The sequence below is a fragment of the Emydura macquarii genome, unplaced genomic scaffold (assembly GCF_026122565.2).
Source record: "Emydura macquarii macquarii isolate MOO-44397 ecotype Brisbane River unplaced genomic scaffold, CSIRO-AGI_Emac_v2 contig_1363, whole genome shotgun sequence".
Lineage (NCBI taxonomy): Eukaryota > Metazoa > Chordata > Testudines > Chelidae > Emydura > Emydura macquarii.
This window is the reverse complement of record NW_027131500.1, coordinates 445556-507297: the sequence shown is the minus strand read 5'-3', so window position 1 is coordinate 507297 and position 61742 is coordinate 445556. Positions and strand designations below refer to the sequence as shown.

The following is a 61742-nucleotide window of genomic DNA, read 5'->3' as shown; positions in this document are numbered from 1 at the left end:
GGAAATCTCTCGCATTGTAACTATTAATAACAAACAGAATGGCAGATAAAACATATCAAGCTCTTGCTCCGTGCTTGTTGGGCTGCTGCCTCAGCTGTGGACTGCTCCCCAGGGCTGCCCATAAACAGGTCCTCTAAATACAGACCCTAGGATGTGCTGGAGCTGCTCCGGTGATAAAGCCTGACCTGGGACTGGCATCAGCAACATGGTTATTTCAGGGATTTGATCCAGTAGTTGCAAGCCATCCTCCGATGGTTCCTCTGCTTCTGGAGTTAAAAACTTGTCATCCCTGCTCAGTGTCACGCGGCACTGTGGGCTCTGTGCTTGCCACAGTTCCCACTACCCAATCTGATTCCTCATAGAAGAGGCAGGTAGACATTGATGGGGAGTGCTCTGAGGCGCACTTAGCATCCCTGGTTTGGCAATAAGTGGTCATCAGGTGCTTAACTTGCTCCCGGGATTGATCGCATGCCAGTGGTTTCCCAATGCTTCCAGGTTCTGAGATATTTTTGTACCCATGATCATTTCTTGTGCTCTGGTCAAGTCAAATGTCTTGCTTTTCTTACACCACAGTTTTATCAGAGTCCGGCTGTGTTCCTCTGGTCATCTAGCAGTGTGCTTGATATAGGGCTGCTTCTTAGTGATGGACACAGCTAACACAATAGATTAACTGTGTATACAGTTGAGCAGTCTGTGAGGAAAGGAAGGCTTAAACACCAAGAGTTGTGTTTGAACCGGGAGAGTGCTTTGGGTTCCTGGGAATCAAGTGGGAAGTTTGGGATAGAAGGGTATGGACACACAGGCCTAGGGGATCATGAGATATTGTTGGCGGACTCTCTGGACGTGAGTCTGGCTGCCTGGGCATCAGCTGTGTCCACACTGTAAATGAGTGGGCTTTGACCCATACCATAGTGGGACTTGGGCTTGGACCCATACACCTGGGTGAGTCACCTTGGCACCTGGGCACCCAGGCCTGTGAGTCACCTTGTTACTCCCTGCCTCAAGTGTGAGGGAGTCATGCCTGCCCCTAGCTGGGTGCCAGTTCCCTAACACTACCAGCTTTTTCAGCCTCAAGCACTCTCCTCTGGACTGTGCCAGCCCAGGCTTTGCCTTGCAAGTTAACAATAAATGCAATCCAATCCCCAAATCCCTTTGGATCTTTCTCCTGTGATATCCAGCCCCTGACACTGGCTAGTCACAGAAACCCCAGATCCTCTGCACCTAATGGTGGAGTGTACCCCATTAGGAGTTTTACCTTAAACTTCTTCATTCCGGTGTAACAGACAGCACTTGTGAGCATTTTCAGTAAAACAAAATAGGTTTATTTAAGAAAGAATGGAGAGTTAACTAGAAACGGGAGTGATGGAAACAAATGGTAACAATACGAAACAATAAAATGCAAACCTGGGTCTACACTTATTAACAGTTACCATTTCTATCTAATAATATAAAAGTAGGTTCCCCCTCAAAAAAAGTTCAGTCTGTTTCAGAGCTGGCTGGCTTCACAGGACCCAGGATCCAATTTTTCTTGAGAATGTCCCTAGTCTCCAAGATGTCTCCTCAGTGAAAGGATGCAGAGGGTCTTCCCTCCCCCCTCATATTCTGAATCAATCTTTTGTCTTTATTTACAGCCAGGGCAAACCTCTGTCTCTTGTAATGTTCCTGTTTTACATGCAAGTGGTTTAGACTGTTTGCGGTGGTCTCCAATGTTTTCCACTGATAGTCTTGAGATGGAGCAAGGCTAGAAAATTGAGCCTGGTATTACATCACTGGCTAACCAGGGCTGGGTGGCAACTCCCTCATGCTTCAATGAGCCATCACTGAGACATACTATCCTTTGGTGACTAACTTTTATTCCAAGTCTATAACTCATACTTTCTGCATAAATACATTATTCCTTAAATGTTACCTGTACACACATCTCACAATGATTATTAATCTTGAGACATTATGAGCTTTCTGTAGATACCTTACATTTTACTTTTTATGGATAAATATCCTGTAAGATGTGTTTGGTGTAGGATTTGTCAGGTCTGGGATGAGAGTTGTTCGCAAAGATTGAGGGACTGTAACAGAGTGCTGGGCAATAATCCCTTAGCCAGTCCTCTGTCATGCCAGCCCCAGCTGAGGGAGGTAAATTGGAGCTGGCTAGAGACACCTGCACCTGAATGGGACAAGGGAAACAGCTGTGTGCCCAATTAACCAGGGGCTATAAACAGGCCCAGGGGAAGAAAGTGAGAGGAGGAAGAAGCCAGGGGAGTAGAAGTGCTGCCTGCTGAAATGTTTAAAAGCAACTAGTCAAACTGTATGTATTAAGAAGGTGGTAGCACTGTAAATAAACTGCACTGGATTGCTGAACAAGAGGATCTCAGAGTCATTAGTGACAGAGAGGGTGGCTGAAGCAGATGGGCAACAGCGGAAAACCTTGGGGGCTTGTCCAGGACTTGCTGAGCCAGCACAAGAGTTGGTGGCCTGGAGATGGAGGAGACTCTGCAATGGCTGGTAAAGCAGCAGGAAGAGATGCAGAAGGCCATGCAAGCTTTTCAGCAACCTCAGCGGGTGGAGCAACAGGCCTTGCATACTTGGCAGGCAGAGCAGCAAAAAGGTCTGCAGGACTTTATATGGGAACAGGCCAGTGTACAGCAGCAGCAGCAGCTGCAAAAATTGGTGAGTCTCACAGTGGGGGATGATGCCGGGCTTAGGTCTGTGCAAGATGGGCCCTACGGATGACCCGGATGTGTTCCTCAGCATGTTTGAACGAGTAGCCATGTGGGCCAGATGGGATAGGGCAAGCTGGGCCCTTCGGCTTGCTCCCTACCTGGTGGGTGAAGCTCAAGTAGCATATATGGCCTTGAGTGAGGAGCAGGCCAGGAATTATGAGATGGTGAAGTCAGCCATCCTGCACTGGGAGGAGCTGTCTTCAGAGAAGTACCGCCAGAAGTACCATTCGGCAAGGTGGACGGGGGTTTTGCAACCCTGGGCATTTGCCCAATGGTTGATGGACTGGGTCACCCGATGGCTGAGGCCTGACACCCAGACTGTGGGGAAGATTCTAGACCTGCTCATCCTTGAACAGTTCTTACATAGTCTACCTGACAACATACGGGTCTGGGTTTGGTGGCATTAGCTGAGCACAGTGGAGGCTGCGGTGAAGTTAACCGAGGAACACACGGAGGCAGACTATCAGAAAGGAGGGGTGGCCATATAAGGACTTGGGGTCCAGTGGAAAGCCTAGAGAACCCCTGCCTGGAAAGGGGCCAGAAAGCAGAAGGACGGACAGCCAAGGAGCTCCCTCTGGGGCCCGACTGATTTGTATGCTGGCAATGTGGCCAACCAGGACATTAAAAAAAAGGAGATTGCCCACACATGGAGTATGGCTGGGCAGAGTTTTGTGGGTTGACTACTATTGAAGGTGGGGGGTGCAGAAACTGTCCATGATTCCCATAAAGGTCGGGAGGAAACCCCAGAGGGGTCTGGTGAACACTGCCTCCGACACTCTTGTCCAGAAGAGGCTGGTGAAGCCTCACTGGATAATTCCAGGAGAAAAGTTGGACCTTGAGTGTATCCACGGGAATAGGAGACAGTGCCCTATTGCCCAGGTGCCCCTGGAGGTCCAGGGCAGGTTTCAGTGGAAATGGGTCGGGGTAGTGGAGGGGCTGTTTTACCCAGTAGTGATAGGCATGGGTTGGAACCCCTCCCCAAGAGGGAAAAAGGGTAGGGGAAGGAATCCCATGGGGGAAAACCATGAGGTTCCCGAGAGAAGAGGATAGAAACCCCTGGGGCTGGAATCCCTGGTCAAGAACACCTTAGACAACAAGACCAAGGAGCAGAAGAAAAAGTGTCCCCAGGGGAGAGGAAGTGTGGAGAAAACGCCCTAGACAAGACCCAAGTCAGGGACCAAAGTGCCCCCAGGAGCTTGGGGACAAGGGGGGAAACAGGATGGAAAAATGTACAGGGAGGATGCCCAGCCCAACCCCTCGGTAAAGGGGCCCACAGAGCTCCCCTGAATGCAACCCCTAACAGGAGGGAGCCAGGCCCCATTTGGTGGGTATGGGAAGCCCAAAGCCATGGGTACCCGCAAGAGGGTGGGGACTAACCTTGAGCCCCTGTGGGAAGGGATGGGTGGGGGGAAGGGAAGTGGTAAGGGAAACAGCTGTGTGCCCAGTTAACCAGGGGCTATAAACAGCCCCAAGTGAAGGAAGTCAGAGGAAGGAGAAGCCAGGGAGTGGAAGGGGAGCAGAGGCTCTACCTGCTTGGCTGTAGAAACTCCTAAGGCAGCTAGCCAAACTGTATGTGTTGTTAAGGTGGTGGGACTGCACACGGTAAATAAACTGCACTAGATTGCTGAACAAGAGGGTCTTGGAGTCATTTGTGACAGAGGGTGGCCAAAGCAGAGGGGAGGCAGTGGTGAACCCTTACAGGGGCCTTTTATTCAAGGAGCTTCTGTGTCAGTGTGATATAGGAGAGTCCCAGTATAGGTATTGTAGAACTTGGTTAAGTATCCTCACAAGTATTCTGAGGAAAAGGAGAAATAATATTCTAGGTAGTTTCTTTAAGGAGGCTTGGTAACTGTTTCCAGTTAATGTAGAGAATAGACACAGACCAAAACAAATGAGACTTGAGGGGTGATGAAATCTGGCTTGCTGTGAGTTCAAAAATAGGAAACCACACGTGAAGATTGTACTTGTGAGGGGCAGTGAGACTCTAAAGTGGTGGAGGAGACGGTCTTTTATAAAGGAGAGGATCTAGTAAAGGTTCCTACTTGGAAAATTATCTGGAGGCTACTTTTTGGGCTCCATACCGAGTGAGGGCTGGATGATAAAATACCTGAAAGTCACAAATTGCTGCTTCTGTTTAATAAAATTGGGACGCATTTGCATATATCTACAAAATATTCACTATGACTGTGGTTCATAGAGTTCATATCTAGTTGCCTAATCTCCTGTGTCTCTTATACATATGTGGCCAATAGTTTTATAACAGACTTATTCCTGTTTTTGTTCCGTTTCCCCTTACGTTCTATAAATTGTTATAGAGGTTAAAAAATTAAGTAGGGAGGAAGATAACTACTGTGATTGCCCTTGAAATGGAGTTATGGGGATCAAGAAAGTTAGGTGTCAGCTGCAAACTGCAGTTTAATATTCAGACATAATCTGGGTTTATTGTGGCATCAACATACCTATTACCAAGCTGAATCTCATTTTTGTTTTTTTTGTTTCTAATCCTTCTAGCTAAGTATCCGTCCCAAATAGTATCCCTCTTCCTTCACTGGTATTCTTACATCCTGGAGGCGCAGAAAGGATATGTGCTTTGCCAAGGGTTGTAAGACAAGTCAGTGGCACGGCTGTGACTAGAACCCGTATTTCTTGAATTGTATTCCTGGACCACGTCAGCTGTACCACTGACTTGATGTGAGACCTTCAGCAAGCTGCAGGCAGGGTGATTGCCAAAGATGGCAATAGGATCATGCAGCGGGGTACTGAAGTACCTTTAGAATAGAATAGAATAGAATAAAAAATTTTAGAACTGTCAATGGTAGCCCAGAAGTTCTGAGTGCAGTGAGCTAGGAAGATGATCCTAGCTGGAACATTTTTGAATGGATTTGGGAAGGCAATCTGTCTTGTTTCAAAGCCAGAGAAGAGGAGATTATAGTAGTGAAAACATGAGATGATGAAGGCCTGAACAAGAGCCTTGGCAATCTGGAGAAATTGGAAAAAAAGCTAAAACTTTGAAATATTATGCAGATAGAAGTGGCGATGCTTGGAGATACCCTAGCCTAGAGAAAGGGTCCTGTCAAAAATGACATCCGGATTGTGGGACTGATTGAGTGGGAGGTTGGTAGTGTGATCTAGCATCATAGAAAAATTAAGGAGAGGGGAAAATTTGTGAGTGAAGATTGTAAGCCCAATTTTTGCCATGTTGAAGTTAAATTGCCACTGGGCATCAGCATCCACAAGGAGATGTCAGAAAAACAGGAGGGTTTGGATGGAAAGAGAGATGTTTTCATCATGGAGGAAATATAGCAGAGTTGGCTTCACAGGCTACCTGGTGTACTAAAATATTAGGTTACTTGGCTATGCCAGAAGCTGTGTACCTCAACAACAAGGACTAGACTAAGAGTAGAAAGAAAATCAATAACTTTGAATTTTAGATTTTTAAATCTACAAGAGGTCATTATGATGATCTAATCTGACTTCCTACGTAACATAGTCTAGCGTTTTCTCAACCAGTGGTTGTGACCCCCTCTTGAGGATCATAAAAGGCAATCTGGTCATAAGGCATTGAAAATGTTATTACACTTTTATAGTAAAGAAAATCTCTTCCCCTTCTTACACCCCCTTACCCTTATCAAGTATTCTATGTCCACCTCTTAAATCATACACCCTAATATGTTATATAGGGTTATGATTTTTACCATCTATAATTTTTTTACTCTGTTATCGTAAATATAATGGAGTTGTGAACATTTTTTACTTCAAATAAGGGGTTGCCAGCCTGAAAAGGTTGAGAAGAACTGATTTTGGCCATAGAATTTCACCAAGTGATTCATGTATCAAGCCCCAACACATCTGGTTCAGCTAAGAACATGGGACTTGCCATAATGGATCAGAGCTGAGGTCCATCTAGACCAGTATGCTACCCCCAACAGTCGCCAGTACTACATGTTTCAGAAGAAGGTGTGAGAGCCCTGCAGGTGGTGAGATAATCTGTTTCTCACATTTGGTCTCATTCTGGGCTCTAATAGAGATTGACTCAAGGCTTTGAAACATGAGGTTTAAAATCTCTTCCAAAATTGTTGCGATTGATATCAAGAGTTTCCAGAGTTGTTATAAATATCCATTCCCTTTTTGCTAAGTTCTTGGCCTCAATGACTTCCAGTAGCAAGTAGTTCCACAGTCTAGTTCCATGTTGTGTGACATTTTTTCCTTTTATCAGTTTGACTTTGCTATATTTTAATGTCATTGAATGTTCCTTTGAGGCAAGTAGACCAGAAGCTTCTGATCTATCTTCACAAGACCATTAATTATTTCATGTGCTTTTGTTGTATTGCCTTGTATTCATCTCCTCCTATCTCCTTCTAATTGTGCAATATCCTTTTTGAGATGGAGAGACCAGTACTGTCCACAGCATTCCAGATGGGGCTACACCATCTGTTTATATTATGGCATTATAAAATCACAGAAATGTAAGGCTGGAAGGGATCTTGAGAGGTCATCTACTCCAGCGGTTCTCAACTGGGGGGCTGCAGAGCCTGCAGCTGAAGCTTTGAGCCCTGACGGTCCCCCACGCGGCAGAAGCCCTGAGCTCATGAGTGGAGTTATGGAGTACTGGGGGGAGGGGGCCGTCATCTCCCCAAACTGCAGTGCCTTACACGGAGAAGGGCAGTCCTGGGGACAGCTCCACACACCCCCTCCTTCTTCCCCCCCCTCCAGGCCTTTCCTTGTCCAAGTGGGAGGCCGGAAGCTGGAGCCGGGCAATGTGGGGCAGCTGCTTCTCCAGCTGGTGCCATAGAGCCATATAAATGTTCCCCATCTCCCTTTCTCCAGCTGCTGTTGGTGCCTGGGGTTGCTACTCCTCCTCAGCTCCCAGCCCCCTTTGAGCCAGTAAGAGCCACCTAGGTGGGCGGGGACCCAGCTCCGGGCTGGCATAGGTATTGGGAAGCAGCGACCACAGCGGAGGTCCTGCCTTGGGAAGCAGCAATCGCACCTACCCCTCTCCCTGCAGCATGAGCTACCTCTGCCTGCACAAGCCCCTAGCTACCTCCTGTCTTGCAGCCTGAATGGTTTTCAAACTTTCTAAGCTGAACCCCCTCCTCCCCCCTTTGAGTTATAATTTTTGGTTGTGCCCCCCGCTTGCAACACAGAGAGGCTGAGTGGGCTGCTGAGGGGAGTCGGGGAGGAGATGGTGTTCCCTTCCTGAGCCCTGCTGGATAGAGCTGGGCTCCGTGGGGCCTGTGCCCCCAAAATAGAAGTCAAACTACACCTATGCCTGAGTAGGGTAACCAGGTGGCCCAATTTTATAGGGACAGTCCTGATATTCAGGGCTTTGTCTTAAATAGGCATCTATTAACCCCCACCACCTTTCCTGATTTTATAGACTTGCAATCTGGTCACTCTGTCTGAGGGGCCCCCTCTCACCTGGTAGATGGAGCCTAGAGTCCCAAGCGCCCTCCCCCATCCTTGCCTGCTGGGCCTGGCATTTTTATAGCATTTTATATGTTGTTGCTCTCCTCTAGACTCCCTACAGTTTGTCCACACCTTCCCTAAAATGTGGTGCTCAAAACTGGACACAGTACTCCAGCTGAGGCCTCACTAGGTTGTCGAGTGGAGCAGAACAATTACCTCCTGTGTCCTATATATGACATTCCTGTAGCATTCCTTAGGATATTTGCCTTTTTTTTTTGCAACTGCACCAGATTGTTGCCTCACATTCAATTTGTGATCCAATATAATGCCCAGTTCCTTATCAGTGCTACTGGCTAGCCAGTTATTCCCCATTTTATATTTGTGCAAAAATAAGTCTATTACATCTTTGCCCTTGTCTTATTGAATTTCATTGTGGTGATTTCCCACTAAATCTCCAATTTACCAAGGTAATTTTGAATTCTTATCCTGTCCTCTAAAGTGGTTGCAATGCCTTGCAGCTTGGTGTCATCTGCAAGTTTTATAAGCATACTCTCCACTCCATTATCCAAGTAATTAATGAAAATGTTGAATAGTACTAGACCAAGGACAGATCCCAGCAGGTCCCCACTAGACACAACCGCCCAGTTTGACAGCAAACCATTGATAACTATTCTCTGTGTATGGTTTTTCAAACAGTTATGCACCCATTTTATAGAAATTACATCTAGACTACATATTCATTTGCTTATGAGACTGTCATGTGGGACTGTGTCAAAAGTTGTACTAAAATCAAACTATATCATGTCTATTGCTTCCCCCCATCCACTAGGTCAGTAACCCTATCAAAGAAGAAAATTAGGTGGGTTTAGCATGATTTGTTCTTAACAAATCCATTTCTGCTCTTGCATGTCACCCTATTATCCTCTAGGTGCTTGTAAATTGTTTAATCATTTGTTCTAGTATCTTTCCAGGAATTGAAGTTAGGCTGACTGGTCTGTAATTCTCTGGGTCGTCTTTGTTCCACTTTGACATTTTCTGTATTACTTTCCATCCTATTTCTTATGCATCCTAACATCTTGTTTGCTCTTTCGACCACAGATGCAGAGGTCTTCCCTGAGCTGTCTGTAATGATCTCCATGTCCTTTTCTTGACACTGTTAATTTAGGGTAAGTCTACACAGCAACTAAATACCTGTGGCTGGCCTGTGTCAGCTGACTTGGGCTTAGGGGGCTCAGGCTTGGGGCTGTTTCATTCCTGTGTAGACTTCAGGGCTCAGGCTACAGCCTGAGCTCTGGGACCCTCCGCCTCATAGGATGTCAACTCATGATTGTAATTGGTGCTTGGGGTTTGTCCCTCTCCCGTACTGACTCTGCTCCCATATGTAATATTGCCTGTGTCCTGAACATAATTCAGTGTTGCCCACGAGGCTGATGTGTCCTATGGTCTGCAGTAGCTGAGTGAAAGATGATCTGACCCCTTTAACTAGGAGCAGGGGTACTTTGGGTCACTGACATCTACAGGTAGACCTGACCCTCCAAGTTCAGGGATGTTACACTCAGAATTTGGGCTGTTGCTCCATGGCTGCTGAAAGCACATTAGCAAATGTCATCATTACAAGCTAAGGTAGTTACTCCTCAGGCCAAACGCTGCCCTTTGCTACAGGCATGTGGCCTACCTGGAGCTGAGGGGGCTCCATGGAGTCCCTGCCTCTGCTGGGACTGTCCTCTCTGGTGCCTCCCCTGCTATGTGGCGCGTGGTGTGCTGTGCCGAAAACTGTCTGGCAGATTTTGTGACCCAGGCAATACTGAGCATGCGCACAGGAACTGAGCATGCTCAGTAACATTTGTTGCAGCCGCTGCCCTCACCCTGCCCTGACCCGGAGTCAAGCTCTGTTTCCCGCTGTGTAGAGGGGCTAAAAGGGGGCAAAGGGGCGCACTGGAGGCGGGGATGGACAGGATTTTACTGGCCTGGGGGGTGGAGCCACTGGAGGTGGGGGTAGGAGAGGGGCTGAGGAGCACAATCAGGGGACGGGGGGGTAAATGAGCCGGGGTTAGCTCAGTGGGGAGGCGCTGCCAGCCCGTGGCAGAGGCAAAATCCCAGCCCAGGGAGGGGCGGAGGGGGTCACAGGGACCCCGCTGGGATGAGCCAGCTGTGACCGGCCCTGTTGGAGACATAGTGCTGGGAGGGGCTGTTTTGTTTCTGCTCTCACACGGGTCTGTGTCTCAGGGAGACTCAGCTGGGGCTTCCCAGGGCTGGGCTCCTAAAGGCAGGGGCATCCCAATAGCTGAAACCGGCAGCTGCTGAGAAGCGGTGGCGGTGCTGCGGGGTCACGGGTTTTGTCTGGTTTTGGCATCGGGCATCCTGCGTGCCAGTGACAGGGACGGGTGACCGGCCTCCGCCCCTCCCGTCCGCCCCTGGGCTCCGCCTCGGAGCAGAGCCCGGCTCCGCCAGCCCGGCCCCAGCCCCAGCCCGGCCCCAGCGCGCAGCTCTAAAGCTTCCAATCGGGAGAGCGGCAGCGGCGGCCGGGCTCGGGCAGCGATGGGGGCTCTGCCGCTGGCCCAGGAGGGGGACCGGCTGCTCTACTGGGGGGCCGGAGCCGTCACGCTGCTCTTCGCGCTGCTGGCAGCCTTCGCGCTCCGCCTGCTGCTCCATTACATCGGGAAATGGCTGGCGCTGAAGCCGATTCCGGGGCTCAGCCCTTGTTACCCGCTGCTGGGCAATGCTCTGCTCTTCGAGCGCAAAGGGGAAGGTAACGGCAGCCCGGACGCGGCGCGGTAGCTGCAGGCAAACCCCTCTTGCTGGTGGAGCTGCTGCCCGCGGCAGCCCTCGCTCCGCTCCGGCGGTAGCCGCGGTGTCCGGGGGGGTGGAGCGGAGCGGAGCGGATTTGTCCCAGTTTGGAGCCGGACTGGCCCCGTCGCTGGTTATTAATGTCCTTGTAAAATAAGGAGGGAGCTTTAATGAGAGAACAAAAAAGGAGTTTAATACTCAGCGTCCTGCTGCATTTCTAGGTGGAGACAAAACAGAAAAGAAGTATTACCGATACTCTACTTCAGCCAAACACAACCTGCCACCGAAACTTCTGACATGTCTTTGTTTCCTGGGGTAGTTCCCTCGCTATTTCCAATGCGTTTATAATTTGATTATAGCTGGTTTCATGAAAATAAGCCCTTAACTGTGAGGTCCTATCCCTTTAAATGATTGAGCACTTCTTCCTGCTCAGTGCAAAGCCTGGCTTTTGTATTTCGTTTCTCTTTTTTTGCAGCCAGAACAATAGTTTCCACAGCAGACAGCTGTTTCTGTCAGCTCCCCCTGTGTCATGGTCCAAATGTAACATTAAAGTTGAACGAATTGTTTTTTATTTTTGCCACGTATTTCCGAATGGATTTAAAGTATTTAACTTTCAAGAGTTCAAAAGCCTCTTACATAAGAATTGTTTCAGAACAAACTTTCAAAATGTATGCAGTAGTTACACAAAACTGGAACAGTTCCACTTGCAGCACCATGAGTCCATTCATTATGCTCTTCCAATTTTCAAGACAAATCTGACATGTTACTAGTTCTTTTTCTACTTTGAGATTTTTCTATTAGTATAAGACTATATACCTACATTGATATGAGTCTTACTAAGGCACTGAAGTTATCGTGTTTTTCTCCAGTGAGACAGTAAAAATATCAATATGCTTGTGATTTCAGTGTGTATTGTACCTGTGCAAATATGGGCTTTTGTGCTGTATTATTGAGCCCCAATTTTTTTAATAAAGGGGATCTTTCAGGAAAGTTATACCTGAAATGGAAAGAAGAAAAAGGGTTAGTTTCTTTAACTTTGATGCAGGGTGGGTGCAGTGGTTGTGATAAAAAGACAGTACTACAAATACACCAGGGCAGATTCTGGGACACACTTAGAAACAGACAACTATTTTTGGAAGAATAGGCATGATTGTGACAGAGGGCTGTCTGTAGAGACCATTGCATTGTCAGGAAGTTGCATACCCTCATTAGAATGTCACTTGACCTCTCCCCTTGGCTTTACTTAGATAGTAGGCTCTTATGGGCAGAGACTGCTTTTTTAATTCTGTATTTGTACAGCGCCTAGCACAATGGGGTTTAGGTCCATGACTAGGGTGCCTGGCTGCTACAATACTACTACTACTATGTCCAGTCATTCCTTTATCCTATGTAATTCTGGAAAAGCAACTCAAGGTTGTATTTTAGTCTTTGTCAAATGCTTGTTTACATTATGACACAATTAAAATATATTGTTCTGTTAATATCATTTTATTAAATGTCCAAAGTATCCTAGACTTGTTGCAAAATTTTGTAATTAATGTTTCCGTTGGTGAAGTTTTTTTTTTTCTTGTCAGTTGGAAAAACAATAGGCCTGATCTACAGCTGGTGTAAATCAGTGTAACTCTAGTGTCTTCAATGGAGTGCTGTTGATTTGCACCAACTGAACATCTAACTCAGTGAATTGTATCTGGATATCAAAAAAGGTAGCTGAGCTGGTTTAGTGTTAGCTTTTTGCTAAATGTACAGGCCCAGTCCTGCTCCTCACACTTGTAGAATTTTCATTTAAAGTATAGATCGAGGTAAGGTCTTGTATGTGCAAAATGCTTCTGTGGTAAAACAGAACTATAGTAGATGTACTATAGGTAAGAGAATTTTCCATTTGGCTCTATTCCCAACAGCAGTATATACTGGCCTTGAGCTGCAAGCCCGTCTCCTAATATGATTCTAAAGAGAGATTAATAAACCATGTTACAAATTGTGAGCCGTAGAACACATGAACAATCTCTAAAATATAAAGTCCACATTTTATAGCACTAAATAGCTCCTGGGCTTACTATCTTTTGTAATTATTTCATGTGTAATTAACATACATCTGCCACAATTCCCTTGCTAGCGAAACAACACAAAGTCCATTTCTAGCACATTACAAATAACTGTTATGTAATCTCTTTGGCCTGTTCCCCCTTCCCTATGTGCTGGTGCTAATGCGAACCCAGCTGGGCATATTGGTTCCTTTCTATTTAGGTTGCAAGTTTCCTGTGTCTGTACAGTGCTTATCACATTAAGGCCACAATCTTGACTGGGACCCCGAAGTACTGCTATAATCAAAATAATAAAAAGTGCAAAACATATCAGCTTTATCGTATGAGGAAAGCTAACGCTTGAGTGAACTCATGATCAGTTAATTACAGAAGTTCTGGTTTTGGCCCATTCAAACGGATTTTTTTTTTTTTTCCACCCCTATCCCTGCAGATTTCTTTAAACAAATAGTACAGCACTTAGAAGAATTCAGGAATCGACCACTGCTAAAACTTTGGATAGGACCATTGCCTTTTGTGATATTATATCATGCAGATGCTGTGGAGGTGAGTGTTCCTATCTCATGTTTAATAGATTTGTTTGTACAAGTTATATAATTTATGACAGTTATTCCCTAATTTGAAATTTTATGTTGCTTTATCTCCAGAGTTCACAGTAAAGATTGAAAATGGCTGGTCATGCAGCACAGATGATCGCCACCAAACTTTTTGTTGGGTCTAGAGCTTAGACTTCCTGGTGGTTCCCCGCCCTTCCCTTTACACAGGTGCCTTATAACTCTAGGCGCTCGGGGGATGGACGGACAGGGACTGCATGCAAGATGCTCCTCTCAAGAGTATGCTGCATGTCATAACGGATGACACAAATCACTCACTGCCTGTGCAGCAGAGGCAGATTATGCCTTGGTGTTCTCACTACGGGCGTTTGAGTACCATTGCCCTTTACTGTGGTGGCATGCAAATAGCGCAGTCTAGCCCTGAATGGATTGTAGTAAACTTGGAGACAAATGCAAAGTTTCTTTCTCTGTGTCTTTTTACATTCATTAAAAATACTTCTTTGATTCTTGACTAAGTGAGAGGAAATGTTTATCCAGGTTTTGGACTGTGGAAAACCTTGAACCTTCAGTTTGCATTATCAGCATAACAGATTCTGAATGCAGATACTGTGTTAATGATCCACTAGTTTAAAATGTCAGTGTTGTTCTATCATCTTTGATGTACAGTTGTTTTTTTATTAGCAAGTGATAAATAGATGAGATAAATAAATACAATAAAATGTAATAAAGTGCATGCAAAGAAATCTCTCTACAGGACTTGAGTATGGATAGTCTATCTGATGGAAATGGTATAATTTACTCTGATATAATGATATAATTTACAATCAGATTAAAACTGAAACTGAAAAAAGTGTTTTAATTTTGAAACTTAGCTTTCAAAATGACAAACTTTGCCAAGGAGAGTTGGAATCTTTTTTCGGTGAGTGACATCTTATCCAGAATCTAAGCTTTCAATGTATTACATAAATAATTATATTCTGTGTCTCATATTTAATATTACTGTTAGGAAAATGTACTTTTAGCAGTGATATGAGAGAGACAACCTATGTTGCATGATAGTCCAAATATTCAGCTTACCTTTGGCATGGGAGATATTGCAATATATTAAAAAGGAATGTCACTACTAATGACTATTACAATCAATTGGACCATTTTCCTGGTTTTACAGGGTAGTATCAAAGTGGTGTGTTTTTCATGTGATAAACATTTCCTTGTTAATGTCCTCTCCTGTACCTCCATGGTTTGTAAAGTTGACTCAGCAATCTCTGATTGTAAATGAGTTCCCAAGTTTATGGGAGAGCCGTCATAGCTTTGTATATATTTTGCATGTGTCCTCCTTTTTACAAAATAGAATGAATATTCTAGTGTTGCCAACTTCTTCTTTTAAAGAGATATTTCCCCTTCATCTTTTCTTCTACTGGTAGGTTATTCTAAGCAGTTCGAAGCATATAGAAAAATCCTTTCCATACACATTTCTTCATCCATGGCTTGGCACAGGACTTCTAACAAGGTATAGTAATATGCAAATAGAGTCATGTCCCTTTAAAGTTATGCAAAGTTTAATTCTAAGTTATAATGTATGTTTGCTGGCTGAAGACTAGAATGTGTTATTTTATTTGCAAATAAGCAGAGTAAAAGACTCAATTATAGTATGAATATTAGAATCTAAAGTACAGATGCCCAAAGAGCAGCTCTAGGCCTATATTTGGCCTGCATGGCTGTCAAATGGGGTCCTCCTGCCAACATCAGGAGTCCAGAAAAAACATCACTTCTTCTTGAAAGGATCATGTGATGTGAAGAATGTGAATGGAACTTTAGAACAAATGATGTAGCAAGACCCCACTGGAACACACAGAGCTTGAGTTTTCAGAATTGATAGGAACAACTTCTAATTCTTCAGCAAAAGAATATCAACCAATAATAATCCAGCAAAATCAGATATTATCCCCATGCAAATGATACATGTACTCTTATTGATCTAACCCTCAGCTGTGCTCAGACTCAGCTTCATGAACTTCAAAGGGGAGCCATGTGCCGCAGAATGCAGAACTCAGTCCTGTTTGTACTCTTCACCTACACCAGCTACTGCCTTGAAAAAAAGATTCATATTTAAAACTGATCAGCTGAACTGACCCTGGCTACCCCCCAGGACATAAGATATTGAAGACCCCTACAATTTTTTGTAATATATAGTTTATCAGAGAGAATTCATGCTGAGAGAGTGTTAACTCTTCTCCTGGTTTATTGCTAATCAATTAGATTGACTTGGAATTTACTAACTGCAATGTGGCATTTGGTGTAATTGCTGAACATGGCTTCAGAAGAGAACAATATTCATCAGCAAAAACTCCCAAGGCATTTGAAAGTAAACATTTTATAGACACTAGTGTTAACTGAGTCCATACTTGGGTAGAGGTTTCAACTGTAGGCAAAGAGGATCCATTTCTTGTGATCATGCCAGGTACCTGTACAACACTTAACACTGACTCTTACAGTCAGATACTATTTATTCAACAAAGGTGCAGCTTCAATTCCTGTGCCGAAGGCCAGAATCGGTCATTAGATTATCCAGTCTGACCACCTGTATATCACAGCCTATTAAATTGGACTCAGCTACCACCATAATGAGCCCAAACATTTGGTGTTAAAATTCAGGGCAACTGCACTTGTATTCCTCATCCGTGGTCCAGCAAGGGCTCCCAGCTCTTCAGCCATCACCGTTCTTGGGCAGAGCCCTGTGTCTCTCCCTCCCGATGGGGGTTTTTCTAGGCTGCACAGTTCCCTGCTTACACTGGGATATTCCCAACAAGCCAGGCTGCCTAAACAGGCCAGCGTCTGGACTTTGCTTTTCTCCAAAGGCTACGAACAGTTTAATGTTGTGCAGTTATAAGTTACCACACAGCTCTTTCTAAGTAGGCACATTTCTTCTTGAGGTGAAAGCATTACAGAGAAAACATATTAAAAACAGTAATAGAACTTACATGATGCTAATAAGGTTACCAGGATCAGCCCTCCACTCCCCAACTCCAGCAGGGGCTTTGGTAGGAGTCAGTCCTTCACACTCCACCAAGGGGTTTTCCTGTAGTTACAAGTTCATTACAGTTTTCACTCAGAACAAGCAAACCCATGCATAAGTTTGTCTTTCCTATACCCAGCTTGGTCCTTTGATCTTGGGATTCTGAGGACAGGGAATCAGCAGGTGATTGTTCTGTCCTTAGATGTAGTTTCAAAAGGCTGGGATTTTTTGCATAATGGAGGTGTGGTAGGGGTGCAGTAATTTGCATTCACCTCCCCCTAAATATTTCCCAGGAAATCCATTTTGGTTGTATTATCCCCAAAATCCATTTTTGTCTCCTGTATTGTTCAATATAGTCATTTGATCAGCGAGGTGCAGAATAATATATTAGCCATTCATTTAATACAATGGAAAGATATGTAAACTTAATGTAATATGGCAATTTCCTGCAGTATCCTTGGGATACCTTATCTGTCACACTTGGGTTAAACTAAAGTATTTCAGTCCTCAAGAGACTAAACTGTTGTGTGTCACAGGTAGAGAACAAGTGAGTGAAGTGCTATCAATAGCCGACGCCCCTGGAATGGCAGGGAATTGATTAGGTGAGCTACGCACAGATGATCCTGACTGGTGGTCTATATGCTGTGCTGGTGAGGATGGCAAAAAATGCCCAAGTACCTTCCTATCTGACCTGGGGGAAAATTCCTTCCTGATCCCAAATCTGGTGATCAGTTTGACCCTGAGCCTGTGTGCAAGACACATCAGCCAGGCATCTGAGTGAGAGAGGATTTTCTGTACCGCCTCAGAGCAATGGTCCATACTGTCTGGTGTTCTGTCTCCAGCGGTGGCCAATCCTTGATGCTTCAGAGGAAAGAGAACCCCACCATCCCTCACAAATATCTGGCCAACTGTGCATTGTGTGGGGAAAAAATTCCTTCCTGATGCTTACAGGTGACCGGCTGAAACCCTGAAGTATGAGATTTGACTATAGTCATTGTCTTAATACAGAGCTGCAAGTGTAATGAGCATGTTGAGGGCAGTGAAGGCAATTCTGTTCTCCCCATGGCTCCTAAAGAAAGGGGATGAAGAGGGGATTAATAAATTGAGTCTGATCCTAAAGGGCCCACAGTGACAATCTAGCCTAAAGCTGGATTAAAGCATATTTTTTAGAAAACTATCCAATCTCATTTTAAGGACTCCAAGCACTGGTGAGTCTACCGCCTACTCTGGTAAGATGTTAGTCTAATTACCCTCACTGCTAAGAAATTGCATCTTATTTCAAGGTTGAAGTTGTCTCATGTACAGCAGTTGGATTGTGTTCTGCCTTTGTCAGTAAGGCTGAAAAGCTCCCCCACCATCTATCTTTTCCATGTGTAAGTAGCTGTGCACAGTCATCAGTTCATCACTCATCCTTTTCTTTGATAAGCTGAAAAAATTGAGCTCATTAAGCTTCATGGGATAAGGCTTTTTTTCAAGGGCCTGGATTATTTTTGTGGCGCTCCTTTGAACTGTCCTCTTCCTCCATTTGTTTTACCATAGCACCTAGGAGCCCCTGTCATGGACCAGAACCCCATTGTGCTAGGTGCTGTCCACACAAAACAAAAAGACAGCTCCTGCCCCAAATGTACCAGAACTGATTATGGTATTCTAGTAGCAATCTTACCAATGCTGTGTACAGAGGCCAGATCACTTCCCTACTTCTACTTGATAGTTCCCCTTCTTTACGTGAAGATTGCATTAGTCCTTTTTGTGACAGCATTGCACCAAGAACTCATCTGGATGTGATTTTTCTATGATGATCAATAAGTACTTTGCAGAGTCACTGCTCTCCAGGTGTCCCATCCTGGAGATCTAGCCCTGCATTACTTGTTCCCAGAAGTATTATCTTTCATTTGGCTGTATTAAAACACATTTGGTTGGAGTGTGACCATTTAATCAGGCAGTACAGATTATTCTGTAACGGTAACCTGTCCTTCTAATTATACTACCACACCAATGTCTGTATCACTTGCAAACCTTTTCAGCAAAGATGTTACAACATCGTCTACATCACTGATAAAAATACTGAATAGTGGTGGACCAAGAACCAGTCTGAGGGGGACTCATCTAGAAATGGTCCCACTCACTAATATCTCCCCATTATCAACTATATTTTGAGATGTCAGCAAATCTGTTTTAATCCATTTCGAGTATGCCCTATTAATACCATATAATGCAAGCTTTGTAATCAAAATGTCATGAGATACTAAGTCAAATGCCTTGGAGAAATCCAAGTAAACGATATCAACACAATTGCCTTTGTCAATCAGAACTGTACTCTTTACATCTACATCTAGCAGTGTTCTGACATAGGGTTGTTTTGCTCCTACTATGCTTAAAAAAAATCCTTATTGTGTCTAACCCATTTGGACATTGACATTTCATATATTTATTTATCTTCACATATGAGTTACTTACATTTTAACTTTATCTTCATTGCCATTTACCTCTCCTTTCTTCCATTCTTTAAATGTTCATTTTTTGTTTTATTGCAACTTTCACCTTTCTCTCATATAGCACTTTTAACTTGTAGATCTCAGAGAGCCTTTAAAATAAGGGTAAATATTATTCTCATTTTACATATTGGAAACTGAGGTACAGACAAGTGACTTTCCCAAGGTCATCTGACACAACATAGCGCAACTGAGACTAGAACCCAGGTTTTCTGACTCCTAATCCACTACCTCACCAGCTAGATCACATGGCCCCTCTGCAGAGTCATGAAGCAGCTTAAATGCAGAGCAAGTGGCACAATACACACCGCTCATTTTCAAATCCTGGGGCTCAAAACCAGGACGAGAGTATGCATGTTGAGCACTGCTGTGTGGGGAATGGAGCAGGAGAATCCTTTCCTCACCCTTCAGAGCTGCAGAGCAGCTCCTTAGTCACCCCTGTAACATTGTATTAATTATTCAGGTCTTTTGTACTTTAAAACAAACTAAACCTAAATTCTGTACGAGATATCTGAATTCAGCACCTAGCTCCCCTTTGTGAAGCTCACCCTGAGCACCTTGCCAGTTATCTGATTTGACGATTATTATTGACTTTATTATTAAATTCTGTCTTCATTTATGCTCTTAGAACTTTATTAACTTGTGAGGCTACTAGGGTGTAATGGAAAGCAAGCTAACAGACTATAAGTATCTGACTCATAGTCAGCTTGGATTTATGTGCTGTCTTGGTAGTTTGTTTATGTATGTATTAATTATACATGCTTGTCACCTCTTCTGAAGTCATGATTATTCCAGCAGAGCCTGGGGACCAATCAAGTTCAGGGCTCCTCTGTGCTAGGCACCGCACACAGGAGTGTATATACTCCCTTCCCTGAAGAGCTTAACATCTAAATAAATAAAACAGACACAGGGTGAGGGAAAGACTACAACGCACAAGCAAAGTGGAGGCACAAATGTCATCATTTTGTTTGGCAGGAGATAGAAGGGGATTCACAAAACTGAAAAGTCAGGCAAGGAATATGGTGAGAGGGATAGAGCAGATGAAGAGAGGAAGGGGAGGAAAGTATATGGGGCAGGTCAGGAAGGAGGCTGAGATATAGAGACTTTGACTGTTTGCTCCAGTCCCTTCCCCCAGTCAGCACAAGGCAGAGAAAGTCCAGTCAAAGCTGTGGAAAATATTATCAGTGTTCATGGGTCTCTCTCTGCTTCTGCTGATTGCTCTGTTGGCTCCTCTCTGTAGTTTTTTCCCAGAGGACATGTGCCTGGGGAGGAAAGGCACCGCATGGATCCTAATGTCCACCGTTGATGTCTCCCCTGTACCATTCTGGGACGGGATGCCATCCATGAGGGAGGGGTGGCCCTGGATGGGCCCCATTTAACTCCTCCCCCAGTGCCACAGTACCTACTTATGCTGTTCTGGAAGCACAAGTCTAATGTGTATATCTGCCATTTCAGATCTTTTCTGAATATTTTTGTGATTCTTCCCCCCCCTCCCCCCAATAATTCTTTGCTGTTTAAAAACTCAGAGTGAGTGATCTCATACCAATGCTGTATTCCTGACTTTCACCCTATAGAAAAAGGAGGGTCAGTCAAGGACAGTTCAAGTTGAGTTTGGGGACATTTGATAAAATAGGAGATTCGGGGGACGGGGGGTGGTCTGTGAGCTCAACAGCTTAAACCAGGAAGATGCTGTGTTCCCTGATGATACCATCTGAGACACAGCCTAGGTCTCCTCTTAAGACTGCAGCAGGAATTCAGCATAACGAGCAGACCGGCTGCTAAATAGTTAGAGAGAAGGCCCACTGGCTCCTTTGGCTAGCCTGCTGTTGTGATGGTGCAAGATCAAGCACATCCATACCTCTCACCCCAGCAGTAATTAGGAAAGGGGACTGGAGAAGCATCAATGACACCCCACTAGACACCTCAGCAGGGGGGTGGAGTAGACTCTGCACACTCCAGAATGAGCCAGATGGCTTGGAAGGCTGGGGTCAGTATCCTGAAAGAGCTTCATGGTAGGAGGGAGGCTAGTTGGTCTCACTGTAATGGAAACAGCTGATTCTGCCTGCAGACAGTGCTATCTAGGGCTCCCTGCAGGGGAGAGGGACCTCTTCTCTGAGTAGTGGTTGGTAGATGATACTGATACAGTAAACTAGACCTGTATTAGGCTATAACGATCCCTAATCCTCACTCTTCTACCCAGGGGAAAAATGAGGGCTGCCCCCATTTATAATGATCAGTGAAGATGGGCTTAGCTGGGGCTGGGATGCTAAATATTTAACAAGGAGATTCTTACTTACCCTTCTCTTCACCCACTTCCACCCCAAATGCCTTCTCAATTTTGGTCCTTGTCTTAGTGTAACTTTGTTCACAGTACTTGTCTTGCAGCACCTCCAGTTAGCAGCGAGCTGTTAGTAGCACTGTGTGATTAGAAGAGTCTTTGCAGCAAAATGTGTTTCCACTTTGCCTCTTATGGTGAGTGGGGCTGGCTGCTTCTACTGAAATTAATTGATGTTTGAAAAATATTAGTAGTCATTAGATGTCATCAATGAAGATGGACTGAGACTATGTTGGCCACTCGCAATGTTTTAAAAGATTAGCTTTAATAATCTATCTACCAATTGTAGCTACCCTAGTGCCAGGAATTGTATATTCACTGAACACTTCCACAAGCATTTAATTGTTTCCTTTTTTGGTGAGTGTTTTTTATACTTAATTTCCAACTTTGTTTTGTAGCACTGGAGATAAGTGGCGTACGAGAAGGAAAATGATAACTCCCACGTTTCACTTCACAATCTTAGCTGATTTTCTAGAAGTTATGAATGAACAAGCCAATATTTTGGTTGAAAAACTTGAAAAGCATGTTGACAAAGAGCCGTTTGATTGCTTTCTAGACATCACTCTTTGTGCCCTTGATATAATCTGTGGTAAGTTCTGGTGATGATTTAATTGTTGCTGTAAAAGGTCTGTAAATTATGAAGATGCTACAGCTGTATACAATGATATAGTTTCATTTGTTGAGATAATTGACAAAAAAAAGCCCTGTTGGTCTTGTAACCATACTTCTGTATTATCTACACTGAACACATGTTTTCTGTTTTAATTATATTTATGTCTGTCTGAACAATCAAATATTGTATGCGAACCCTTTGTCCATGGGGTGAAACAGAGATATGGAATCTAACCTGAAAAAGAGTTAAAGGAATAGATATAGTAGGATTAGAATCAGAAAGGGAGTACACAGTCTTAAAAAAAAGAAATGCCATGAGATGAGGATGTAAATGGCTGCTGCATGCAAAATGCAACATGTGATGGGATGTTAATGTACTCATCGGCTTTCCTCCTTGCTAACATATTTTTAATTTCTTTTTTTTCTCTTTCTAGAGACTGCAATGGGCAAGAATGTCGGAGCGCAGATCAATAAGGATTCTGAATATGTCCATGCTATTTATAAGTAAGGGTAGATCTTTCAAGTCAGTCTTATAGTTTTTTTTGGTGTAGGAGTGAGAATGACAATGCCAGTTATAGCACCTCAATTCTTTCTAAAGCAAAATCTGGTAGGACAACTGGGCCTGCACAAGAGCAACAATTCGCCCATGCACAAAGCCCTCTGTGCCATGTAGGTCCTGCATTGCCCATCTGTGGGGATGAGGGAGAGCATATATGAAGGTGGAGTGGCAGGACAATGATAAATCCTATGCAAGCTGTGCATGCATAGAAGAGACCTCCTGTAATGGCTCCACAAGGCCAGCCTGCTGCCATGTGTGAACAGGTTGCAGTTGCAGATCAGCCCTTCCATAGCTAACATTGGCTGGACTAGTCACCACAGCTCCTTTGAAACTTCTGTATGTGGGGCATTGGGACACTGAATCTGCCTAGCATATTGGGCCCAACTCTCTGTTGATTTGCACTTTTTGTATAATCATTTACACAGTGCAAAGTGAGGTGAAATGGTGTCAGACTAGAATAGTAATGTTTTGCAGTCACAATGCATTAGTGTAAAAGACTACAGGAGGTTCAGCACAATAGTGAAGTGAGAAAAAATTAGTTACACCCACTTTTAATCCCGTTTACACTGTTGAAGTGTAACTGTAATTTATTTTCACTCCAAGGCCTCTTTTTTTTTTTTTTTTCCTGCCACATCATTGTAAAGGGGCCTTAGTGAGAATGAGAATCAGACCATCAGGGTCTACATCAGATTATATTTGAACAAGCATTGCATTGGTTATACAATTATCTGTTTTGTAACTGACCCTGTTGTAAATCCAGATTAATGCCATGAATTTCAGTAGAGTTATTCCAGATTTACATTATTATAACCAAGAGAAAACATTGGTCCTAGGTTTCTTTTTCATAGTGACAAACTTCTTGAATTAATATTGCTTTTATATGGAGAATTAGATTTCACTGGACAGAAGCATTTCTACAAATGAAAATGTGAAAAATATTATAGCTGGGTACTGAGCATTATAATTAATTAAGAACATAAAAGTGCATCAATAGCATCTTTAAAGACTAGACAAAATGGTTGTGTCTGCAACATCTGATGGTACTTCCTGTCTAGGACCAGGAATCTTAGACCCTCCTAGGCTCTTGTGGATGTGTTGTGAATATGTCTTTAGAAATAAATATAATTCATTGTTGTTTGTGTTACCTTAGGATGAGTGACCTCATTCATCATAGACAGAAGTCTCCTTGGCTTTGGTCTGACTTGATGTACCCTATGTTCCAAGAAGGAAGGGAACATACTAGAAGCCTCAAGATTCTTCACACTTTCACTGACAATGTAACCTGCTATTCTTTTTTTCTATTGTGTTCCAATCAATGGAGAGACATACAGTACTAATGATAGAGATTTCAGATTGGGAATGTGGTGGCTGGGTATTCAGCCATTGAAAACATCACCTTATCTGAGATGCATGTATGATAGGAGAACTGAATGTTTGATACTCAGTCCCTAAATAAATCCCCTGAAGAGGAGAGAAACTGTGACTTACAATTTTTTGCTCAAGTGTTGGATTTAGCCAGTGGGTAGCCCTCACTTGTAATAATATGACTTAGTTGTAGTAGGTGGTAAATCACACTCATCCTAATTCCTTTAACATACAATGTACTGAACATCTTAAAATAATCTGAGGATTTCACTTTAAGGCTTGTAACAGCTAAAATATTTTAAAATGGCATTCTGGTTTGCTCTGGTGCTTTGTGCAGTACGTAAACATTTCAGTTCTGATCAAATTTCTATCATTTTCTCAAAATTCAGAACAGCATGGAAAACTTTAAAATAAAATCCCCAGTGAATACACTTCATCAAGGAAAAAGAAATACATGGAGATGACATACTTTTTATAAAAGTTCACTATTGTCTCTTACTTTTAAATCCATAGAAGTAACATCTGATTTTTCGCAACTACAGTGGTATGCTTAACATGGGTTACCATTCAAATCCTGTCTCTGGCAAATGACCAGGGAAGCTGCTCTCCTTTTAATATGGATATGTAATTTTCATTATTAATGGGAATTGAAAACATGCAGTGTGGAGAAAATATGCCCTGCATGCACAATATATAAAGCTTTCAATGTGTATTGCCCTTATGGAATCTGAAATCTATTCTAGTCCTGTTCTGTCAGTCAAACATTAGCTGCACATTTGAAAGGGTTGTTCATTATTGTGCTTATCTGTAGAGAAATGGTGTGATGAAACTAGATCAAAAAACTATTTTTGACCTTTTGCTGTTGGAAGCATCAGTAGGGCTATAAAGGAATGAGTGTAAAACACTATCATTGTCCTGAAATGGAATGGCCAGGACTTCTAAAACAGCTGGAGTTTGTCAACTGGATATAAGAAGCTAGATCTGGAGAGGAAAATAAGGGAAGACAGGTATTAATATTGCTTACTGGGGCATTATGAGGAGCATGTTTGTGTGAATGAGGGGGGAGAATATTCTGGATATTTTTAAGGAACAATTACACTTCACTTGTTGCAACTGCTGATAAGAATCACTCTTGTTTATCATTCAGTGCATTAAATAAACACAGTCTAAGCACTGCACTACCTTTATTTTTTAATTTATTCAATCATAGCTGTACTAACCAATTAATATCTAAGGACCAGATCCTAGGGTGGCAGGGAGATGGAGCTGATGGAAGCTGTGCACCAGTATCTGAGACCAGAATTTGTCCTTTGACTGAACTTGCTCCTTTAAAGGGCCTCTTGCTTTGCTCTGGTTCTTGTGCCAATTGAAGTCAGTTGCAAAACTTCCACTGACTTAAGTAATGCAGGATAGAGCCCTTATATTACTGTTGTTCCATGAAAGTGGAAAGAAGAGCAGAATCAGGTACCACATGCTGGTTTGCGTTTTGTGAGATGCAATATCACTAAACAGTATTGTAATATCGCTTACTATAGGCATGGTGTCGAAGGCTCAGAAATAAAGAACAATCAAAGCAAGGAGCCAGCCCAGACTGAAACACTCAGATTCTACACAATTCATAACCCCCACCTGTGCAAACTCGATGCACAATAGGAAAATAAATATTAAGGGGATGGGTATATATGTCTCTTCTTATCACCAACCAGTGCATAGTATGGAGTCAGAGGTAGTCAACTTGTATCTCATATTTAAAAACTATTTTAAAGCATATGCACTTAGTGTCCACACACTTAGATTGTGGAATCTAAACTGTGGAAAAATAATATATTTATTGATTTTATATCTAAGGTTATTGCAGAAAAAATCCATGAAATAAAGAACCACACTCAACATAAAGATGACTTGGATGATAACCGCGAACAAAGTGGGTCCAAAAAGAGAAGGGCTTTTCTTGATATGCTTCTTCATGCAACTGATGATCAAGGGAACAAACTGAGCTACATGGATATTCGAGAGGAAGTGGATACTTTCATGTTTGAGGTATGCCAAAGAGCTGTGGACTTTCAGAGATTGAGATGTTCAGTTACAGAAGTGAGTCTTTCATCTTATTAGAAGAGAAGTTTTACTTTTAGTTTTCCATCATAACAAAGTGATAGTATAGGAGATAAGTAGGAGGAGCTTAATGCACTCATTACAGTCCAGTCCAGTCCATGCTCATCCAAATAGTCCAATCGCTACTGTTGCACTACTGCCATGAACCAGGGTTTGCAGGCCTGGACTCTTAGGTCCTCATCTCAAGGCCATTTAGGTCAATGAGGCTTTCCATTGACTTGAATAAGGCCCCTAATGAGGGTGCTTATATAACGCCTACGTAGACTATAGAGATGTTTACATAGAAATGAAGCAACTGCTATTCTACATTGGACCAATGTTCCATTTGTTCCATATGCTATATCTGACATTGGTCTGTACGAGATTTTCACTGGAAGGTGCTAGTAGACAATGGTAACATAATGTGCCTGTAAAGGAAGGAGAAGATTCTTCCTAATCTCTTCTGTTGCTTTATATTGCCTCAGATATTGGGCCACATCTTTTAAATTCTGCATACGTGCCTAATGTTACTCTGCATGTCCTAATTTCCTGTATAAATGTTTAATCCCTTTTTTCAGTCCACATAAGCTACTGGTGTTACTGATATCTTGGAGCTATGATTTCCACAGGTCAATTGTGCCTTGTGTAAAAGATTAAAATGCGATGCTGCTCCAAATAATTGAATATGTTCTTGTATTGCAAGTGGACTGGGAGCTCTCATTTACCCTCTAAGTTCATACATTTTTTTTATCTCTGTCACATCCCCTCTTTCTGTCCTTTCTAAACTGCAGGGTCCCAGTCTCTTCTCACACTCAATTTCTCCATACTTCTGATCGCTTTTGTCAGCGGTCTTTGGACCCTTTCCATTCCTGTTGCATCCGTTGTGACACAGGATGACTGGAAATGATCACACTGGGCCTGATTCACTGCTGTATTACTCTAGTTTTCTGCTGGTGTAACTCTGTACTCCCTGAGGCAATGGAATTATTTTTCCCATGGTTGCTGTTAGTCTGTGGCAGAATTACAGTTAATGTGATTAAAAATAAACATCTGTTAACACAAATCTATTGCCAGTGAACATTCCCTTGTTTTCTTTAGCATACCTGAATGGATCAGTTTTATGTTTTGTAATATAATATTTTAGGAAAATTATCTGTGTCCTTTTGTGGTAATTGGTGGTGGTAATGTATATTTTATCATAGGATACTAAAAATAGTGAGTAACTGAAAAGTTGGGTATACTTACATTTCATTGTAAAGCCGTGAAGAAGAGCAAAAACCTGTCCAACAGCTGACTGAGGAAAAATAGTGACTTCAAGGTTGCTATATAGTTTTTAAATTATTGTGGCTATCCAGAGAGATTTAGTGGGTCAACCAGTTTATGTCTAAAAGGAAGCAATAGCAAACCTCTTCCTCAGTCTGAATGTACAGGAAGACCCTTTGCCCAGCCAACATAGAATAGCAAAGTAATAGAAGAGGAATAGCAAAGGGACGTTTGCTTGTTAAATGTTCTGATTTGTTTGGGTTTTCTTCTTATCTTAGTCTCCATCCATCCTATTACATAACTGGTTATTTCCTTTTCAAACCTGAGTACCAGATTGTTACATAGATTCATATATTCTTAGCTTTTTTTTTCTGGATCTGTATATTTAGGCTATACTACTGTCATGTCCCTAATTCCTTGTATATATTATTATTCATATGCATGAGGATAATGCAGACCTGAACATCTGAGTAAATCTGTATCTGTAGGGGCATGATACAACAGCTGCTGCTATGAACTGGGTCATCTACTTACTTGGATGTCATCCTGAAGCCCAGAAGAAAGTTCACAGAGAACTGGATGAAGTGTTTGGTAAGTTTCTACTCTTTCCTTGGATGTGACTGTAAGTTTGCATGGTACAATATATGGTTTAATAGTCTTACGGTGTAGAGATTTATAAAAGCAAATAAAACACTGTACTGTCACTGTATGTGTTGTAACTCTTCTGTGGATAAAGAGATGTCAGTGGGAGTTGGTTTGATGCTAAGTGAGTTATGATAGATTGCAGTACTAGGATTGTAAGCTTTTTGGGATAGGGGCCATCTCTTTGTTCTATATTTGTTCAGCGCCTAGCACAATAGGGTCTTCGTTCATGACTGGGGCTCTTTGATGATACCTCAGTACAAATAATAATAGTTTAAGGACATAGCAAGAATAAATATTTAGATAAATGATTCAAACCCGTAAACACAGCAGTGGAGTTGTAGTTTTGTCAACTTTCAAAATAGCTGTAAACCCCGTAAAGTAGCCTGTATGTTTAGTCCGATTAGGGACAGTTGTTTCTCACTTCCCTGTTGTGATTTTGATCAGGTAACTCTGACCGTCCTGTCACAATGGATGATTTGAAGAAACTCCACTATCTTGAGTGTGTTGTTAAAGAAGCCCTTCGTCTCTTCCCTTCTGTTCCATTCTTTGCCCGCACCACAAGTGAAGATTGCCATATCAGTAAGTAGTTCTCAACCTTTTGTGTGTATTCATCATTTTAGGCGTGATAAATATCTACTCCATCAAGGTGTTGCACGAGTAAAGAATTGGTTTTGAGCTTTGTATCTGTTTAGAAAAAGATACTTACTTCACTGACATGTTGATACTGTTTTTGCAGGAGGATTTAAGATACCAAAAAGAACAGAGGTAATCGTTGTTCCTTATGTGCTGCATAGAGAACCAGAGATTTTCCCAGACCCAGAAGAATTCAGGCCTGAGCGATTCTTCCCTGAGAATTCTAGTGGAAGGCACCCGTTTGCATATGTGCCCTTCTCTGCTGGACCTAGAAACTGCATTGGTTAGTAATAAAACCTAAAGTGTAAAAATTCCCACACTTGCTTATTTTCTTATCACTTAGGTTGTTTAGGTGAAGGTGCCTTAGCCATAATACCCACAGCAGAGCCTATGAATTTGAATGGAGATTTCAGATCTCTGTGGCTGATAATTGCAGCAGAGCAATTTTTAATGGTATCTCACATTAATATCATAGTCACAACATTTTCTTTCTTCCCTTGGAGTTCTTCAGAGTCCACATTACCCCCACTTTGTTGTTTCCCTCCTTATTGGGATGTGCTCTGTATGTAGGACTGTATCATGCTAACTTCAGTTCTGTCCAAGAGTGCTGGACACGTTGTCTTGAGATTCTGGAGAGTCACTAGGGAACAACATGAGCCACTCTCTTTCTCTCCCTCCAGTTGGGATACATTTGCTTGCTATACAATGATCTCAACCATTGGTGGCCTGCAGGCTTTAGGGAAAAATTTACCCTCTCTCCCCAGCTCCACCTCAGTCTTCTACAGTGACTGCTGGGGTGTTCACTGAATTCCTAACACTTGTAAGCTGTTCAGGGAAGGGACTGAGTCTGCACGTGTTTCTCTGAAGCACCTAATCCAATTGTGGGTGCTCAAAAATAAACAACTTTGGCGTATCATGTTTTATTATAGAGTCTGTGTTACATCAGAGGAGTGGCTGTTGACTTTAGTTTAGAAGCAGTATTCTATTATATTAACAGCCTTGAATGGCTCAAAGTATTGAGAGGAAGGTGTATTTCGGTTGGTCTGATCTCATTTTATTTTCAGGATTTCATTCCATTTTGAATGGGGTCAGTTGCAATCACAGAAGCACCACTACTGACAATGATCTCAGTAGCAACTGCTGAGATTCTTCTGTCAACAACGTGAAGTTACTGTAGATGTTCTCAGGAGTCCAAATATTAAGTGAAGCTAAAATTAAAAAAAAAAAACCCAAACCCTCAAAGATTACTCTTTTTCTTGAGCAGATCTTTGTGTGTTGAAAGATCTAATTTATTATAGCCAGGCTAATTAATTATTGTTTCTAGAGCACCCAAGGAAGTCTGGGTGCTTGGCAGACATCAAGATTCCTGCCTAGACAGATAGTAGTCTGAATAGACAATGTACAGAGAAGGGGTTAAGGGAAGGGTGAGAGACAGTACACCACAACTTTCTTAAATTCACACCTCTTTTGAGTTAAATCTTTGGCGATGGGCTTGTCTACTCTTGAAACGCTACAGTGTCACAGCTGCAGCACTTCAGTGTAGACACTACAGATGCTGATAGTAAGGATTCTCCCATTGGCGAAGGTAATCCAGCTCCCCAAGAGGCAGTAGCTAGGTCAACAGAAGAATTTTTCATTCGACATAGCGCTTTCTACACCTGGGGGTTAGGTTGGTATAGCTACATCTCTCAGGGATGTGGATTTTTCACACTCTGAGAGACATAGCTCTACTGCTGTAAATTTCTAGGGTAGACTAGGACTAATTGTCTGGTCTGTGACCCTTCTCAATTTGTTTAGTTTTTTTATTTTTATTTCTATTTTCTCACCTCTCCTCTTTTGTCTCAAACCTTTGATTATCTGCCTAATTTCCCCCCTCTCTACCACACCAGCACACTCTACTTTTAGAATAAACAATAAACAAACTTCTGTCCTTTTTCCTGTTGTGTGCGCACATCCATTCAACACTAATTTGGCCCATCTTAGAATATGTGAGGCTAGAGGCACAGTTATTCTCATGCTGCATTTTGTAGGAAATCTTTGAAATGTAATTGTCTTTATTCAACTACTACTGTTTTTGTTTCAATTTAACATAAAGGCCAGCGGTTTGCACAGATGGAAGAGAAAGCTGTTCTAGCCATCATCCTTCGGCGCTTTTGGGTGGAAACAAGTCAAGAGCGAGAAGGGCTTGGTCTTGTGGGAGAACTAATTCTTCGCCCAAATAAGGGCATCTGGATCCAACTGAAGAGGAGAAGAAATTGTGTGTCATAAGAAGAGAGCTCACAAGGATTTTAGATCCTAAAACGTGTTCAGCAGTAGTATGTAATTCACTCCTATTTTATCTTTTTTTTTTTTTTTACGGAATTGTAAATATATCAGAATATTTCAGAATTTCTAAGCCTTTTGTACTATAAATACTTAACTCAGGATATGATCCATCTCTCTGATTCAGATGGCTGGATGTCTGAGAAAGTAGTATTGACTTTTAAATATCTTGTATCCTTACTAACCATTGTCTTAGCACTTTACATCAGATCACCCTCTCTGAGTCTATCATTGAGTTGCTCCATGAAATGGTCAGCTGCCTGACTTCTCACTCTTGAGGAAAGGTTTCTAAGGTGTAGGATGTTTTCACTCTCCCAAGGGTAGGATTATGGAAGTTGCCTCTACTGTTCTCTGTTGTTGTGATCACTGTTATGAACACATCGTGGCTGGTCATGCAGTATATCATGAGCTCCCAATCTGAACAGGATTCAGAGGTGCCTAATGTACTGTGTGCCATGGAAAGAAACAACACCAGATTACTTTTATGATTCACAGAGCAGCTGCACATGGTGGGCCTCGGGACACAAGTTTTGAGTTGTGGGATCGCATCATTATGTAGGTCTGGGATGGTGAGTAGTGGCTGCAGAATTTTCAGAGGTGGAAAGCCGCCTTCCTGGAACTGTGTGCAGAGCTTACCCCAGCACTGCAGTGCAAGGATACCAAAATGAGACCTACCCTCTCGAAGAAGCGCATAGCGATTACAGTGTGGAGCTTGGGAACTCCAGACTGCTCCTAGTCAGTCATGAATTGGTTTAGAGTTGGGAAGTCCACTGTTAGGGCTGCCTTCTTGCAAGTGTGCAAGGCCATTAATTGCTACGGAAGACTGTGATTCTTGGAAATGTGTGTGAAATAGTGGATGGCTTTGAGGTGATGGGATTCTTGAATTGCGGCGGGGCGATAGATGACACGCATATCCCCAATTTTGGCCCCAGACCATGTTGTGACCAAGAACATCAATAGAAAGGGGTACTTTTCTATGGTATTGCAGGTGCTTGTGGATCACCCTGGGCGTTTGGAAGGTGCACGATGCATGCATCTTCAGGAACACTGATTGAAGCTGTCATCAGGAACTTTCTTTCCAGACCAGAGGACTCCAAAGGGGGATGTTGAAATGCCCATAGTAATCCTGGGATTCCCAGCCTAACCCTTACTCCCATGGTTTATGGATCCTTATATGGGAAACCTGGACAACAGCAAGGAGTGCTTCAACAATAGGCTGAGCAGGTGCAGAATGACTGTATAATGTGTGTTTGGCAGATTAAAAGCGTGCTGACGCTGCCTTTACGGCAGGTTAGACCTAAATGAGGAAAATATTCCTATGGTCATAGCAGCCTGCTGTGCACTCCGTAGTGTTTGCAGCTTAGGGTGAAAAGTTTTCCCTGAAGTGGAGCACGGTGATGGATCACCTGGCGGCTGATTTTGAGCAGCCAGATACCAGGGCTATTAGACGGGCACAACAGAGGCTATTTGAATCAGGGAGGCCTTGATGCACCATTTTGACAATGAGCACCAGTAATGTCCTTCTATAAAGTACTCTACCATGCTTAATTAACTTGCCACCTTGCATGAAAATTTTGATTCCTGACCATGTTTTGTAGTTTGCAAATGATCCATTTGCCACTGTGTATTAATTGCAGCAGCAACCACCATCTGTAGGGGAAAAATAAAGATTGATTATCTTTCCAAGAGTATGTTTTTATTAAATACCAATTAACAACACACAAACGCTTCATGGGAAGGGAGATAACCGTGAAAGGCAGTGTAGGCTCTCAGCTGTGTGTAAATCCAGCTATCATTTTGGAAGCTGTCGGAAGGAGTGGAATGGATGAGGTACCAAGATGGGCTGGCAGGTTGCAAGGAATGTGTGGGAGAAGTTTGGGGAGAGCACGACAAGCAGTTCTATACTGGCTGCAGGGGGGGAAGCAAGCACATATGTATTCTGTCTACAGCGTGATTAGGGACTTCAGCATCTCTGCTTGGTCTTCCACCACTTCGATCATCTGCTCCTGGCCCATGAAAAGTCACTCCTGACTCTTCTTTCTGTCCTGCCTGTCTATTATAATTTTTATTTAAAGTCTTTCTCAACACCCTGCATTCTTTGTTTTTGGCCGCTGAGGATTAGGACACTTCTGAAAACATGTCCTCCTTGGTCACTTCCTTATATGGCAGAGGTGATCTGCTGGTGTGTAGGGGGTTCCCCTGAAGGCCACATCTGCAGAAGCATAAGAAACAAACAGAAGCATGATTGTTAGTGCACTCATAGCATTGAATCATTTACAGTAAAATACACCTTTTTATATACAAATCAGTTTCTCACTGTCCCTTGGTAAGAACACAGCTCAGTGAATGCCCTAAACATGGTGAGTTTGGTCTAGGGGTGGGGGCACAGGGTCTAGGTGGCTTTTTTTTTTTTTAAGGGGATCATTAGAGGTAAATTCTGCCACCATTTTCCACAGGGGTCATTGAAGCTGATATCTCACTCCTGAGGGTAAACAAGGATGCAAGGGTGCATCTCCCACATTTGTGTAGCTTTAGACCAGTTCCTTATGTTGCTCACCTGTGTGCCGCTTTGGTCCCTGCACAAGTGATTGCTGATTGATATCGGAAAGTTTCCTACAATGGGGAAAGAACAAAGCAACTCGGTGAAGGAACCTACGGCATAGGATTGGTGAGGTTTCCTGGAGATCTCTCTTTGGAGGATTTCCATGAAATCTTAGTGTGCATTAACACACCATTCCACCACACTTTTTAGCTGCACAGGGGAATGTGATGCACACAGAAACACAACTAGTCTTGCACATTTCTATCCTTTCACCCACTTCTATATAACAAAGAAAGGACAGTTCTTTCTCATATAACTGAGCAGCATCAACTAAAATAGATCCCTTATCAGAGCTCCCCTCACTTGCATCACACATGTCCGGGCTTGTTCACACTTACCCGGAAATTTGGCGCAGTTGACAGGAGTTACGCAGACCACACAGAGTAGTTTGTGTAACTCCCGTTGACTGCTTCTGCGCGCTGTTCACATTGTGCTGAGCCGACGGGAAGCTCAGCGCTACGCTAGTTGAGGGGGTGGACTTATTCAGTCAACTCCCTCATCGATTGAGCGGTTCTCACTGACTTCTCGATCGATCTGGCGGCGGCAAATTTGCTGCTGCCAGTGTAAACATAGCCTTAGAGATGGAGTGCTGGGACTGGCTCAAATCTTCCTGGGTTGAGATGAGGTCTTGGCTCGTCAGGGTACTGGATGACCCTGTTGCCTGTCCCATCTCGTCTTCCAACTCAACCTCCTCATCCACCATTTCATCCTCAGGGTTGAGTCCAATGTCCACTGTCTCCAGCCTCCCCAAAGTATCCATGTGACTCTTGGAGGTGAAGGTGAGGATAGCATCTGGCTCCTTAGAAGCGGCAGGTCTTCGGCACAGCAACAGAGCTATGGTTTGACTCCCTTGCTTTCTGGTACGCCTGCCTCAGCTCCTTTATCTTCATATAGCACTGATGTGTGTCCCATTCATAGTCCTTCTCCAACATGCCATGAGAATCTGATTGTAGATATCAAAGTTCCTATGGCTGGAGCAGAGCTGGGACTGCACAGTCTGTTCTCCCCATGTACTCGGCAGATCTAACGGCTCTGATGTGCTTCAAGCAGTGAATTGTTTGCTGCATGATCAGCTGGGAAGTTGCAATATGAGCTTTCCACACCAAGCAAACGGGAAGTGGAATTTGAAAAATTCCCAGGCCTTTAAAGGGAGAGGGGCAGATGTGTATGTACCTGGGTGCAGGGCAGTGGAATTTGAACTGCTGAGTGGAGTGGTCAGTGTGGGACCCTGTACGTAATCACGTGGAACGTAATCAAGTGCAGTGTCTACACTGACACTTTATCGATATAACTTTCCTGCAAAAATCTCCGCCTCTCATCAAGGTGGTTTTATTTTGTCGGCAAAGGAGGGGAGTTTTGTTGGCGGAAGGAGCATTGTGCTGTGTACACCTCCACTGTTTTTTCAATGAAAGGTGACTTTTATGTAAAAAACTCTGTAGTATAGACAAGGCCTTAATGTGGATTTGGAGCTACCAGCAAACAATGAACCAGATCTTTGGCTGGTGTAAATCAGCTTTTCTCTGGGGACTTCAGTGGAACAGTGTGAGTTTACAGCAGCTGAGAATCTGGACCAGTATATTTAGTGATTATATCTGGGTTTTCTTGGTGAATTAATTCAGCAATTTGTCATTTGCTAAACAAACTCCTCTCTCATTTATAACACTGCAGCCCTCCTGCTTTCAGTAGAGTTGCACTAGTGCATGAGGGGAGAATTTGTCAAGTGACTTCCAGTGTGCCTATTAAAGAGACAGAAATATTTTCCAAAATATAAGTGTTCTTTATAGTTGTCTTTGAATATTATTGCAGTCTTGACTGTTGGATTAATTCGTCACGTCATTTATAGTGTATAGTATGATAGAAATTCAACTAGCTGTTGATTCTCATTGAAATTTATGTAAATCTCGGCCTTTTAAACAATTGTAGCCATTGGTAAAGGAACTCAATATCAAACTATTGGGTTTTTTTGTTGTTGTTCAGTTTCTGTTTCTGGCACTTTGTTCACAAAGCAATCCCTTTCCTCAGGATAGAATGAAAACTGAGGTAGTGTGGACCTTAAGTTACCTCCCTTAATATAACAGTTCCCAGAGGACAAGGTGGGGTTTCTAGATCTGCCTGGCCTGTGCACAAAGTGAGAAGTTTGGTTACCAGCACAAATAATTACAACAATTAGCATGGAGAGGCAAAAATCTGATGAGATACACAGGCACTGTGGAAAAACAAATATGTGATCAGGTAATTAAACACTATCATACCTAGAGCTGCATGAATAATGGATTTGTCAATTTGCTGGCAATTCAAAAAATAACAAAAGCAATTTTGTTTTGGGTTAGTCCCTAAATGAAATTATTCAGCATATTGAAAAGTGAAAATGTTTCAAGTTGGGTCAAAACAAAATGTTTTGAGCTGAAATTTTTCATTCTGAATGGGGACATTTTTACAAAAACGAAGGGTAGATTCACAAAGAGAGTTGGGGAAAAGCTCCCTATGAACTTTAGCCCAGGGCTTTGGGTACTTTCCTAGGCTGTGGGAGACCCAGATTCATTGCTCACCCTCCCTCATAAAGAATGTATTTGCACTTCATAAATACTCTCCACTTTCAGGAGCTTTTGAGCTCTGGGGTAGTCTATGCTGGGGTTGTTTTGTTTTTTCATTCTCTCCTTTTGAATGTGTGCCAGGGTGTATAAATAATAAAATAGTCAGAGCAGGGACTTGAATGTGGGTCTTTTTTACACCTTAGGACAGGGCCCAAACTACAAGGCTACCAAGCCCTTCCTCTTTAAAGCCCTCACTTTGTAAGGGAAAGATATGGGTTCATATCTGCACTCTGTTTCCAAGCAGTGAGCTGGTCCCACATTTCTCATCTTGTAGGTGAGTGCCTGAACCACCAGGCTACTGGGTATTCTGGTGTGGTTGTCTTTCAGTTTCTCCTATTGAAGTTGTTCCACTTGTATGAAATACTTAAATATTCATTGGCGCTGGAACTGCAGCCTGGCTCTTCAAGTTGAGTGCTGTAGCCATTGGGCTGTAGAGTCATTCTCACTATCTTTCTGGCCCAATATGCCTTGAAGGGTCAGAGGCTTAGGCCCCTCCCTGCCATTTCCAACTGGCTAGCTTAGGTGGCTCCCTGCTCAGCTTTTGCGAGATTCTCATCTAACTCTCCCACTGCATTAGGTGCCATTGCAACACTGAGATGGCTTGTCTACACTGGTCCTTATGCTGGCAAAACTTTGTCACTCAGCATGGTAAAAAAAAAACAACACCCCACTGAGCAACATACATTTTGCTGGAATAAGTGGTCATGTAGTCGCATTAGAGCTCTCCTGCTAACATAGCGCTGTTTAGCTATTCTGTAAAAAGAATCAGCTGCTTCTAAGGCACAGCTGCTTTCCTTCTGGTTGCCTCCCCTTCTTGTGACCCACCCTCCTTTTTAAGCTTGCTTCCTTGAACTGAAGCAGGCTTTGGGGTAGGGATTGAGCCCAGAGGTGCTCCTTAGTCTTCTCCTGCTTGGGATGAGGATGTGCACCATCACACAACTGAATAGATTAAGCACCTTAAGCCTCACATGGTAAGGCTCATTTTCTAGCCCCTGAATCGCTTTTGTTGCCTTCTTTGGACCCCTCTCCAGTATTTCCATTTCATTCTGGAAGTGTGGACACTAGAACTTGATATGGTGTTCTAGTAGCAATCTTACCAATGCTGTGTGTATGGGGGCAAGATCACTTCCCTACTTCTACTTGATATTCCTTTTTATACACCCAAAGATTCCATTAGCTCTTTTTGCTACAGCCCTTCACTGAGAGCTCATCTGGAGGTAATTTTGACCAATAAATCCTTCTGAGTTGCTGCTTTCAAAGATAGTCTCCCCTCCTGCAGGTATAGCCTACATTTCTTGTTCTCAGATGTATTATCTTGCATTTGGCTGTATTAAAACACATTTTGTTGGATGGTGACCATTTAAATAGGTGATTCAGATTACTCTGCAACGGTAACCTGTCCTCATTATTTATTTGCTACCCCACCAATGTTTGTGTCACCTGCAAGCTTTACAAGTAAAGATTTTATCTCATCGTCTACATCACTGATAACTGAATAGTATTAAACTAAGAACCCATCCCTGGGGGCCCTGCTCATCGATTTCTCTCCTTTAACAACCATAGCCTAAGATATTAGTGAGCTGGTTTTTAATCCATCTCATGTGTGCCCTATTAATTCCATATAATTGGAGTTTTTTAATCAAAATGTCATGTGGTACTCACTCAAATAAATGCTTAGGAGAAATCCAAGTATACTATATCAACTCAACCAAACCTATAATCTTGTGTGTGTGTATATAATATATATATGAAAGTTGGTTTCACAAGACCAACCTTCTATGTTGCCTGGCATTAATTTTATTTGTAACCTCTAATTCTTTGTTGATCAAGTCCCAAATTAATTGTTCCATTATTTTGCTTGGGATCACTGTTGGGCTAACCAGTCAGTAGTTTTATGGGTCATTCCTGCTACTGTTTTTAAATAGAGAACCGGGATGGCAGTTTTCCCATCCTCTAACAAATTTTAGAAAATTGGGGAAATGAGAAAGATTAACATTAGTGGTTTTGAGAGCTCCTCAGCTAGTTCCTTTTGAGATGCTGGAGGATATAAATTATCTAATTTTATAAAATATTTTATAAATTTTATAAAATATTTAATTGAAGCAGAAGCTGCCTTATTCTCCTTTGTTACATATGGTAACCCCCTACCCCCATTCACATAGTCTGAGATGGAAACATGTTCCTGTTTCATTCCAAATAAAGAATAGAAATATCTAGTGACCATTTCTGCATTCTTTGCATCCGTTTTTTCAGTTTTACCATCTACATATAGCAATGGATCTATTCCTAACTTAGAACCCTCCCCCCAAAAAATGTTTAAAAGGGTTTTAAAACCTTCTTATTGTCTTGAATCCCTATTCTGTGGTTCATTTTGTGCATGTGTACAAAACATCATGAACAAATCACATCAGCTGCTCATGCTGTCATAGGTGATGGGATGGAAATACATGTTTGGTTACATCTCTACAAATGCAAATGAAGCAGTCCGCCAAATGAAAATGATCCTTACTCATGTCCTGATTTTGGTTCCTGGGTGGATGACTCAGGTTAAGACTTGAATGAAGCAGGTTAGGCAATAGCAGTCACAATAGCAGAAAAGGAGCAATCATGATTATGTAAAAATTAGGGTGGGTGCTAACCTGATAATCTGAAGACATCTGGAATATTTACTTAATTATAGAATGATTTCACTACATCAGGAAAGTGTAATTGCTAGGGGTAGGGTTACACATATGGGATGACTGGATGAGTATATCTTATTCATGACAAATACTAGCACGAGAGACCATATATAAGCTAGTATTCTGTTCCATTCTATATTGGTTTGCATATTGTCCTCATCACTGTAGTATGTAGCACTGAGCACCTTCCAATACTGCATTAAGCAGCATGACTATGACTTGTCACATGTTGTGAATATCAGAAGTGGGTGATTGCAGCTGGCGATTTGGAAGCAATTAACAATTGGAGCATTGCAGTGTAAACTGTGCATATACACATATATTAATACTACAATTTAGTATTAGATGTATTTAGATGACACTTTACAAACATTAAATGATTCAGTTGAACCTTCTGCCACTTCTTTGAAGTCTGTAAGTAAATATCATCCCCATTTTACAGATGGCGAAACCGAGAGGTCAAGTGACTCACCCAATGCTACACAGTGAGTAGGTGGTGACTGGATTAATATTCTGGAGTTCCTGACTTCAACTCTTTCACTCAGTCCTCTGAACTAGAGTTGGTTGAACTATGTTACAATTATTATAAAAATATTCATTATGAATTTAGCTCCACTTCTCGGCTAGGGAATAATTTGTGAACCTATGCTGTTCTCTTTGAATATTTGCATTAGTCATACATATTTGGCGAATAGTTTGGAAGACTCAATTTTAGAATGTAAGTTGTCTGCCCACCCTTCACTTTGACTAGTCTGTGTTTATTTGTTACTGGTGCTGTGTGTGTTTTGTCACCTAAATCATATGGTATTTGTTAGGTTGACAGTTAGGGTGACGGAGGTATTTTTAAACAGGAGAATCAAACTTCTAGAATTAAATTTTAGAAGAATAAACATTTGTGCAAAAAAGTGTTTATTTTTTGGGATGCACAAACATTTTCTCATATACTAGCAATTGTCAAAATATTCATATATAATGAATAGCATGATCCCACAAATCATGATAACAACATTCACTTGTCACTTTTATTCATGAAAATATTCCAAAATTTGGGGGTTTTTTTACTATTAGACCAACTCTTTTCTAAACCATGCTGAGTCTCTCTGACTCATGCTTCCCCCATAATTCCAGACAATGGTTTCAACAAGGTAGAAGAGAATTGTATGTAGAGGAGGAGACTATGGACTATTGACATCAATAGGTTTTGGATCAGGCCCAGTGAGCACACAGTAGCACTTTATCCAAAATATGTTCCATTGGCTACTGTTGTAGAATTCTGTATGATGAACAGCTGGCAACAATTATATTATTAATCAATTACATAGAATAGGGGGGTGTACAAGCTGCTTTAAAAAAATGTAAGACATGATCCCACCTCCAAGGAGTTTACAGAGCGAAGGGCTAGATTGTCAGTAGCTCTAAGTACCTGTGCATAGGTGAAAGTTGCAGCCCAGAAGGGGGTGGGAAAAGGTCAGAGACTTGGTTCTGCACCCTCAATGCACTGGCCAGAGTGCTGGTTGGTGAACATTGCATCAGTTGAGGCCTAGCACAGTTTTCTACCTTCCTGGAGCAGAGGGTAGCCCAGGGGCACATTCTGCTTCCCTAGCTGTTCCTGAAGCAGCACAACTATACGTAACACCCTTTTTCAGCAGCAGATTGTAAAGTGACCATCCAACCCTAAATTATAAAGATAAATAAGGATCATAAACAAGAGTGGGGACAGACAATGAAGAGGAGATCAGCATTGTAAGGCTAAGTCAGCAGGATGATGTGATTGCTGTCTATAAATACATAGGGGGTAGGGGACGGTGTAAATATCAGTGAGGATGAAGAACTATTTAAGCTAAAGGGCATTGTTGTCACAAGAACAAATGGATATAAACTGATCAGGAACAAATTCAGGCTGGAAATTAGAAGAAGGTTTCTAATGATCAGAGGGGTGATGCTCTGGAACAGCTCCCACTAGGAATTGTGTAGGTAAACAACTTAGTTTTAAGAAAGAGCTGGAGAAATGTATTAATCCAGTTGTCTGACAGGGTTACTTGTGATGGCAGGAGGCAGGGCTCAGCAGCCCTGGGGCTCACTTCCAATTTTTGTCTTACCTTCCTAAAAGCTCATGCTTCAGGGTTTCAACTGGCCACCTCCAGGGATCAGGTGGGTTTTTCCCCTGCAGCATATTCTTTCTCCCTCCTCTGGCCACAGCTGGAGATGGGACACTGGAAAGGGAGGGCTGTGAGGTGGCACCAAGCATTCTCTCTCTTAGGTGCTTGGCTGGCACATGCTCAGAGTCTAACTGATTGCTATATGTGGGGTTGGGAAGGAATTTTTCCCCAGGTGAGATAGGCAGTGACCTTTTGGGGTGTTTCACCTTCCCCTGCAGCATGTGGATGTGGGTCACTCACCAGAATTAATTGCGTATATCTCACTTAATCATTTCCCTGCCTCTGCAGGAGTCTTGAGCACTAGTGTACCTTTGTCCCTGCTGTTCTCTCCCTGTGATGCATTATAGTCTATTATCGTGTGGGCTCTAATACTCTGGCCTAATTTCCCTTGTTGGGTTTAGTATATGAGTGCTGTTGGTGGCCTGGAGGAGTCAGACTAAGTGATCTGGTGTCTGGTCCCTTCTGTCCTTAAACTTTATATTGGCCAAGGTTTTCCAAAGCAATTGATGATTTTGGTTGCCTCAGTTTTGGGACATGATTTTCAGAGAGGGCTCAGCTGTCTGTGAAAGTCAAGCCTCATTTAAAGTGTCTGCAGCTCAGCACCAAAAAGTTGAGGCAATGAAGACTTTGCTTCAATGGGACTTATGAAATGAAACTTGCTTCCCTCATCATGTCTCAGCTCATCTCTCCCCACTTTATTTAAAAACCACAAACAAGGTAAGTTTCTTTTGAAAGGTGCTTTTCTTACTAGATCTTTTCAGACTGATTTTTATGACTTTCTCTTCTCCCAGCTCTCATTACCCTGTTCTTTTTGTATTTGGACCCATGATTTTTTTAAGATCCTGTTCTGTTCTCCTTATCTTTGTGCATATGCTTTTACATTTGGCTTGCACAAGCAATTTCCTTTTACGGAGCATGATAAGAAGTATGCTCTGATGAAGATCCCAACAAGAATTTGGATCTTCTGGGCTCAGGTGTACATTGAAACGAAGTCACTTGTTAATTTAATCACTACCATTAGCTTTACCTAAACACCCATCTTTTCTCCTTGTGTTGGTTTGTCTCTTGGTACTATCTGTGGTACATCAGTGTATTGTTGGAAGGAACCCCAACAAAATGAATCTGGTAAGGTTAAGTGCTAATTACTTGTGTAGTCTTTCAGGCCAATGTCACCATGCAAGTTGTTTATTTTCTGAAGTGACATCCAGAAAAGAGCTTGGACCAGGTTTTCAGATGTACTGAACTCCTACTTGACAATCAGGCCCTATGTAATTTAAAAACATATTTCCAAAATTAGCTAACTCAGGCTATTTAAAACTATACTGTAGTGCCAATCCGAGTTCAAAAATCACAAGCCAGAATTTCCCTCCCAAAATCATGAAATTTCTTTAAAAAATTGCAGTTGTGGTTTTTAGTCTGTCTTCTGATATTTGAACTCCCCCGGCCCACTCTCAATATATGTATGACACTCACTGTACGGCCTACTCTTGCAAGTAAGAAGCTTTTGTCTCCTGCTGCAGGTGCTCCCACAATAATGCAATGACCTCTTGCCTTCGTGCGTTCTAGAGCAGATGCCTTCAAGTCCTGTTCTCTTTCCCTCATCCTCCCAGGCTACAGCAAACACCTGTTCCCATAGCCACTAATGTTTGTGCAGTCACTAATGTTTCCTGCATGGTTCCCTGCCACTGCTGATGGGGTTGGGGGAGACAACCCACTGAGAGGGTCTCCTGCTGATGAAGAACATCCCACATGGAGCTGCACAAAACTGCAGAGAGGAAAGGGGAGATCAAGACTGCCACCCTTAAGCAGACTGCCAGGGCTAGTGGGGTGGGGGCAGGAGCCATTTAGGGCAGTGGGGATTTGGTGGGATTAGAAGGGACACAAGCTCTGACAAGGTTGGGGGAAACAGGCTGCAGCAATAGTAAGCACCAATACATTTTAAGGGATTGTGAATAGGCCTGGGCCATGTAACAAGTTTAAATTTTCTGTTAACGTAATAATACGTTCTAACAAGGTTGGACAACTTTAGCTGGGTTTTAACCCTTCTGTTCTCACAGTAGGGTCCAAAATTCTGATTACTGTTCAGGCATATTTTGTAAAGTGTTGTTTTAAAATACACTATTTCAGAAGATTTAATTGTCAATATCCAATGAGAGGAAGCTCATTATCATATGAGGAAGCACGTTCCCTGTGTGTTTCATTACATTTTTGATACCACCTCCTTCTGTAACCTTGAGCAAGTTACTCAGACAACATTTTTCAAAGCTGGTGGCTTAGAGTTAGGCACCACATTCTATAAGGGGTTGATCCTGGGCAGGTTGAAGTCAATGGCAAATCTTTCACTAACTTAAATTGTGCAAGATCAGGTCTTAAGCGCTGAGCACCTGCAGCTTTCATTGATTTCTGCTCAATGCCAGTTGCAGGATTTTGTCTGCGTGAAAAACCCATAAACACGAGCCAATCCATAGCAGTTTAAAATACTGTCAGTTATTTATTGAGCTCATCAGGTGGCAGTGCTTTCTTTATCCACTGATGAGTATGTGATACTAATGCGACAAAAGCTGAAGCACTTTTGAGTAGAGATGAGTCAGATAATCTATGGTGATTTGCATGCCTTTTTAGAGATCTTGGCTGTCTACCCTATTTAAAAGCAATTGGGTAATGCTCTGTAATTTATATCATTTCCATCTGTCCTAGACACCACACCTCACAGAAAGTGGAAAATTAAAATACATGTTTGGAATCCAAGTAGCCATAATCCCTTGGGCAATGCTGGGCATACACACCTCCATAACAGGAGTGTTATGTTGAAACACAAAAGGTTATGCAAAAAGACAAATATTGTGCAACTGAATAGATGAGTTTCATATGGAGGAGAAAACATTCTGCTGTGTGGATGCAAACAGCTGTGACAATCGGGTGCAGCATCTTTCCCTATACAGTTCTGCAGGCTGTCTTGTGTAGGGATCTGTTGGCATGTTATAAACAGGAACAACTGGTTGACTTGGAATATGTTCCATGTACTCATTACTATATACTAGCAGATGGCATGGCTGTGGTATGCAGACAACTTGACTGCAGTTTGTTAATGTCTACATAATGTTCATATTACTATACTGGGATAAAGTGACCAGGGGAAGCAATTTGCCCTGCTGATCCTTTGTTGTTGTGCATTTGTGCCTTTTATGATGACCGAATAATCTTGTGACAGCACTAAATTATGTATGTTACTTGTACAGGCGTAAATACCTGCCCTTTCCTGGTTACTATGCGGCCAGTCCGCCGTGCAATCTAGTATTCAGTAGCTAAGAATCTAAAATCAAGATCTAACCTATAAGTAATATTTATTATTCAATTAATTTTAAAATTAAATTAAATTACATGAAAGGACAGTTAAACATAGTCAACAGGTCAATAGTATGAAAACTAAAGCCCATTGATAAAATTTAAAATATGGAGAATAAATATATCTATATCTAAAATATATCTAAAATCCACAGGATACACGAAATGAATGTTCGGGTTCACTGTTTATCGCTAAAAAGAGCCAACATATCCGTTGTAGCATACATAGCAAGTCTGCACACACTTTCTTTAAAACTTTTAAATTTATCAATACCTAAAATTTTAAAAATTTCATCATTTCTTTCACTCCATTTATCTCTCGCCCCAACCACAAATCCAAAGAAGTGGATGATCTGCCCACCAGTGAGCTGCAGCACCTCCTCCTCCAACTCAGAGTAGTATGCCTCCTTCTCAATGTGGGCTGCCTCCACACTGTCAGCGTTGTCTTCCCATCTAACTGTGACATGTACCTGATCTGTAGTATGATTAGGGCCCTATCAAATTCATGACTGTGAAAAATGCATCACAGATCGTGAAATCTGGCAATTGTAGGGAGGTCATGGTATTGCCACTCTTACTTTTACACTTCCTTTAGAGCTGTGCTGCCAGGGAGTGATGGCTGTTGACTGGGTGCCCAGCTCTGAAGGCAGCACCACCTCCAGCAGCAGTGCAGGTGGCATGGTACGGGAGGGGTCATCACTTCTGGGGGTGTGGGAGGGCTAGCCTTATAGGTATGCAATGTGGGTGACTGCGCAGGATGCCATCATCAGGGGGTTGCCATGGTCACCCTACTCATACAGCCAGCCCAAGGCCTCTAACTCCTGAGTGCTGGGCCCAGAGGGGTAGGGGATGAAAGCACCAGGGCTGGGGGGCTCCTACCTTGCGCTGGGCTCCAGCTGCTAATCCTGGCCTGGCTGGGCAGGGACAGGACTTCCTCTTCCCTGCACAGGCAGCACCTGGGGCTGGGTCAGACCCACTTACACAAACCTCCCCCAGCAGTGGCGTACCATGGGTCTCCGGTGCCCGGGGACCAATGCTTACATTTGTGCCCCTATCAGTGGCAGTGCCCCACAGGGTGTGTGTGTGTCTGCAGGCCCATTTCCTGCTCTTCCCCACTCCTGCTCTACTGTGGGGGTGGCGGGGAATGGGAATGAGGAGGAGCGGGAGTAAGAGGGTCAGATGCCCCTGGGCTGCCCGGCGGTGGGGCGTGACGGGATCTGCCTCAGAGCCCTGCCTTTGGCTGCCTGGCCCCTGTGCAGTTGGGGTCCCCTCCTCAGTACACCAGTGTGCCCCAGCTGCAGGAATCTCTGAAGCTGTTAGCTGGGAGCCCAGCAACAGTGCAGAAGTGAGAATTGCATGGTATGGTATTGCCACCCTTACTTCTGCACTTTTCAGAGCGGGGCTCCTGGCAAGCAGCCACTGTTCTCCGGCTGCCCAGTTGTGAAGGTAGTGCCACCAGCAGCAGTGCAGAAGTAAGGGTGACAATACTGGGACTCCCCCCCCCCCAATAGCTTTGTGACCATCCCAAAAATCCCTTTTGGGTCAGGACCCCTAGGGTTACAACAGTGAAACTTCAGGTTTTCAAATCCTAGCACCATGAAATTTAACAAATTGAACCGTGAATTTGGTAGGGCATTAAGTATGATCAAACTAGTCTCATTATATAGTGATGTCAGACTTGTGTCTTAACATTAGGGTAATACTGTTAATTGAATAAAAATAGTTGACATGGAAGCCTTGTACATAAAGGAGCCACTAAGAAATGGCTCTAATGTCAGTGTGTGATACAGTGTTTAATCTATACTCTGCACACATCTGTTGGGGGGGGTGGGGGGGATGCTTATAGGTTGGGAATTTGAGTGTCTCATGATTAGTGTCTGGTGTTCTTATGTTCAGGGACCAAATCAAAAAATATAAGAAAAAAAATTAAAAGTTGGGTCAAACTGAAGCTTTGCAGGTTCAATAACAAAAGAAAAAGTGTTTCAGAAACACTACCAGATGATGTTTCCAAAATGAAATTTGCTCCTCTGGACCAGCAGCTGCTGAGCAAAATTGACAGGTCTGACAAAGGTACAAATTATACACTGTCACTTAGATATTCATAACGTTGTGGTGTGGTTATGCTTGCATATTGTCACGTACATGTTGCTTAGTCATGTTATTTCTGATCACATTTCTAAACAGATGCTAATGGTATACGATTACACATCTCTCACCATGCCTCAGTGGGAACAGCTGAGAATACCAGATTCACCACAAACTGGTGATCATACCACAATCATTGATCATACCAAGTCAGTACCAAAAGTAAACTTCTGTCTCACCACATTGGTTAACAGGAAGTCAAAGATGCAATCTCCTTAGGCATTCCAGCTCTTGTCTCACTATTCAGGCCCTGGACTCCATGATGAGTGGTTATTGAAATCCAGTTTAATCAAAGATAGGGTTCTTCTACCACCAAGAGATCAGCCACATAGCCAGGTCAATATATAATTCAGATCTTACCCAGTAATCACTCTGATACCAATCCTTTAATAACTAAAAACTAAAAGTTAATAATGGTTAATAGATCATATACAAAAATAGTTGCAAAGTCCTTAGATCAGATTTGTGATGGAATAGACTGCTAGTTTGTAAAGTCTCTTTGGTAATTTCCAAAGACGACCCACAGTCCATAATTCAAAATGTGCCTTTTTGTTGAAAGTTCATAGTCTAGAAAATCAGGGCAGGAAAGAAGCAAAATAGAGATCTCAAGCGTCTTTTATACTCTTTGTCATGTGCCTGAAATATACTAGCTCAAATAAAGCTCACAGCCCCAGGTGCATGGTAAATTACTGGCTCAAGATGGAGTCCAGGTCACATGTGCACATCACACATCCACTCTTTGCATGCTTTGATGACTCACATGGACAGCCATTACCCATATACTTGCTGAGGCATCCACAGGAAGGCTTACTAGGTGGGATGAGTTTCTTTTATAGCCCACTGGTAGAGTGAAGTGTCCTTAAGAGACCATCAAGCTTGAATAGTCCATTCACAATGGGCTGGCGAGACTGGGTGTAAACTACCTTGTGGATGTTACACCAGGAACAAACACTTGAGAGATTCAGCTACATAGCTAATATTCATAACTTCAAATACAGTGATACATGGATTTAAACATGATACACTTATTTAGCAAATCATAACTATTCCACTGGCAGTTTACATGATATACTTTGTACATGATTTGTTGCAATTGTATAAAAGTGGCACTATCAATTATATTAAATAGTCATTTTCAATCATACCGCATCACAACATCTCTTACCTGTGTACTCTGGAAATTCACTGTCTGTGCTAGATATTCACTAAGCATTCCTCATCAGCTCTGTGTCAGCATTACAATGCATTACTGTTATTGCCTGATTATTCTGAGAAGGCTAGATCTTCCTTCATGCTCATACTTACTGAAAATACTCAATTGGCTGTAGAGTCACATAAAGGATCCTGGCATCCCTTTATCTCCTTACTGTTAGTGGCACAGTGGGTGCAGACTAGGACCTTGCAACAGCAACACATCATGCCATCATTGTCATTCCCTCTTAACAGGGCTTGTGATATTGGGTATCTGTTACTTTCAAAAGGCAATAATATGTTTGTTCACTGTTTTGATCAACTGTGATCATAATAATCAACTGGCTTGGGCATGCCTTCCAAATGAATTATGTGCGCATCCCAAAAGGCATCCTCTGAATTCATATCTGGAAAAAGATCAAAGATTGCCTTTCAAGGATCTGTGCAAGCAAGACCACAAAGAAATGGACAGGAATATGGATAACTGGGAAGACCACTCTCAGGACAGCAGCCTTTAGAAACAAAAGCTCAATAAAGGTCTCCAAAGCTATGAGAGGAAGCAGTCAAGCTTAGCAGAGGAGAAAAGAGCTCACAGAAAAAGAGCCCAAAGTATCAAAACATCACCTTTAAATGTGACACATGCAGCAGAGATGGTATCTCTCGAATGGGTCTCTTCAACCACAGCCACGACTGCCATAAAACCAACTAAGTAAATTTTCTACCTCTCAGGGGTGCATACCCATGGTCTCTCAAGACTGAAGGATGCCAAAAAAGATCATAATATGCCTACCTTATTTCTTTATATTACTTAAGAAGTAGTGCATTGATTTAGCAGCATATAACACCAGATAGGACTTGTAGCACAGTGGCCTTTTTCTACCTCCTAAGCACCCCTTTGTGGCTAGGGTTGCCTCTGTGGCCATCTTATCTCTATTTCCCCTTCATCCAGGCTCCCATAAGAACTTGCTCAGTCTCCCCTGACCTTCTAAACTCAATCCTTTAATTCAATTGTCACCAGTTTTCTTCAGGCTGGCAATAAAGTTTGTCAAAAATAGAACTGAAAAGTCCAAAAATAAACAATGGTTTTCAGCTCACCATCCCTGCTTACTTCTCACTGTTAAGCTTTAGTTAGCTAGGGCCCTGCAGAACCTACGCTTGCACCTCATTGCTGCCCTTTCCACCATCCCTAGCTCTACACAGTTGTCTGAGCTTCCCCAGCTTATTACAAGACTCCCTACCTCTAGGAGACAACTATTATCTCAATCACACCCCTCCCTGCAGCTGCCTTGTATGTTGGAAGGACCTGATTCCGCTCAGGTGGGGCTCATCTTGTAATCAGGGCTGGCTTAGTCCCAGGTTCTCCAGGCCAGAAGCAAGCCAACCTGTAACAGGGCCATTTTGATCATTTAGTCTTCATTTCCTGCATAACACAGGCTATAAGCCTTCCTTGAAGTAATTCCGGCCTGAACTAGAGCAAATCTTTTAGAAAACCATCCAATCTTGATTTAAAATTTTCCATTGATGGAAAATTCATCACAATATTTGATAAATTGTTCTACTGGTTAATTACCATTACTGTTTTTTAAAAAAATGTGTGCTTTATTTCAAGTCTGAATTTGTCTGACTTCAACTTTCACCTATGGGGTGGATGTATGTTATATTGTAAAGCCCTATATTATCAGATTTCCCCATGTAAATACTTAGAGACCATGATCAAATCATCCCTTGACCGTCTCTCTGATAAGCTAAATAGACTAAACTCCTTGAGTTTTTTATTAGAAAGCAGATTTTGTAATCTGTTAAGCTTCTTGGGGGTCTTTCTGAACCCTTTCCAATTTAACAGCATCTTTCCTGAACTGTGTTACCAGAAGTGGATGAAGTAGCGGTTGCATCAGTTCCAAATACAAACACAAAGGCAATAGAACCTTTTTACTCCTACTCCAGATTCCTGTTTATGCGCCTAAGTATTGCATTAACTTTTTTGGCCACAGCATCTCACCAGGAGCTCACATTCAGCTGATTATCCACCATGACCTCAGTCTTTTTCAGAATCATTGCTTCCCAGGATAAAGTCCCCTATTCCATAAGCATAGCTTGCATTCTTTGTTCCAAGATGTGATTTTATATTTATCTGTTTTGAAACACACATTTTTTGCTTACACCTAGTTTACCAAGTGATCCAGCTTGTCTTCTGTATTTGTCACTGAGCCAGGCTGCACCTCCATATCCAAAGCACACCCAGTCTTTTGCAAGGAGATGTATTATTCTTAACAGAAGTTAGTGAACAACCAGAAAGAGAGTCTTAACTCATTCTTGGGCTCACGGCTGCCCCTCCCAGGCATCACTGCCTCTTCTGCTGCTGGCAGCTTCCCAGGGCTTATCTACATTTACTGCACAGAAGCACTTAGTGAAGATGCTACCTACACTGACATGAAACCTCCTCCCATGTCTCTGAGAGATGGTAGCAATGTGGACAGAAGAAACCCTCCCATTGACAGCACTGTCAACACCCTGGATTAGGTCAGTAGCACTACAGCATTTGGGGTGTGAAAAATCTACAAAGTAGTTATACTGACATAAGTTTGTAGCATAGACCAAGCTCCCATTTCAGTCAGCTCTGCTTCCTTTTGCAGCACTCCTTCCCTTCCATGATCTACCACAAGCATTAATTCCACTCTCAACTGGCTTTCCCTCCCCAAGGCATAGCTTGTCTCAGTTCAACCCCCAGCTGCTCATTAGCAGCCCTTCATAGACCCAGGTGCAGCCCAGCCCTCTTTAAGTGGCTGGATTAAGCTCACCTGTTCTGATTCAGGGGCACTAGGTTTAGTCGAGCCAGAGGGACCAGCTCCCTGTTACATCCCCCTAATCTTTGTCTCATCTGCAAACTTTATTAATGATTTCATGGTTTCTTCTTAGTCTCTGGGCCCTATGCTATTTAACATTTTTATCAGTGACCGTCCCTGTTGGACCCCGTTAAAAACACACCAGTTAGATGATGATTTCTCATTTACAATTACATTTTGAGATTTATGAGTTTGCCAGTTTTTAATCCATTCAATAGGTACTAGATTGATTTTGTATTGTTATCGTTTCTTAATCAAAATATAATGCAAAATCAATAATCCTAGGGCTAGATTCATAAGGCAAGCTTAGGTACTGTAACACTGTGCTTTTCAATGGCTAACTTTTAGGTGCTCTGCCACTAATGTAATTCACAACCTCATGTTAGACACCCAGGTTGCCTATCCAATGCATAGGGAGAAATAAGCACTTACAGACTACATGCTGAGCAGAAAGCTGTCTCAGCTAGCTAGCTAATAGGAAATGTGAAGGAGAGGTGGGTGTTCAAAATTCCACTTCTGCAAAGGAATTAGGCACCTTCCTCCATGTGGCTACCTCCTTCTCTGTTTTACTTGGGGAAGGGCTGACCTGTCTTAGGCTATCCAGGAGGCAGTCATGGCTGGGAATCTCATGTGGAGAGATGCACCTAATTCCTTTTGAGAGGTTCAAATCCTTGTTCTGCCTGAACTGATGCAGGAGGTCTAATCCAGATCTCCCACCTCCCAGGTGAGTGCCCTAATCACAGGATTCTGTTACTCAATTTCTCTTGCTGAAGCTGTTTGTATAAATGTTTAAATACTGATTAGAGAGAGAGAAGCCCACTCCTTAGGTACTTACTTGAGAAGTCGGAGACCTGACTTCAAATTCTTGCTCCAAATCAGGCAGAGCAGGAGAGGGTTTGAGCCTTCACATTCCAGCCAAGAACTCAAACTATTGGGTTATTCAGTCTTAGCAGAGTCTTGCATACATCATGGTTTTCACTTTTTGTTTTAGAAAATCATGATGGTGTAAATGACTAAGTATTGTATTTCCTGGATTTTGCATGGAATTAATTTTACAAGTAATACTACTGAATTTCTAGGAGGGAATGAAATTTAGAAGTAACCTTAGTCACACCTACTGGAGCAGGCCTAGCTGAGGCAATAAGTGGGGGAACTCCTAGTTTGCGAATCCCACTGGGTCTTAGGTGTGAATTAGATACAGAGAAGCTTGGTGGTGTCAGGACTTAGATTTGTGCATGCCCATTGGCAGAAATGTAAGGGACTTTACCACCAGAAACTTAGGCACCTACAGGGACAGGCGGCAGCTAGGCAATGGTTTCATGAATAGCAGCGGTGCTTAGATGTTGGATTCAGGCACCTAACGGTATGTCTATACTGCAATATGCTATTCGGGCTTGTGTGACTCAGGATAAGGGGCTGTTTAATTGCGTTCTAGATGTTCAGGCTTGGGCTGGAGCCCAGGCTCTAGGATCCTGTGAGGTGGGAGAGTCGAATCTGAATGTCTACACTGAAGTTGAACAGGCCTCTAGTCTGAGCCCCCTGAGCTAAATCTCATGGCATGGGCCAGTCATGGGTTTGTAATTGCAGTGTAGGAATACCCACAAGGGGCTGCTAGACACCTAAGTCCCCCTTTTCTAGCCCCACGACTCAGAGAGGAATTTCTACAGGTACCAGGTGACAACAACAAAAGGTAATGGGCCAAATTCATGGGTTTAAGTCTATAGGTGTCAGTGGAGTTACACAAAGGCTGATTTTGGCATAATGTGTTTCAAGGGGATGTACAAGGGAATTACATATGGTGACTGGAAGATGAAAGGTTAAAACAGTTGTCTTGTCTCAGCTGGCACCAAGCTGCCTAGCTTTTCCCATCATATTGTAAATAAGCAATAATTGTGACAAAAAGGGTATGGCTGCATTATTTCTTTCAAGAAGATTTCCTTCCTCTCTCTGTCTGAGTTGTCTGACGTTATGCTGGGTCCCATGTGAGTCTATGACTTGGTGGATCTGATGGGGAATAAGGAGCAACAAACACTCACCAGTCCTCCCGGGTGGCACGGTGGCAGACAGTTCTGAAACCTCCTCAGGCAGCAAAGGCAGTGAGTTATGTGGCTGCAGTTTATATCCAAATCCAATGTGCTTCCTGCATTTCTGAGTCTGACCCAACAGCTCCCAACTGACTGACTTCCTTTCTCAGATGAGTGGCCTTCAGTCAGCAGGGCGATTCCAGAGCCTTCTTCCTCAAGTTCCCTGTGACTTGACTCCTAGGCAATCAGTCTCCCTCTTACATAGGCTTGTGCTACTAGATATATTTGCACAGGGCCTAGCACACTGGGCCCACTCTTACCTGGGGTTTCTTGGCATTAGTGTAATACAAATAATACTAACACAAATAGGTGTGTGCTGGGCTGCCTTGATGTGCTCAGGCAATACATGGCTGCCTGTTTGGCTTGTGTACCTGTGCTCTTAGCTGTGTATCCATGAGTCATGACCAGATATTGAGCAATGGGTGCTGGGTCTGGAGAAACCAAGCTGGGGTCAGTGACTCATTTGGTACAGGTATAGGGCCAAATTCTTTGCTGGTGTAAAGCATCACTGCACCAAATTACACCATCAGAGAATTTGGCCAATAATGGTGGCAACCTGCATACCCTCTCTCCCTGTGCTGTGGTCCTCTTGATTCAGCCAGTTCTGTAAGAAGCCCCTGGGTGGTCACACTTGTGGGATTGAGTGTCTTGTTAGCAGTAGCACTCGTACATGGTACAGCTCTTTCCATGTACATGTCTCGGCTATGTGGGAAATGTAGTGGATTCTGTAGGTGATGCATTTGTATGGGAACAGCCTGTGTTTGTTGGCTGTGCTGATGGCTGTGTGTGACAGATGGCGATGGATAGTCTAGTCTGTGGCTATGGGGACCCCATTCTGATGTGCATGGTCGTGTGTGGTGGTCCTTCTGAAATGTGTAGCCCAGCTTCTCAGACGTGTCGTGATCGTAATTGGTGGTTGGGGTTTGTGACCCTGCTCCCATATGTAATATTGCCTGTGTCTGGAACTATTCCTTCTAGCCCTGCCCTGCGGCCTGCAGTAGCTGAGTAAAAGATGGTCTGAGCCCTCTAACCTGGAGCAGGGGTAATTAGGGGTCACTGACAACTACAGGTAGACCTGAGCCTCCAAGTTCAGAGAGTCGGACCCGCTTGCAGATCCCAGGTTTGCACAAGGCAGCCCCAGATCCCAACAGCCTTTCCTTCTTCCCCTGATGCTGCTCCTCTGCTCCCTCCTCGTGCAGCCGCTGGGGATCCCGCCTTCCTGCCCACTTTTTCGTTCCCCGGCCAATCCCGCTCCCGTCCGCCCCCTGAGCTCCGCCTCGGACCCCAGCCCGGCCCCAGCGCGCAGCTCTAAAGCTTCCAATCGGGAGAGCGGCAGCGGCGGCCGCGCTCGGGCAGCGATGGGGGCTCTGCCGCTGGCCCAGGAGGGGGACCGGCTGCTCTACTGGGGGGCCGGAGCCGTCACGCTGCTCTTCGCGCTGCTGGCAGCCTTCGCGCTCCGCCTGCTGCTCCATTACATCGGGAAATGGCTGGCGCTGAAGCCGATTCCGGGGCTCAGCCCTTGTTACCCGCTGCTGGGCAATGCTCTGCTCTTCGAGCGCAAAGGGGAAGGTAACGGCAGCCCGGACGCGGCGCGGTAGCTGCAGGCAAACCCCTCTAGCTGGTGGAGCTGCTGCCCGCGGCAGCCCTCGCTCCGCTCCGGCGGTAGCCGCGGTGTCCGGGGGGGTGGAGCGGAGCGGAGCGGAGCGGATTTGTCCCAGTTTGGAGCCGGACTGGCCCCATCGCTGGTTATTAATGTCCTTGTAGAATAAGGAGGGAGCTGAGAACAAAAAAGGAGTTTAATACTCAGCGTCCTGCTGCATTTCTAGATGGAGACAAAACAGAAAGGAAGTATTACCGAGACGATTTCAACAACCAGAGAGAACCTCCCACAGAAACCTCTGTCATGTCTTTGCATATTGGTGTGTGGAGCTTGTTATCCCTATTTTTAAGGAGTTTATAATTAGAATATGGAAACAAGCTCTTAACATTGGACAAATAATTTGTTTTGATCGTTGCCAAGTTTTCCCTAATTTATTTCAGTTAGTTTTTGTTTGGGGTGTTTAGAAAGACATAGAAGTTTTACCGTTTTCAGATGCCACCTTTTCACACATTTATAGTTTATAATGCCCCATATCAACAATACAAATTAAGATATACAAGAGAGATGATTCGTCAAATAGGTAGTCAGGTCAGTAACACAATTAAAATTAGGCAGACCTGAAACATCTGTCTTCTTGGTTTATACACTTAGAAACAACTGCCTAGATACGTGTTTTCCCAAGAGATTCTAAGACAAAGAAGTCATGCTAAATTGTTGAATAATTACAAAATTAGTTGTCTCTGTCATGGGCATAAGAGTTGTTTGGAAACAAACTCTGGAAGTGTATGCAGTGTTTACTTCAAAACTTGAACAGTTTTGACACTAGAACAGGTCCTGAGACCATTCATTATTACACTTGTGGGATTTTCAAGGCTGATCAGGCATGGTACTAGTTCTTTTTCTCCCATGAGCTTCTTTTCATAGACCCACACACCTTTTCTTATATAATATTTTGTAGGGAGCTGAAGTTCTCTGCACAGTGAGATTGTGAAAATATCAATATGTTCGTGGTGTCTGTGAATTTTTTATCTCTGTAAACATGCATTTTTCTGTATGCAGTATTCTTTAGTTCTAATTGTTTAACAAAAGGGATCTTTCAGGTAAGTAATACTTGCTTTGTAGTGGAAGCAAGAAAAAAGGTTATTTAATTTTTCTTTCTTTTTTAAGGATTGTTTAATTTCTTTAATTTTGATGTAGGCGGGTGTGGTTGTGATGTGGAAGACAATTTTGTAACTAGAGAAGCCAAGCTGCTGGCACACACTTAGGACAGGTCTACACTTAAAATGTTGTAGTAGTGCAACAATGCTACTACCCTGATAGAAGAGCTTCTCCTGACAGCATAGGTTAATCCATCTCCGTGAAAGGCGGTAGCTATGTTGACGGGAAAAGTTCTTCCGTTGACATAGCACTGTCCACACCGGGGGTTAGGTTGGTATAACTGCACTGCTCAAGGCTGTGGATTTTTCACAACTCTGAGCGATGTAGTTATATTGATGTAAATGTATAGTGTAGACCTGTCCTTAGAAATAGTAAAACGACTCTCCGAATAGATGCCCATGTGCATTGCCAGGACCAGGATTAATATACTCCCATGTTCTCTGGGCCCCAAACTCCTCCCATTAGAGGCAGTCTCTCTCACTGACTTGAATGGCAGTAGGAGCTGAATGAGAATATGAGTTTTTGAAAGAACAGGAGGACTGTGTTTTGGGGATCATCCAGAGCAGTAAGGATTCTGTCACTGCCTGCATTGTAACTTTGGGTACCTTAATGCTATGCTGCTATGGCTTCGAGCTCTGACACCAATAGCCAGCCTACAGGCATAAAGGTTTCACCCTGGCTTCTGCCAGCCTAGTGACTCCTTGCAGGGTGACCTCAACAGCCCCTTCTGGTCTTGACTATCAGACACTTGGACTTTTCCTCTCTGGTTTGTCACCCGGAGGAGTGAACCACAATCTGTGTACATATCTCATAATGACTATCAAGTTCAGAACATTACAAGCTTTCATAAAAGAGCTTGCTTGATATATTTCATATACAATAACATTGCATAAAGCCAGTTGATTCAATTACTTATTATTTGGGGTTCAGACCCCTGTTCTCCCCTTGGGGTGTGTGAACCCTGATTGTCACAAATACTCTGTCAACTTCAGAGTAACTGCACCTGTATTCACTCTCTCCACCCCTCCCTCCCTCCCTGCCCGCCTACTGTGGTCTGGTCTACTCCAGGTCTCCAGCCATCGCCTGTCTCCGGGTAGACACTCCCACTCCCTTCTGATGGGCAGTTTTAAGGCTGCACAGTTCTCTGCCATACACTGCAAGCCAGTGTGCATAAAGGCCAGTGCCTGTGCCTTCATTTTTCTCCAAGAGCTATGCACAGTGTAAGATAGGGAGCTGCCTGATGGTCTGTGAAAATGTAAATTCACCTTGACGCAGTGTATGGAGATCAAAAGGCCACCCTAGTGGGGTGAGGGATCAATACTCATCCCACTCTCTGAGAAGCTGAGATTAGGTCAAAGGGGTCCTGAAGCCTCGACCTCTGAGGAGGTGGGGCAGATAAAAGGAATTGGCTATGGGCGAGGTTTGAAGAATTTCCCTTGCCGACCCCCATGCTGTTAAATGAATGGTTAAGAGCTGCTTCCCGGGGAGTCAGCCCTGCATTCTTTATCCCTTATGTCCCTTTATCCCTTATGTCCAACGACTTGCTTCTTGGAATATTCACCCACCTTCAAGGCAGCCAGTGTCTTGAGGGACAAAAAGACACCACACACATTCCCTAGGAACTGGATGGGTGGTGTGGGAGCACCAGGTCTCAGGTTCACACTCAAAGATTTTGGAGTGATAAGGGCAAGAGAGGTGCATGAGAGCTCCCCCTGCATATCCCTCCCACAGCTTCTCAAGAGAGAAATTACACAGGAGAGTTGTGAAATGACTCTGTGGATTTTGGAATGATGTGTGCTGGTTTGTTAACAGAATGTTTATTATATGAGTAGTTGAGATGTGAAATGATGAAAGGTAATGGCAGAAAATTCTCCAGGAGTGCACCTAGGATGTTGGTTGGGGCACACGCTTATTTCCAGGGGAGATGTGACACATAATGTAAGCGCATGTAGTATCTTTGGGGGGATGAACTGTACTAAGTTTATGTATCACTGTGGGCCAGTGACTGCATGTGTGATTGTGTTCTGCTCCACAGGGGCGGGTCACCATTACTCCTTCAGGAACTAGAACAGAGGGAGGTGATTAAGGTGAATAATTGAATCTAAATAACTCTAAAGAGGTACCACTCTCTGGAGCATTTTGAATATGCTGGTTCTAGTTGGTTTTCCAGAGACTAGGATACAAAGGAAGGTTTTTTGGTATAGAAGGATGAGCTTGAATGGACACAGGACCTTTTCCTGATGCAGCAAACAGACTGGACCCTCTTTCTAAGGAGGGCCTCCAGCGCTTGCAGAAGGGTTGGAAAGATTTGGGCCAACTAGGGCCTGATAAGACTGATGGGTAACCTCTGGTGAGCTTCTTGCATGAGTATAGGAACTGCTTTTTATGCATTCTCTATAATGCTTTTACCTCAAGAATAAAGATGCTTGCTCAGAAAGAGATGCGTGGTAACTGGTAGTTGCTGGCAATACACTGTTCATAGCCGTTGGAGAAAAAGGTGCTGGCCATTAGGCAGACTGGCTTGCTTTGAACATGGCAGTGTAAGGCAGAGAGCTATGCAGCCTTAAAACCCCTGGCCAAAAAGGAATGGGACAAGGGTTCCTGCCCAGAGACAGGTGACAGCAGAGGCCCTGATTGAGCATGCCTGGAGCAGACCACAGAGGGGGGCATACAGGTTCAGTCATCTTGAAACTGTGATACTCTACACAGTGGGCTGTTTTTAGAGACTGTTGCACTGTCAAGAAGCCTACACCCTCATTAACAGGAGTTGTAGGACCTCAGTTTCCTGGCTACACCCAGTAACATTCCTTTTTTGAGGAATGATTTTTTGAGTCTGTGTAATCCAAGGTTATAATTTAGATTTGGCAACTACTAATTTAAATCCTGGTGATAGGGAAAGCTATTGTTTCTGATTTTATTTGATGGTACTCCACCCAGTATATTTTGTAGTCCAGAGTAGGGCTTGGAAACACCCACACGTACTAGCTCAAGTAGCTCAACCTACTCTGCAAAATGTAGTACATTGGGACATTTGAGCCACTCCCCTTTCCAAAGCAAACCCTCCTCTGCCTGTTCTCCTGATGACCGGGTATTGTATCTCACTGCTTGGATCTGAAGACAGTGGTCTACTGTCAGCTGAACTTTGATCCCCCAGTTAATGCTGCCCCCACTGCATACAGCACAGCAATCTGTCAATAGAGGGCCCCGTGCCCAGTCTATTATTGCTGGGTCCTGTGGCTCAAATAAAATAATGCAGCCTTGCCAGGATAAACTGGTGCTGGTCAACACCCCTCCTAATAAATCAATGTACGTTGGCCTTACACGGATAGTCCTCTACTGGGGTGGCAGGAAGGACACACACACTCACACTGCCAGAATTCCGGTAATTAGTGAATGCAGCAGAGCCCTACCTAAATGGAGGCCATTGCTGGTGTGATTGGGCTGGTTTTACCATGCACTGGGATTGAATCCAGTCTCCCACTTCGCCCCCTCCCCCCAAAAAATAGAGCAGCAGGCTAAGGAGGAGGTAGCCCATGGCCAGCATGATCACCAGTAGCAGCCACTGTTTGCCACTCTAGAAAATGGTTCTTGGAAGGCCTCCCCCCAGACAAAGGTATTTGTGGTGGAGAGCCCTCCTGCCATTCCAGCACAAAGCCCTGTGTGCGTTGGCCCCTCCTGCCATCCCAATAGAGAGCTGTGTCTGTGTTTGGGAGGTAGAGGTACCCATGCTGGGGCGGGTGGTTGTTGTTGGTGGATTTGGCATCTCCCTGTGACCCAGCATAAGAGGGCATGAAGTCACAGAACTGTACCAATATAGCCCCTGTAGATGCAGCCTCTGGGCTGACCCCTCCCCTGAGTATGCCATCTGATTCCATTTGGGTGCTGAGCATGTCCCCCTCGTTGGATCCAGTTGGGTGGGCATATCCTATTGACCACCAGCTTGTAGGGTCATTGGAATGGGAGGTAGCGGCAGCAAGAGAGGGAATGCAACCTCTTCCCTCTGATCTGGAAGAGGCCTCCTCTCTAGGAAAGACCAGCAGATAGAGCCAGGTGATAGAGGTTTTTTTGGGGGATGTTGTTGTTGTTGTTCCTTCCTTCCTTCCTTCCCCCACTAGCGGAGGGGACTGGTGGGGTCCCCGAGTCCTTAACATCTGTCCTCTCAGTTGGTGCTGAGGTTGAGATTTCTTCCTTGGTCACCATCGGGGTGGACTCTGAGCGTGGGGATCTCCCGGACAGTTTGTGGGAGATTGGGGCCCTGTGTCTGGCACTAGCTGACCTAGGTAGGGACAACTATCTCCCTGTGGGCTCCAGTTTGGGTGCTGAAGGTATTATAACACTCCCTTCTCCTTCTCCTCCTGCCCTTGTCCCTTACCCCACTTTGGAGGTGCCCCTTGGCTTTGGTCCTGACGAGTAAATGACAGAGCTGTGCTTTTGGCTGTTCAGCCCACTGTGGCAGCAGCATTGGCCTGGAGCTGGGCCTTTTGGGGTATCCTCCTTTGAGCTGGAGCATTTCAGACCCGAGCCTGTTCCCCAGGCTAAATCTTGGTCATAAACCCACAAATGGGACTGCTGATGCTGGGTTAGCAGGCGCCAGACCTATTGCTGTGTCCTAGGACAAAGAAGTTTTGTCAGAGGGCTTGGACCCTTTAATTCATCTGCCACTCATGGGGAAATCACCCCATTGTCATGAGGGGGTGAGCACCAGGAGGTGGTATTCATTGTGCCTTCCTTTTTCCTTCTCTTTGAGTCTGTGCTCCTTCTGCCCATAGCAGCAGATGAGGTGGACTGTGCGGTTTGGGAGGTGCTGAGCCAGGCTTACTTACAGGTTGATGTGGAGTGGGGAGGGGATTTTCCTGAGATTCAGAAATGGATGACACTGGGTGCCTGAATGCAGATGATGGGAAGTCTGTGTGTTCTGCTGGTTCTTGGAGGGCCATGCACAGCTCTGGGAGAAAGATGCAGCTTGCTCTTACCCCCTTATCCTCAATTCTGTGAGGGTAGGTTTTCTAGACCGTACCACAGGCCCACAGCTTTCATAGTACTCTACTCAACTATGGGGTGGAGCATGGGTTGCTGCATGGTCCTGCTGATGTAGATGTTGCTGTCTGTGACAATCCTCAGCTGCCTCCTCAATGCTGAAAGGCACCGTCTTTGCCTTGGTAGACATCCACGGTTGTAGGGTGAGTCTCTACAGGTGCCAAATCCTCTCCTACTTTTGGGTGTGGAGGTGTTCTGTAATTTTTCTTGCAGAAGACTTTCGCTGATCTGGCTGCTGAAGCCACCTGGTGGCTGAAGAGGGGAGACAGGGTGCATTTTAGCTGCCTTACTGCATCACCCAGGCGGGGTGGCAACCCTGTTCTCCCTGAGCTTACAACCCGAGGTGTTGGGTGTTGCCAATGTTGTGCCAGGCTATCTGCCGCACCTCTGGGTCTGTGTTGAGGGGCGGCTTTTAAACCTTGTCAACATTTATACCCTGATAGTGGGCCCGGAGCAGGTGTGCTTCTACTAATGGGTATCCGCCTTCCTTGGCATATTGGATCCTCATGAGTGCTTGGTCCTGGGTGGGGATTTTAACATCATCCTTTAAGTGCAGGACCATGTCGGGTAACAAAGGGGCTAAGCCACCCCTAACATACTCAGAGGGATTCTTGACCATCACTCCCTATTGGATGTTTGGCATGACCAGCATCTGGATAATGCCACCTCCTTCATCTTTGTCTGGTTGGAGATGGCTCAGTCACACCATTCCTGGTTGGACAGAATTTACAACTCACATTTTAAAATCTTGTGTTGATAGTGGACGCTTATTGATCAGTGTGAATACCAGTGAGACACGGTACACCTGATTTGCAGATCAGTAAGGTTTAATGTGCAAGGTTTTCTATAGATATACTAGCTGAATATAAAGCCTAAAATTAACCACAATATATCATACTCACTAAGCCTGGAGAGCTAAGCAGTTCCTCAGAAGGTTGTATACAGGAACAGCTTTCTTCAGGGGCCCTGCCAGGGAGTCAGTGGCCTCTGGTCCGACTGGCAGCACCTTCCGTGGAGTCAGAAAAGGCAAGAAAAGGCATTTGACAGGGTGGATCATGGGTTTTTCCATAGGAACCCTATGGGAATTTGGCTTCAATCCTAGTTTTGTGGGGTTGCTCCAGGTACTGCATGCCTCAGCAGAATGTATAGTCAAGCTCAACTGGGCCTTGACCAAACCTGTCAACGTTGGTCAGGGTGTGCATCAGGACTGCCTTGTCTGGCTAGTTACATACCATCATCACTGAGCCCTTTGTCTTCTTCACAAGCGATTGACAGGATTGGTGCTCAGTGACCTGGCCTGATGCGTGGTCCTCTTGGCCTCGCACCCATATGACCTGGTGAGGATGGAGGTTTGCCAAACCAGCTCATTGGCAGCCTCCTCTGCCTGTATCAATAGGGTCAAGAGCTCCAGTCTGATAGTCTGGGGTGGGTGTCAGGTGGGCTCCCTCCACACTGTGCTGTGCA

The 61742-nt window shown here is 43.7% G+C and overlaps 1 protein-coding gene across 2 annotated transcripts; it reads left to right on the top strand.

The window, feature by feature from the left end:
• The first annotated feature begins 1924 nt into the window (after positions 1–1924).
• On the top strand, positions 1925–32512 carry LOC137155396 (cytochrome P450 4V2-like). Of its 2 annotated transcripts, none has more exons than XM_067551595.1 (11): positions 1925–2667; positions 13386–13498; positions 14931–15016; positions 21748–21938; positions 22396–22465; positions 23671–23797; positions 25734–25925; positions 27728–27830; positions 28329–28463; positions 28621–28800; positions 30613–32512. In XM_067551595.1, exons 1-11 carry the CDS (start codon positions 2406–2408, stop codon positions 30783–30785), a joined length of 1632 nt encoding a protein of 543 aa, XP_067407696.1. In that variant the 5' UTR covers positions 1925–2405; the 3' UTR covers positions 30786–32512. The 2 variants fall into 2 exon arrangements, with proteins under 2 accessions (XP_067407696.1, XP_067407697.1); XM_067551596.1 differs by lacking the exon at positions 1925–2667 and adding an exon at positions 10394–10875.
• The last annotated feature ends 29230 nt before the right edge of the window (positions 32513–61742 follow it).

Bases quoted from the DNA above. Each gene is read 5' to 3' on its own strand.
- LOC137155396 (XM_067551595.1), top strand. From the start codon at position 2,406: ATGGGCAACAGCGGAAAACCTTGGGGGCTTGTCCAGGACTTGCTGAGC. The intron at 13,499-14,930 runs GTGAGTGTTCCT...TTCTACTGGTAG, and splicing joins ATCATGCAGATGCTGTGGAG to GTTATTCTAAGCAGTTCGAA. The intron at 22,466-23,670 runs GTAAGGGTAGAT...GTGTTACCTTAG, and splicing joins TATGTCCATGCTATTTATAA to GATGAGTGACCTCATTCATC.